The 67,067-nt window shown below is 58.7% G+C and overlaps 5 protein-coding genes across 7 annotated transcripts in view; 3 read left to right on the top strand and 2 right to left on the bottom strand.

The window, feature by feature from the left end:
- The window catches only part of SUMO2 (small ubiquitin like modifier 2), a 12,033-nt gene extending 6,839 nt beyond the window's left edge, over window positions 1-5,194 (top strand). The window contains exons 3-4 of the mRNA XM_055133787.1: window positions 1,699-1,770; window positions 4,538-5,194. Coding sequence (XP_054989762.1) covers window positions 1,699-1,770; window positions 4,538-4,600 — 135 coding nt within the window. The 3' untranslated portion in view covers window positions 4,601-5,194. The remainder of the gene's footprint in view (window positions 1-1,698; window positions 1,771-4,537) is intronic.
- Window positions 5,195-13,301: 8,107 nt separating this feature from the next.
- Window positions 13,302-28,376, top strand: JPT1 (Jupiter microtubule associated homolog 1). The gene is made up of 5 exons (XM_055133765.1): window positions 13,302-13,496; window positions 20,574-20,716; window positions 21,350-21,447; window positions 22,842-22,860; window positions 27,799-28,376. Exons 1-5 carry the CDS (start codon window positions 13,441-13,443, stop codon window positions 27,936-27,938), a joined length of 456 nt encoding a protein of 151 aa, XP_054989740.1. The 5' UTR covers window positions 13,302-13,440; the 3' UTR covers window positions 27,939-28,376.
- Window positions 28,377-32,334: 3,958 nt separating this feature from the next.
- On the bottom strand, window positions 32,335-41,555 carry ARMC7 (armadillo repeat containing 7). Of its 3 annotated transcripts, XM_055133574.1 has the most exons (4): window positions 41,118-41,555; window positions 40,895-41,038; window positions 33,945-34,087; window positions 32,335-32,465 (listed from the first exon to the last, which is right to left on the bottom strand). In XM_055133574.1, the coding sequence occupies exons 1-4, from the start codon at window positions 41,206-41,208 to the stop codon at window positions 32,406-32,408; spliced, it is 438 nt and encodes a 145-aa protein (XP_054989549.1). In that variant the 5' UTR covers window positions 41,209-41,555; the 3' UTR covers window positions 32,335-32,405. The 3 variants fall into 3 exon arrangements, with proteins under 3 accessions (XP_054989549.1, XP_054989550.1, XP_004615782.1); XM_055133575.1 differs by lacking the exon at window positions 32,335-32,465 and having other exon boundaries at window positions 33,894-34,087; XM_004615725.2 differs by lacking the exons at window positions 32,335-32,465; window positions 33,945-34,087 and adding an exon at window positions 37,666-38,441 and having other exon boundaries at window positions 41,118-41,513.
- On the top strand, window positions 35,259-37,166 carry NT5C (5', 3'-nucleotidase, cytosolic). Its single transcript, XM_004615724.2, has 5 exons — window positions 35,259-35,642; window positions 35,785-35,885; window positions 35,956-36,016; window positions 36,714-36,828; window positions 36,906-37,166. The coding sequence occupies exons 1-5, from the start codon at window positions 35,451-35,453 to the stop codon at window positions 37,076-37,078; spliced, it is 642 nt and encodes a 213-aa protein (XP_004615781.2). The 5' UTR covers window positions 35,259-35,450; the 3' UTR covers window positions 37,079-37,166.
- Window positions 41,556-42,297: 742 nt separating the features above from the next.
- On the bottom strand, window positions 42,298-53,189 carry SLC16A5 (solute carrier family 16 member 5). The gene is made up of 6 exons (XM_055132763.1): window positions 53,149-53,189; window positions 51,041-51,115; window positions 50,487-50,740; window positions 48,559-48,702; window positions 46,144-46,959; window positions 42,298-44,219 (listed from the first exon to the last, which is right to left on the bottom strand). The coding sequence occupies exons 3-6, from the start codon at window positions 50,683-50,685 to the stop codon at window positions 43,969-43,971; spliced, it is 1,410 nt and encodes a 469-aa protein (XP_054988738.1). The 5' UTR covers window positions 50,686-50,740; window positions 51,041-51,115; window positions 53,149-53,189; the 3' UTR covers window positions 42,298-43,968.
- Window positions 53,190-67,067: the final 13,878 nt, after the last annotated feature.

The raw sequence follows: 67,067 nt of genomic DNA, 5'->3' as shown, positions 1-67,067 counted from the left end.
TACCTACCCAGCCCATTTATATTTACTCAGGAGTTTCACTTTTTCATTAGTTTCCTTTGGGGTAGGGTGCCTCATCCAACAGTACTCATAGTTTCTCCTAGCTTTGTACTCAGCTCAGTCCTTAATCCAGTAGTGAGCAACCCTCAACCTCTATTCTATTTGTTTTTGGCCACACCCAACTGTGTTCAGGGCTTACTCTTGCTCAGGAATCCCTCCTGCTGGTTTCCGGATCATAACCATAACCAGTGCTGGGGATCGAACCCAGGGTTGTCCCCTGCAAGGCAAGCACCTTATCTTTGTAGTATCTTTCCAGCTTCTGGAGGTTTAAAGGTAGATTCTGTACATCCATTAAATGAGGGAAATAATACAAGTGTTTAGGGGCCTTAGCCATAGTACAGTGGCCTTGGAAGGGCAGACACGGGTTTGATCCCAGCACCCTATGTTGTCCTCCAAGCCTGCAAGGAGTGATCCCCAAGTGCAGAGCCAGGGGTAAGCCCTGAGCATTCTGGGCATGGTTGTTTGTTTTTTTTTTTTTTTTTTTGCATTTTTGGGTCACACCCAGCGATGCACAGGGGTTACTTCTGGCTCTGCACTCAGGAATTATCCCTGGCAGTGCTCAGGGGATCATATGGGATGCTGGGAATCAAACCCAGATTGGCCATGTGCAAGGCAAATGCCCTACCTGCTGTGCTATTGCACCAGCCCCTGGGTATGTTTTTTTTTGTTTTAAGTGTACCTTGAACACTATTTTTAGTCTCAGAACGCAGTTAAAATTTCTTATTTGCATCAGAGAATGTGTAAAAGCAATTATAGTTTGTAATTTTGATCATTGTACAGAGTATCAGGCATTTATAAGAGCTAGTGAAGAAAATCACATGGCAGATCCTGGCAAGCTCCTCATGGTGTATTTGATATGCCAAAACCAGTAACAATGATGGGTCTCATTCCCCTGACCCTGAAAGAGCCTGCAGTGTGGCACCTTTGGGAAGGACGAGTAGAGAGGCTGCTAAAATCTCAGGGCCAGGACAAATGGAGACGTTACTGGCACCCGCGGTGAACAGTGGGATGACAGTGATAACAGTGTCAGGACTATAAAATGGCTCTTAGAAAGTAGTCTGCAGGTTAATACTACTCAGTCCTGTGTCAAGTTAGTAATGTTTGAGAAATAATATGTTAGAATCACCTTGCAGAAAGTACCTGTTTGGGCTAATTTGTCTCCTAAAATACATATAAAAAATTATTGAAACTAAATTAACATTTCCCAGTTGGTGGTAACACTTCCCAGGTTGGGCTTCTAGAATTGGGAGGCGGGCTGGGCTGGGTTGTCTCTGGTGGTGCCCGGGAGCTGCTCTCAGCTCTGAATAATGTGGCTCTTGGCTGTATCCAGAGCTTGACCCAGGTTTGATCCCTGGCACCCCATAAAATCCCCTGAGTATCTCCAGTTGTAGCCCAGAAATGGAGCTGAATTGTTTCTACAGGGGCCAGATGAGTAGTACGGGGTTAAGGGGTTGGCCGGCATGTGAACGACCCTGGCTGGGTTCCTGGCACCACATGGAGTCCCCCAACACCTCAGTGTGATCGCCCCAATCCCCCCAAATGAAAATAACTCAATGTATTTTAAACTGAATATACAAAGTTTTATCTAAACATTTTTCTTTGTCTTTTTTTTCTTTGCATGCATATTTGAAACTTATACAGGGTTTGTCAATGAGGCAGATCAGATTCCGATTTGATGGGCAGCCAATCAACGAAACAGACACACCTGCACAGGTAAAGATATTTATTAGCGAAATCAAACTGCTTTGTTGATGAATTTGTGGATTCTCATATTTGGAATTTGTAGCTCTTGTCGAGGGCACCGTTGTGGGGCCTGATGGAGGGTTGAGTCCAGGGCCTTAGACTTGTCACTCACTGGGGCCTCCGGGGTGTTTTTCCTTCATAGTTTAAGGCAATAAAAAATATAACCAGGGGCTGGAGAGATAGCACAGTGGGTAGGGCATTTGCCTTGCACTCGGCCGACCTAGGTTCAAATCCCAGCATCCCATATTGTCCCCTGAGCACCAGGGGTAATTCCTGAGTGCAGAGCCAGGAGTAACCTCTGTGCATCGCCAGGTGTGACCCAAAAAGCAAAAAAATATATATATATAACCAGGTAGGAAGGTAAGGTTGAAAATAGGGTTAAGTTCTCAAAATGCCGATATCTTTCATGTTTTTTTAACTTTTTGTTTTTGGGCCACACCTGGCGATGCTCAGGGATAACTCCTGGTGCTCCAGGGATCAAATAGGATGCTGAGATTGACCCCGGGCTGCGTGTAAAGCAAACACCCTACCCCGCTATCTCTCAAGCCCCAAAATGCAATCAGTGCTTTTGGTGCTTGGGTCACACCCAGCAGTGCCCAAATGGTTACTCCTGGCTCTGCCCTCAGGAATCATTCCTGGCTGTGCTTGGGGGACTATATGGGATGCTGGGGATCGAACCCAGGTCAGCTGCGTGCAAGGCAAACATCTTACCCAACATACTATCTCCAGCTCCAAAATGCCAACGGCTTTTAAATGATTTGGTTACCACTCAGTAAAGCTGATCATGAGTTGCCCTGATTCATTCCTCCCAATCTAATTATTACTATTATTAGAGAATAATGGATTAAGAACTCTGGTTCTGGCTTGCTTATTTCCTTTTCTTTTGCTTTTTTTTCTGGGTCACACCTGGCAATGCTCAGTACTCCTGGCTCTGCACGTAGAGATCATTCGCAGTCTGGGACCAGAGAGACTGTAGAGCCGGTCGGGCATTTGCCTTGCGCTGGGTTCAGTCACTGGCATCCTATATGTTCTCCTGAGCATTGCTGGGTGTGACCCAAAAAAAAGCAGAAGAAGGAATCACTCTCAGAGGGCTTGGTGGACCATACCTATATGGGCTGCCAGGGATTGAACCCAGGCGGCAGTGTGCAAGGCAGGCACCCTACCCTCTCCTGTATCTCTGACCCATCTTTCGAGCTTTTCAAGCCTGTGTTCTTTATTGGATGCATATTTCTCTTCTCTGATTCTTTCCACTCTAGAGAAGCCGTGATCTCTTGGGGTTTATTTTTGGGTGAATGTGGGGGAGGAGCCACACCCCTCAGTGCTCAGGGGTAGCTCCTGGCTCTGCACTCAGGAATTACTTTTGGTGGCTTTAGGGGACCATTATAGGATGCCAGAGTTTGAACCCAGGCCGGCCACGTGTAAGGCAAGCACCCTAACAGCTATACTATTGCTCCGCTGTACTATCTCTGGCCCTGTAACAAGAGTCTTGATAGCTGAACTGAACAGGCAGCTTTCTAGAATCAACTGTGCAAAATTGAAACCTGTCTTATGCTTTAATCTCTTCATATCACACGAGTTGTTCTGTTCCTTTGTAAACTTGACTGAGTTCTCATGGTCATTGCTTTGTTTTGGTCTTAGATGTACTTAATCTTGGGGGGAGGGCTGCTTTATAACAAAGTTTTAATGTCTGAGTTATACTTGAAAGATTATTTTAAAGGAGTCACCTTTGAATTTCTCTTAAGGAGTTAGAGACTTTGAGGAGCCAGAGAAATATGGGTGGGTGTTTGCCTTTCCCAAGGTCAACCTCAGTTTAATCCTCAGCATCCCACATGGTCCCAAGCACAATTCCTGAGTGTAGAGCCAGGAGTAACCCGAGCCTTGTCCAGTATGGCCCTGCAGTCCTTGGAAGGATATGCAAACGCCTGGAACTTACACCTTGAGTGAGGCCCTCTACACTTCCCAGAGATGTAACTGGCCTGTGGGTTTAGTGGGGAGGCTGGAGAATAGCAGCAGTTCCCCCACGTAGCCACGAGGAGGAGCTGGATTCTCTTTACAAATGAGAATAAAAGCCGTGTTTATTCTTTGAAGGCATACTTAGCTTTTTAACATCTGACTTACCATTCTGAACCTCAGAAAATAAATAGAATGAAGGCCACGGGCGTGACTTCAAGGACCTGTGCTCATGCTTTGCTGTGGGAGCTCTGGGTACCTCCCGAGCCCAAAAGACGTGGGAGTGGTGGAAGGACCGTGATTACCTTGGTTTTATTCGCAGCTGTATCTGGTGGTGGTTGGGGACACCTACTGCTCTGTTCAGGGGATGTTCCCTGTGGTGATTGAGGGACTGTATAATGCAGGCCACCTGCATGCAAAGCGTGAGCTTCTCCTGTTGAGTTCGTTTTCTGGCCCTTGAAACATGCCTTTGTTTTTTGGGGGAGATGTGTGTGGGGGGTGGCATGTTAGATGCCAGAGTTAGGAGGCGAGCACCGTGCCTGCCATACTATCAACTCTGGCTCCTTAGATGGGGTCATTTCTTGGTGAGCGGGCCAGGGATGCAAGTTATAGAGCCTGCATATACCGTGCATGGAAGGCCCTGGGTCCAGTCCCTAGCACCTTGTGTGTGGCCCCCAAGCTAAGAGTGACCCTCTTCCCAAATGAGGAAAACCAGAGAAAACTAACATAGTGATCTCATGTTAGCCCAGGAGTCCGGGCTCTTCACCTTTGCTCTCTTTCTCGCCAGTTGGAAATGGAGGACGAAGATACAATTGATGTGTTCCAGCAGCAGACAGGGGGTGTCTACTAGCGGAGCCCGCTCTCTCCTCCAGAACTCAGCTCCTCCAGACCAAGAAGACATTCGCAATTCGAAAACCGCAATTTGGTTCCACCACATCCTGACTACTACAGTATAGTTTTCTCTATTCTTTCATTCTCCCCTTCCCCATTCCTTTATTGTACATAAAGTAACTGGTGTATGTGCACAAGCATTGCATTTTTTTTTTTTAACTAAATGGCCAATGGTATGTTTTGATTGACATCAAATGGAGATGGGATGGGGAAAAAATATTGGTTCTGTGAAAATCCCCCTTTCTCCATTAGTGGCATGCTCATTCAGCTCTTATCTTTATATTCCAGTAAGTTATTTTGCTCTCAATGTTTAACAAAAAAAAAGAACAACATAAAAATTCTTGCATACCTTGTTTGATTGGAGAATTTTAATGTTTTTCATTTATCATTGTAAAACCAAGGACAATTTTATAACTTTTTTGTACGTAGCTGTTACATGTAGGGCGATCTGTCTTTAAGTAGGGATAAATTACTCTAAAAGAAATGAATCCTAGATAGTTTTCCCTTCAAGTCAAGCGTCTTGTTGTTTAAATAAACTTCTTGTTTAAAATGAGCTGTTTTCTTTATTCTGAGAAATACCGAGAAAGTTGAAGTTTAGGGGGAGAGAGATGACTAGGATAGGTCTTCAGAAAGTAACATTTCAAGGAAGAAGCAGAAGTAACATTCCAAGGAAGAAGCAAGGCCTTTGTTCAGGAAGCTTAGGCAGTTCCAAATGTGCAACTTGACTTGCAAAAGGAAACTGGGTCATAATGTTTTGAATATATTTTCTTGTGGACTTAACTCCTTACACTTTTCTATAACCACTACTCGAGGGTACAGTGGGGTAGAATGTGGAATTTGGGGAAAGGCAATTTTGCAATTTTACCAACCCTATTGAAAATCTGATCGTTTGACCAGTTCATACTCCCTAACTTCCTATGAGAATTTTGATTTTAGGTTAGAATATATTATTGGGGCTGGAGTGATAGTACATCAGGTAGGGTGTTTGCCTTGCACAAGGCCAACTCAGGTTTGATGCCCAGCATCCCCTAGAGTCCCCTGAGCATCACTGGGTGGCTAAAAACTGAAATAATATAAATACTACATGCGTTTCCACACGTTAATTATTCAGACCACTAGCATTTTAAAATTCCGTGTATATATTGGGATTATGGAGAGAGTTCAAGCAGTGAACATGCCAAGCGTGATCAGGCCCCATGTGTGATCCCTGGCGGTCCATCACTCTCTTCCCTCGTCGACCTGTGAGATGGGCACCAGCAGAGCTGGAGTTCTGCAGGAGTGGCCCCAGTTTAAAAAAATAAAGAGGTATGGGGAAAGGTCGCATAATAGAACCAGGAAGTGGGATATTCCCACAGGAAAGATGAAAATGATGGGATTTTAATCCGCTTTATAGATGAGGGGCTGGAGCAGTAGCACAGCGGGGAGGGCGTTTGCCTTGCCGTGGCCTGACCCAGGTTCGACTCCCAGCATCCCATATGGTCCCCTGAGCACCGCCAAGGGTAATTCCTGAGTGCAGAGTCAGGAGTGCCCCTGTGCATTGCCGGGTGTGACCCAAAAAGCAAAAAAAAAAAAATTTCTAGATACTCTCCAATGTTTAAGAAACCAAATTTCACTTAGATTTTTTTTAAGGTTTTTATTTTTTTAATTTTTATTATTTATTTATTTATTTATTTATTTTTTGCTTTTTGGGTCACACCCAGTGATGCTCAGGGGTTACTCCTGGCTTTGCACTCAGGAATTACTCCTGGCGGTGCTTGGGGAACCATATGGGATGCCGGGGATCGAACCCGGGTTGGCCGAGTGCAAGGCAAACGCCCTACCTGCTGTGCTATCACTCCGGCCCGATTTTTTTTAAGGTTTTTTTTTTTTTTTGCTTTTTGGGTCACACCTGGCGATGCACAGGGGTTACTCCTGGCTCTGCACTCAGGAATTACTCCTGGCGGTGCTCAGGGGACCATATGGGATGCTGGGAATCGAACCTGGGTCGGCCACGTGCAAGGCAAACGCCCTACCTGCTGTGCTATTGCTCCAGCCCCTTTTTTAAGGTTTTTTAAAAAAATTCTTGTATCACACCTGGCAATGACTCAGGATGTTGACTCCTGGCAGTGCTTGGGGGACCATATGGGATGCCTGGGATTGAACCCAGGTCAGCCGTGTGCCAGGCAAACGCCCCACCTGCTGTATTTTTGCTCAGGGCCCACTTAGATCTTTTTTTCTTTTTGGGCCACACCCGGTGATGCACAGGGGTTACTCCTGGCTCTGCATTCAGGAATTAATACTGGCGGTGCTCAGGGGACATATGGGATGCTAGGATTCGAACCTGGGTTGATTGCGTGCAAGGCAAACGCCCTACCCACTGTACTATCACTCCAGCCCCCCCACTTAGATCTTTTTGACTGACGTACTACCGTTATGCCTTTTTTTTTTTTTTTTGCTTTTTTTTGCTTTTTTTTGGGTCACACCCAGCGATGCTCAGGGGTTACTCCTGGCTCTGCACTCCGGAATTACTCCTGGCGGTGCTCGGGGGACCATATGGGATGCCGGGGATTGAACCCGGGTCGGTCGCGTGCAAGGCAAACGCCCTACCCGCTGTGCTATTGCTCCGGCCCCCGTTATGCCTTATTAATTCACCTTTTTTGTGAATTGGTCTTTGCAATTCACAATATGGTTGTGAAATTGCAATTGCAATATGGTCTTTTTGGGGGGTGGAGAGACATACTCAGCAATGCTCAGGAGTTACTTCTGGGGACCATATTGGGTTCCAGGAATCAAATTGGGGTTGGCTGCAAGCAAGGCAAGTACTCTTCCCACTTTTTTAGTTTTGTTTTTAACATACTTCTGGTGAATGAGCTTCATCAAGGAAAGCAGGAGTCCTTAGAATTTTGGCTTAAGATACCTGTTGTTTTTTTTTTTTTGCCACACCTGATAGTTCTCAGGGCTTACTCCTGGCTCTGCGTTCAGGAATCACTTATGTCAGGGCTCAGGGGACCCTGTGGGGTGCTGAGATTGAACCAGAGTCGGGTATGTTCAAGGAAAGCTCCCAACCCTCTGTACTCTCTCAGGCCCCTCTGAATTTTTTTAATCAGCTGAACTTTTATTTTCCTGTGGATATAGCATTGCCAGTTTACTTCTATAATTTATATAGCAAAAGTGGGAATCCTCTTTAGAATTCCTTGACGAGATCAGGTAAGTACATTCCTCTGTTTCGGGGCTGTATCTGGTGATGCTCAGGGATGTGTCAGGGATCTAACCTGTTGCATGGACACGTGTGCAATAGTTGACTCTGTTACCCTTCCACCTTTTTTTTTTTTTTTTGGCTTTTTCGGTCACACCTGGCGATGCACAGGGTTACTCCTGGCTCTGCACTCAGGAATTACCCCTGGCCGTGCTCGGGGGACCATATGGGATGCTGGGATTTGAACCCGGGTCGGCGCGTGCAAGGCAAACGCCCTACCCGCTGTGCTATCTCTCCAGCCCCATATCCTTCCACTTCTTAATTACTTTAGATACTATTAATAATGGAATTTTGCGATGTCCAAAACTTAGTATTGAAAACCACACCTGAGAACTTGATTCTGAACTTAAATTTGGTCTCCTCTGTTTGGTCAGAACAATTAACTAAAGTCATCTGAGCACTTGCAGTGTTGGGGAAAATTAAAATATTTCATAGGAAAACTTTGAATTGTTAAAGACAGACAAGTATGTGGAAAGGGCACTGCCGTAGTACACTGTAGCATATGGGTACTTGGCTCAGAGTGTAACTGCGTAAGATTAGCCTGTTTCTATTCATCTGGGGGGCAGGAAGGGCGGTTTTGGACGACACCCAGCAGTGCTCAGGGGCCCTGTGCTTTGGGGTCCACTCTTGGCGGTGCGCACGTGACTGGAGCAGTTACTGGCTGTGTGCGGGGCACATGCCTTAACCCTTCTACTCTCTGTAGTACTGTCTGATACCCTCCCCCACTTTCCTTTCAGTGACCCAGCACCTCATATTGTCCACATGCACAGCCAAGAATAATTCCTGAGCATTGTTAGATGTGGCCCCAAAATAAAAAGAAAATAAAACTACAGGAATCTTTGAGCAGTTCCTTAGTGACAGTGATCTGCCTTTTTGCAATGATAGCACAGACCACAAGGAAAATAATGAACAGATGAATACTTAATTTGACTTTGAGGTGATCCAGGCCATGTGTGTAAATGTTCGTTTAATTGTGATACTGGCCTATAGGTATGACAATAGTCACCATGCTTAGCAGTGAAAATGTATGTAATGAAATAAGTTTCAAAACAGGCGGAGACAGCAGGGAGGGTGTTTGCCTTGCATACGGCCAACCCGTGTTCGATTCCCAGCATTTCATATGGTCCCCCGAGCACTGCCAGGAGTAATTTCTGAGTGTACAGACAGGAGTAACTCCTGTGCATCGCCAGGTGTGACCCAAAAAACAAAACAAAAAAACCAGGCGGAGAGATAGGGCTATGGGTAAGGCATCTTACAAGTTGCTCACCCCAGTTTTTATTTATTTATTTATTTTTGCTTTTTGGGTCACACCCGGCGATGCACAGGGGTTACTCCTGGCTCATGCACTCAGGAATTACTCCTGGCGGTGCTCAGGGGACCATATGGGATGCTGGGATTCGAACCCAGGTCGGCCGCGTGCAAGGCAAACGCCCTACCCGCTGTGCTATCGCTGCAGCCCCTCACCCCAGTTTTAGTTTTATCCTCGGTACCCCTTACAGACCCCCAGTCTGTCAGGAATGATCCCTGAGCACAGCCGGGAGTAAGAGCACAGCCGGGTGCAAAGGCCCGGGGATGTGCTGCATCTTGGACCTGGAGGTGGCGAGGATTCGGGAGCCTTCAGGGGTGCGCCTTGTAATTGGGTGGGCAGGTACTGGGGTGCAAAGCATGATCCGGATCACTCCTGGGGCACAAGAGGACCATTTGGGGGCTGGGGATTGGATCCAGGTGGGCTGTGTGCAAGGCCAGTTCCCTAATGGACACACCCGTCTTAACTTTTTTTTGTTGTTGTTGTTTTGCTTTTTTTTTTGTTTTGGTCACACCTGGTGATGAACAGGGGTCACTCCTGGCTCTGCACTCAGGAATTACCCCTGGCAGTGCTCAGAGGACCATATGGTATGTTGGGAATTGAACCCGGATCAGCCGCGTGCAAGGCAAATGCCCTACCCACTGGGCTATTGCTCCAGCCCCCACACCCGTCTGTTTTTTGTTTTTTGGGTATCACCCTGCAATACTCAGGGGTTACTCCTGGCTCTGCACTCAGGAGTTATTCCTGGCAGTGCTCTAGGGACCCTATGGGATGCTGGGAATTGAACCCGGGTCAGGTGTGTGCAAGGCAAACGCCCTACCCGCTGTGCTATTGCTCCAGCCCCATTGTCTTAACTTTCTTAAAGCAGTTCATGACTGGATCATACCTCCAAAAATTCCAGTCCAGAACATTCCAGACAGGGTCTGGTATTCTTTCGTACTTCAAAACTGATAGGGTATTCTGATGCTCAGGCCTGAGACCCATCTAGTTTGTTTACCAAATACAACATTCTTATCATTATTTTGTTCTTGGCCTCACAGCTCAAGCTGGCGGGAGGAAGCTGACCGGTTCCGCCTTTGGGGCAGCGCGCAGCCGAGCCCTCGGTCCACTGACCTCTCCAACACTGCTAAGCCACAGGCTTGGGCCAAGTAAGGCAGTCAGGCAAACCTCTTAACATACAAAATAGGATTTCAGATCTTTTGTGGGTGTGGGTTTTTGTTTGTTTTTTTTTTTTTTGCTTTTTGGGTCACACCCAGCAATGCTCAGGAATTACTCCTGGCGGTGCTTGGGGGACCATATGGGATGCCGGGGATCGAACCGGGTTGGCCGCGTGCAAGGCAAACGCCCTACCCGCTGTGCTATCGCTCCGGGCCCCTTGTTTTTTTTTTTTGTTTTTTTTTTTGGGGGGGTTTTAGTTTTGAAGCCACACCCGGTGATTCTCGCAACTCAACTCCTGACTGCATTTACTCTGCACTCGGGTACTCGGAGTGGACTTGGGACCATATGGGAGGCTGGGGACTGAAATGGGGTTGGCCACATGCAAGGCAAGCTCCCCACCCACTGTACTATCCCTCTGGCCTCTGATTTCATATTCTTAAAAGTATATCATTACTGGGGTTGGAGTGATAGTACAGCAGGTAGGGCGTTTGCCTTGCAAGTGGTTTACCTGAGTTCAATCCCTGTTTTCCATATGAATCTCCAACCACTGTTGGGATTAACTCCTGAGTGCATCACCGGGTGTGGTCCCCACACAAAACAATTCACCTGGCTAAAACTTGGGATGACTTCAGTGTCACACCAAGACACCAAGCACTTAAGATCCATTATTGAGTTTGAATTTGGAGTCTAGATTCGCAATAGGGTGGGTACTCCCAAACAATGCTCTCGGGGCAGGGCGGTGTGTCTGGACTACCAGGACTGAGGGTTAATGTGAGGGCTGTGAGGGATGGGACTGAAGGGCCCATTTGGGATTTAATGGGGTGGCTGCATTGGAGACACGACCCAGAAGCCCTCTGTTTATCTCTGTAGATTCCCGTGTTGGGCTTTTGGGTCACATTAGTGTTCCTGGTGGGGGGCGCTGTTTCCTAGCAGCTGCTCTGTGGTGACTTCCTAGCAGGACTAGGGAACCTTAAGGGACGGGGGATTGACCCTGAGCTGCTGGCGTGTCTGCATAGCCCTGGCCCAGGATTCTTCCCATTCCGGACACTCAAAAAAGTAAGAAGCATTTCTTCCCTTAAAGCCTCACGTGGTCACCCTATGCCAGCATTTTCTGGCTGATAATTACGTGATTCCTCCTGAGGAGGTCACATGTGCTTACTGATTAGATTAGTGCAAAGGAATTTTGAGGGTTTTTTTTTTTAACCACACCCAGCAGTGCTCATTGGTGAGCTCTAGCCTATATGGAGTGCTGGGGATTGAATCCAGGTCGGGCACATGCAATGCACATGCCTTACCTGATGTACTATATGCCTCTGGCACTTTTTCTTTTTTTGTGGGGGGGAATGAGTTGTGTTTTTGGGCCACACCCTGTGGTGCTCAGGGTTTACTCCTGACTCTGGGCTCAGGGGTCACTCCTGGAGGGTTTGGGGACCATATGGGGAGCCAGGTGAGCTGCATGCAAGGCAAACACCTTACCCGCCGTACTGTCAGTCCAGCTCCCGAAGGAATTTTTTGTTTGAGGTTTTGGAAATCTAGCTTAGCCTTTAAGAACGAAAGAAAAGATCTGGGATCCTAGCAGGGTCTAGCAGGTAGGCACTAGCTTTGTCCCCACGGACCCAGGTCTGATCTGGGTACCACAGATGGTTCGGAACCTTGCCTGGAAGGATTCCTGCCTGCACAGCCAGAAGTAAGCCCAGAGCACAGGTGGGTGTAGCCTCTTTCCTCTCCCCCCTGGCCCCTTTCCTCTCCCCCCCATACCCTTCAAAAACACGAAAAACGTCATGGTTTTTTGTGGTAAGGAGAAGGACAAGTTATGCCTTCCAGTGGGGAGAGTGTTTGCCTTTATTTTATCCCCAGCGTCCTGTATGGTTCCCCTAGCACCACCAGGAGTAATTTCTGAGTGCAGAGCCAGGAGTAATCCCTGAGCATTGTTGGGTGTGACCCAAAAGAGAGAAAAAAAAAAAAAAACCTTCAGAGGAAGAGAACTTTTTTCTGCCTTTTCATGGAAGTCCAGAGGATTGAAAACCAATAATCCCAGCTTCAGACTGCTGCAAGGAGGAAGCTCTGCAAGGAGAAATGTAGTTGTGTTTATGGAAATTCTGAAAACAAAACTGGCCTTGGAGAAGTGTGTGATTTGAGGAGACTTTCTACTCTTGTTCACTCCAGACTTTGCTATTATGATCTTCTAAATGGTCATTCCTGAGCTGGCAATTGTGTCTACATTTGTTGCCGGGATAGATTTACCAAGACAGGTGTAAGAGGGTGACCTAAGGGTTATAAACAGCTGCTCACATAGTCTGGTAGTGAGGGATGGGGCCGTTCTCCGCAGGGAATTAATCAGCCTTAGAACAAGCCCTCAAACCCTAAGGACTGTCACTTTGAGCTTGTGCATGCACCGCCCATTACGGTCAAATAAGAACATTAACGTCAAGAATCCCCAGCCCTTTAAAGGGATCGTCTTGGCCGGCTCGTTGCTTTTGCTTTGACCCCATCCGGTTTCCAAACTGCCCCCCGGTGATTAGAGAGCATGGGCCATGCATGTGCAAGGCCCCTGGGTTCGATACAGGACCCCCAACCCCCGGGAGTGGAGATAAAGCTGCCAAGTGTCAACATGCCATGATCGGTACCGGCGACTGCAACTGCGCCCTGGATTGGTGCACTCCAGCGCTCCCAGAGTGAGCTTTTCCCATTGTCAAGAAACTTCCGAGAAGTGACAGCGAGCACTCGTCGGGGCAGCTGTGTGCTCTGCCCAATCATTTTCGAGATCTGGGCGGGGGATGGGGAACTTACCTACTAGGTCCTCCCGGGCCAGGAAAGGGGCGGGCCGAGACCGAGACGGTCCTCGCCGCCGGAGCCCACACCGGCCTCTGCTTGACACCCCAGCCGACCAATAGGAACGAGGAGAGCCGTTTAAACCGGCCAATGCCGACGCGGTGGGGGCGGGGCCCGCGGGCCCTATAAAAGGCGGCGGCCGCCCGCGCCGGCAGTGGCACGGGCTCCTGCAGCGGTCGCCGGCTGCGGCTCGCCAGCTGCTCCGCGCCCCTCGGACCGACCCTCTGCGCGCTCCTCGCCCCCGCCAGCCTACCTCGCTCCCGGCGCCATGACGACGACTACTACCTTTAAGGGCGTGGACCCCAACAGCAGGAACAGCTCCCGGTGAGGCGGCGGGCCGCGCCCGCGCCACGCGCCGCTGGGGTCGCGGCGGCCGCTGCCCCGGGCTCGGCCGCTGGGCCGTTGGCTGGGCAGCGCGCTCGGGGCGCGGCGCTCGCGCCGTCGGGGGCGGCGGGCCGGGCCGGCGGGGCCGCCTTTGTGCGGCGCGGGCCCCGCCCGATCCCCGCAGACCCTCCCATTCGGCGCGGGTCCTGCGGGGCCGGGGAGGGTCGGCGCCGCTCGCCCGGGGGCGGGGGCGGGGGCGGGACGGGGCGGTGGTCGGGGCGCCCGGGTCGGGCCTCAGTGTCCCGGCCCGGGGCCCCGCTGCACGCTCGGACCCCGCGGGCGGAGGCGCCGGGGTCGCCGCTGCCGCCCCCCCCCCACCACCACCACCACGCGGCTCGCCCGGCAGGTGGCCGGGGGCCGGGGCGGGGCCGCCCCTCGCGTGGGCCCCGCGCCCACCCGCGTCCCGCCCGCCCCGAAAGTGCCTGCCCGCCGCTAACAAAGGAAAGCCCCCGGCGCTGCCCCCCGCGCCCGGCCCGCGGGCTCGGCGTCCACGGCCGCGACCCTGCGCGTGGCCCACCGCCCGCGCGCCGTCCCCCTTGACGTCCGTCCCGCGCGGGCCTGGGCGGGGCCCGCACGTCCATTGTCTGCGCGGCGCGGGGGCTCCCGGCCCCGCGGGGGACCCCCACGCGCCCCTCCGACTTGGCGCGGGGCCGGCGTCCGTGGGAGGGGCCCACATTGTCTCGACCCACGGACCCCCGCGGGAGGCGAGTGGGGCGCGGGCGGGGGCCTGCCCCGGGGAGCCCGGCGCCCACCGCCCCTGGCATCTCCGCCGCGTGGTCACCCCTGGCGGCCCGGGGGCGGCGTGGGGGTCCTGGGCAAGTGGCACAAAGGGAGCCATTTTGTGGGGCTAGGCAGGCAGGCGCAGAAATAGCGGTGTGGCAGCGGGGGGAAGTTGGGGACACAAAGCAGGCCTCCCCGGGCCGGGCCGGGCGGGGACTTGGTGTCACTCATTGTCTTGCTGTCGCCCCGGAAGGGCTGAAGCAGCACATGAGGGGCTGCTGGCCGCAGGGGGGAACTGGAGTCCGGGGACCGGGTGCTGGTCACTCCCTCTGACCTCTCTTGTCATCCTGGCAGGCGCACACACAGACACAAGACACACACACACACACACACACACACACACACAGACACACACAGAGACACACCCAGGGATACTGCAACAGATTGAACCTTGGTGTTTGGTTTTGGGGCTCTGAGGTCAACTTTTTGCCCCAGGGCAGTGGTTGAAATGCTGATGAATAAAATATAGGAGGTTTTATGCGCCCGGCGAGAGCTGTGAGCACTTAGTGAAGAATTTGACCAGCTTCTGTATTGCTAATGTTCCTGCCAAAGGCTTGATTCTCTGAAATCGTCAAAATCATTGTCTGACTTTTTGCCAGGCGGTTTCTCTGGCATCGTCTTTTTTTTTTTAATTTTTTATTTTTTAGAACTTCCCACTATTCCTTCTCTGATCTCACCTGATTCTCCTAAATGCTCCTGGCCCAGGCACATGTCCAGTGGAGTCCATCACGATGGGCGGAGATCCCAGGGCCACTCTGGGGTTTGAACGGAGCCAGGAAAAGTCTTTTTTTTTTTTTTTTTTAATTTCAGAAATTGCTTGTCCTCTACCAATAGACACATTTTGGTGAAATCTCAAATAGAGAACCCTGATTTAGTTACCAGGTGGCTAGATGAGGAAGAATGGCTGGGGGCGTCAGAAGAAATCAAACCGCTTTCTCGCTTTGGATCCAGATCCTTTGTTTGGGGATGTCTCCACGGCAGTGACGTCATCCCACTAGATCTCACCTGCCAGGGTTGGGGAACTCAGACCCTCAGAAGTTGAAGCTAGTTCAAGCTGATGTTTGGGTATAAGCGTCTTTATTTATTTTACTTTTTAATTAATTTATTATATTTTTTTAACAACAAAATCTCCTTCCTGGCCAGTTGGGCTCGGGAGATTTTTCATCTAACTAGATTGTGAGGATTTTAATTATGATTGGTAGGAAAAGTCGTTCTATGCTCCAGGGGACGGGTCAGATAGTGACGCGCCATCATTTATCAGGGTTTCTGTAGATGTGGGGTACAACTGTTTTTTAAAACGTCTCTTCCAACTTGAACATGAGAGAAAGCCCATTAAGAATTTATAGCGCACCTTTAATTATGATTTAACTCGTTTCGCCAAACCTGCAATTATCAGCTCTATAAAATGTCCTCTTGAACACATTTGTCTTATTTCGGACTGCGTTTAATCTAAGTGGATATGGATGTTTAATACCCAGAACTGGAGGTTTTAAGGGTTTTTCTTTTCTTTACTCTTTGTTTCTGAGCCACACCTGGTGGTGTTCAGGGATCACTCCTGGCCGCTTGGGGGATGTGTGGGAGCCACGATGGAACCTCGTTAACCGTGCACTGTGCCAGAGAGCACCTTACCTGCTGTACTGTATAGCTTCCACCAAGTTCTTTATTGTTTGGGGGCCACACTCTGTAATGCTCAGGGGTACTCCTGGCTCTGCAGTTAGAAATTACTGCTGGTGGTGCTCAAGGGATGCCAGGAATTGAACCCAGGTCGGCCTCTGGCAAGGCAAACACCCTAACACCCTCCCAGCTGTGCTAGCCTCCAGCCCAAAGCATATTATTTATTTATTTATTTATTTATTTAATGGGCTGGAGTGATAGCACAGCGGGTAGGGCATTTGCCTTGCATGCAGTCGACCCTGGTTCGATTCCCCCGTCCCTCTCGGAGAGCTCGGCAAGCTACCGAGAGTATCTCGCCCGCACAGCAGAGCCTGGCAAGCTACCCATGGCTTGTTCTATATGCAAAAAAAACAGTACAAGTCTCACAGTGGAGACGTTACTGGTGCAAATCGATGAGCAACAGGATGACAGTGCTGTAGTGCAGTGCATTTTTTTAATTGAATCACATTGTGAGATACACAGTTACAAAGTTATTCGTGATTGGGTTTCAGTCATACAATGTTCCAACACCCGGCCCTTCACCAGGGCACTTTCCCACACCAGTGTCCCCCGTGTCCCCCCTGCCCCCACCCCAGGCCTCTATGGCAGGCAGGCGCTTTCCTTCTCTCTCTCTCTGCCCTCCCTCCCTTCCCCTCTCCCCCTCCCCTCCCCCATTTTGGGCAGTACTGTTGCACTCCTGGTACTGCGGGGTCTCCCTCCTCTCAGTGCTCAGCTCCTGCCCAGAGTGATGTTTCCAGTGTCTTTGTCTCTGATCCTTCTGTGTCTCACCGCCCTCCAGCCCCCCACACACTTGTGGCAAACCCCAACGGCGGCTGATTATTTTTTATTTTTATTTTTATTTATTTATTTATTTATTTTGCTTTTTGGGTCACACCCAGCGATGCACAGGGGTTACTCCTGGCTCTGCACTCAGGAATTACTCCTGGTGGTGCTCAGGGGACCATACGGGATGCTGGGAATCGAACCCAGGTCGGCCGAGTGCAAGGCAAACACCCTCCCCGCTGTGCTATTGCTGCAGCCCCCTGATTATTTTTTAAATATTGAAGCGGTGAGGGGAGGCAGGGAGCCGCTCAGTGGCGGGGGGTGGAGGGGGGGTGCTTGCTTTGCCCGACACCCCCAGTGACAGGGCGGCGGCCATCACCCTGCCCCACAGCAGAAAGGATGAGATTTCTACTTACTGTTGACAGGCCCTGCTCGGAGGCCCAGGGCGTCTGTAGGTTGCACCGTGAGGAGAATAAAATGGTCTAAATTTCAAACGAAATGAAGCTCCATGGAAGGGCCCCAGTGCGCCTCGGCCGGGAGGGGTCTGGCTCCGGCCCCAGCTGTCACTTAACCTCAAGTTGTGGACATGTGTTTCTGGCTTTGCGCTTTATTTATTTATTTATTTATTTATTTAAATTTTATTAAAGACCCAAGATTTGCTAAGTTGTTCCTAGTTGGGCTTTAGACCTACTGTGTTTGAGCACCAATCCCACCACCAGTGTCTCCCCACCCCCAGCCTGCCGCCTTTACAGGCACATTTTTTAAAAGTTTGCCTGGTAAAAACTGAAAACACTGAAATTTTGTAATGCGTTGGTCCAGTTGACCAGCCGGGGGTTGGTTGTTGACAGCTGGATCACTTGTTTTGTCAGTGTCTGGATTTGCTCTTTTGAAAAATTAGACTTGGGGCTGGAGCGATAGCACAATGGGTAGGGCATTTGCCTTGCACGCGGCTGACCCGAGTTCTGATTCCCAGCATCCCGTAGGGTCCCCTGAGCACCGCCAGGAGTAATTTCTGAGTGCAGAGCCAGGAGGAACACTTGAGCATCGCCGGGTGTGACCCAAAAAGCAAAAAAAAAAAATATATGGGGGCGGGGAGGCTGAAGCGATAGTACAACAGTAATAGTACAGCGGTACAGCGGGAAGGGCGTTCGCCTTGCATGCGACAGGCCTGGGTTCGATTCCTGGCATCCCATATGGTCCCCCAGCACTGCCAGGAGTGATTCCAGAGTCCTGAGTGCAAAGGCGGGAGTAACCCCTGAGCATCGCTGGGTGTGACCCAAAAAGCAGAAAAAAAGGAAAAAAAGACTCTGCACGTGGCTGACCCCATGCTTTTCTCTGAACCCAGCTAACCAGGTTTGGGTTTGGGTTTGGGGGCCACACAGCTGCTATGGGGTTTTCCCGGCCTGGCGGTGCCGGGATACCTTGTGGAATGCCAGAATGGAATGGGGCTGTCAGCGTCTTGCGTACTCCACACCAGCCCTGAGATGGTCCCGCCTACCCCACCTCAAATTAAAGGGCTGTGGAACCGGAAGGAGCAGGCGGAGTGAAGCAAACCACTACCTGAGGGGCCGCCCCGCCCTGCCCAGCTATGTGGGGAGGAACGAGTTTGACTCAGTAAAAGCTCAACCCTGAGATCCAGCGCCAGAGATAAGGCGACTGTCTGCCTTGTACCCGCCAACCCCATTCTGTCCTTGAGCACTGAGCCGTGCTGAACCAAGAATTCCCGACTTGAGGGGCTGGAGAGAGGCAGCGGGTAAGGTGCTTGCCTTGAGCACAGCCGGGTTCGATCCCCAGCATCCCCAGAGCCGCGCCAGGAGTCAGCCCCGAGTAACCCTCCAAAGCAGAAATGAGGGGCTGGAGCGACAGCACAGCGGGGAGGGCGTTTGCCTTGCACGCGGCCAACCTGGGTTCGATTCCCAGCCTCCCATAGGGTCCCCCGAGCACCGCCAGGAGTGATTCCTGAGTGCAGAGCCAGGAGTAACCCCTGAGCATCTCTGGGTGTGACCCGAAAAGAAAAAAAAAAACAGGAATGAAGTAGATTGCATTCCCCCAGTTTTCTGCTGTGGGTGTACATCTGACAGCCCACAGCTTTCTCACCAAGCACGCCTTCTACCTCCAGTTTGTTTTGTTGTTTGTTTTCAGGATCATCCGGGGTGGTGCTCAGGGTTTACTCCTGGCTCTGCACTCAGGAGTCACTCCTGGCTGGTGGGGGCCGGGGGGGCGGGGGCGCGTGTCCGCCACATGCAAGGCAAGCGCCCTCCCCGCTGTCCTGTGCTCGTGCCGGGAGTAACTGTGTGCTTGCCTGCTGCTTTACAGCTCTCAATAAGGAAGCGAACGAGGTTGAACTTCCCCCTTTCGCTCTGTGATGGACTGGGCTGATCTCAGGCCTGGTGCTCGCCCCAGGGCCGTGGCACTCCCCATGGTGCTTTCCTGAGGGCTGGGGGTCGCATCCTGGTGCTCTTGGGCTCCTGCTCGTTTTGGGGGGGCGGGTACACACCCAGCTGTGCTCAGGGCTGACTCCGCTCGATCCTGGATGGACCATGTGCATGGTCGGCCCCAAACTTCCCCTCACGCCAAGTTCCTTTTCAGAAATCCAACCTGGGTAAGGGCAGGGGGGCCTGGGGGTGGGGCAGGAGGGCACCTGGCTGGCTCGAGGCCGACCCAGGTTCAATCCCCACCATTCATAGGGGACCCTGAGCACCGCCAAGAGTAGTTCTTGAGTCAGAGACAGGAGTAACCCCTGAGCATCACCGGGTATGTGGCCCAGAACAACAGAACAAAAGCAGCTGTACGCATTCGGGTCACACCTGCATACATACGGGTCACACCTGCATAGTACATCCGGTCTCACACCCGGCCTGGAGAGGAGCACAGCTTTGGGGCGCAGCCCTCGCTCTGCTTACGCGCCTTAGCACTCCTGCGCCTCTCAGACAACATGTTTCCAGTGTGCAGTACAGCCAGAGGCGAGCTACGAGGGCCAGAGTGACACAGTGCAGCGGGCAGGGCGCTTGCCCGGCAGGCAGCCGGCTGGGTTCGAGCCCCACCAGGAGTGACTCCAGCAGGGGCTGCTGTGCACGGTGGACCCGGGGCTGATGCCTGCCGCAGCGGCAGGCAGCCGAGAGGCGCTTACTTGCCTTGCACGCGGCAGACACCTGTCTGATCCCCACACTGTGGACGGTCCCCGGGCCCCATCAGGAGTGACCCTGAGCACAGTTCGGGGAGGCCCCAAAGCAATCAGGGGGCCTGGAGAGATGATTTGTCTCACTTCGGCCCCGTCTTTGGGAGAAGCTGAGCGGGCAGAGGGCAGGCTGGGAAAGGTGGTTGGCGCTGTGGGCCTCTCCGTCTCCCGCGGGGTGGAGGGGGACCCCGTCCTGTCATGATCAAAGGGACGGGATTCGTCCTTGGAAAACCTTTCCTTGAAAGCCACGTGTCCCCTGCCACGGGTGGTGACAGGCGAGTGGGCTTGGCGTCGTCCTGGGCGGGGGCCTGGCTGAGACCACACCCGCCACCTCCCTCTGACTTGGTCCTGTGCCTTGTCACCTCCTGTGCCTTGTCACCGGGGAGGCTCGCAGCAGCTTCCCCAGGGTCTATCAGAGGTCAGGCCTGGCGGGGCTCGGGGGTCCTGGTAGGGTCTCTGCCCCCCGGTGCTTCCCAGGACTTGGCCTTGTGTATGTGTTTGTGTGTGTGCATTTGAGCGTGTTGTGACTGTGTGTTTGTGTACTCTGGTCTGCCCACACCCAGGCAGGGGAGGGACGGGGTAGCCTCAGGACCACCTGAAACTGACCATTTTGCCATTTCTAGGGTCTTGCGGCCTCCTGGTGGCGGCTCCAACTTTTCTCTCGGCTTCGATGAACCCACGGAGCAGCCGGCGAGGAGGAACAAGATGGCCTCCAGCATCTTCGGGACCCCCGAGGAGAACCCCCCTTCCTGGGCCAAGTCCTCGGGTACCGCGTGACACGGGGCTTGTGGGGGGGTGGCGGGGCGCGGGCCGTCGGAGCTGGGCAGAGCTGGGCACGCCGGGAGGACGGACAGACAGCAGGGAGGGCGCGGGGGGCCCCCGGGAGGCCTGGGTGCTCCCCGAGTAAGCCCGAGGCCGGGTGGGCTCAGGAGCAAACAACAGGAGGAAGTGGCCAGGGATGTGGCGCGTGCGCGTGGGGCCTGGGTGCTGTGCCAGGTGCGGGGGTCCCGGGAGGCCTGGGAGGAGTCCCGCCCCTCCCGCCTCCTTTTCTGAGCCCGTTTCCTCCCCTTGGTCCCACCAGGACACGCACCTAAGGGGTCAGTCACTGAGGGCAGAGGTTTTGTTCTTATGACTGTGTTTGTGTTTTGTGCCACACCCAGCGGTATTCAGGGCTGACTCCTGGCTCTGTGCTCAGGGCGGACTCCTGGCTCTGTGCTCAGGGCTGACTCCCGGCTCTGTGCTCAGGGCGGACTCCCGGCTCTGTGCTCTGGGAGACCGTGTGGGGTGCCGGGGTCGCACCTGGGCCTGCCGTGTGCAGAGCAAGCGCCTGACGCACTCGGCTCCGCCCGAGCCCTCCGGGGTGTCTCTGTCTCGGTCCTCACGCTCTGTTCTGCTTCAGGCGCCAAGTCGAGCGGCGGCAGGGAAGAGGCGGAGTCGGCGGGACCCCAGCCCCGCAGCGCGTCTGAGGCCAGCACCGGAGACTGCCTGGAGCTGAAGGTCAGTGCCCACGCGGGAGCCACAGGCTCGGGGTCCATGGCTCAGCGCAGAACCCCCCCCACTCCCCTTCCCGTGGGCCCGAGTGCGGCGGGGCTGACCCCGGGGTTCCATGGGGCGTCGGCCTGGGGGCGCACTGGGGCCTTGCAGGCGAGGCTCATCACTAGAGTTGATCAGAAAAGGGAATTTCCAGGCTCCGGGTCTCACTCACTTCCTGTGTCTCTTCTGGGGGTTGTTTTTTGTTTTTGTTTTTTTTTTCCTTTGGTCTTTTGGGTCACACCTGGCGATCCTCAGGGGCACTCCTGGCTCTGCACTCAGGAATTACTCCTGGCAGTGCTCAGGGGACCATATGGGATGCTGGGAATCGAACCCAGGTTGGCCACGTGCAAGGCAAACACCCTCCCCGCCAGACTTCTGCTCCAGTCTTCTTTTTCTTTTTTTTGCTGGGGGGACCCCACTTCGGTGCTCAGAGCCATCCATGCCTCTGACTGGGGGTCTCTGGCTTCTGGGGATGCGTCTGGGCCCCAGGTGCGGGCACTAGCTGCCTCGCTCACGTCGGGGAGGGAGCTCAGGGCTGGCCCCCAAGCGGTGCTCAGGAGCCTGGGGACCCAGTGGCAGGCCCTGCATGCATGCTGTCATGCGTGCATCCCGATTACGGTGCCAGTTCCCAGCCCTCGTTTTCCTTTTTCCTTGTTTTCCGGGCCACTCCCAGCGGTTCTCAGGGCTTATTCCTGGCTCTGCTCAGGAGCCCCCCTGCGGCCTGGGGGCGGGTGGGGGCATATGGGAGGCCGAGGATCGATCCCAGCGTGGCTGTGTGCCAAGGCCAGCGCCCTGCCCACTGTGCTTCCGCTCTGTCTCCTGACCCCCCTTTTCTCTTTCATGTGCGCGTTTGTGCACCCGGCGAGCGTGGTGCTGGGGCCGAAAGCTGGGCCTTTGCACCTGCGGGGCGAGTCCCTGCCACTGAGCCATGTCCTTGGCTCCCACTCCCCCATTCGTCTCTTGGGGGGAGACACGCCCAGCGTTGCTTAGGGCTTACGCCTGGCTCTGCACTTCCGGGTCACGACTGATGGGGCTCAGGCACCACACGGGGTGCAGGGGTTGAACCCAGGTTGGCCAGGTGCAAGGCAGCGCCTTAACCCCCGAGACTCTAGTTCCCGCTTTCCTTTTCCGTAGAAGCTTCCCCGAGGGCGGAGAGGGGGCCCAGGGAGGCCTGGGCTTAGCTCCCGCTCCCTGCCCGCCCCTTCCCCAAAGAAAAAGAAGGACGCTCTGAAATGCCAGTTGTTACGGGGGCACCAGTCTGGGTGTTGGGGTTTCAGAGAGGGTCCCCGCCCGCGCCCGCCGTCTCCGGTCCCCTCTGGAATCCCATTCTGAAGTAACCGTCTCTCTCTCTCCCCCAGGGGGAAGGCGAAGTTCATGGTGAGTATCCGACGCCTCATTTCTGCTCCTTTGCGGGCTTCCCTGAATCCAGTGGGGCGGCGGGCGACTCCTTGTGGGGGGAGGAGAGAAAAGGAGCCAGCGGGTTGGCGACAGTGCCCGTGTGCTCGGGGTTCCCCAGGCCACCCCCTGCGGGGCGGCATCGGCAGCTGGCAGCGTTGCAGGAACAGCCTCTGGCGTTTTACACTCAAAGTTGGTTTGGGGTTTTGGGGGTTTTTTTGGTGACGGGGAGCAGTAGAGCCACACCTGGCAGTGCTTGTGGGGACTTGTGACGCTGTGCTCAGGGGGACTCCTGACTCTGTGCTCGGGGGAGGGGGCTGGTAGTACCTGGGCTTCCTCCTGGCACTCGGGACCCTGTGGGGTACCCAGGACCCGGGACTAGGTGGCAGTGCTCGGTGACCATAAGCGATGCTGGGGACTCAGCCTGGGGTGCGAGACCAGTGCCCTGAGCTCTGTGCGGTCTCCCCCGGCCCCTGGACGGTCATGAGCTGCTTCCTCAGCAAGATCTTGGAGCGTGTGATCGTGTAAATTACGAGGCCGGGCAGATGCAGACTGCAGTTAGCAGCTCATCGCCAATTACCTGCGGGCTGAGCTATAATCATTCCCTTAACTGTGTTACCCTTTGAAGTATTATTGGCCCCTGTCTAACTCGCGGGAGGCAGTGCTGATGCGGGTGATGGAGGGCGGGGGGGGGGCACTCCCAGTGGTGCCCGGGCCTCCCCTGGCGCTCGGGGACCCTGTGGGGTGCCCAGGACCGGGCCAGTCAGCAGCGTGTCCAGGAAACTTTTCTTGGTCACTGTCCCCGGTGCTCTGTGGCCATCTCTCTCCTCTTCAGATGGTTCTGAAGGTTTCCAAAGCCACCGAGGGGCTCTGAGTCCCCCGCGTCAGTGTGGAAGGTCCCCTTGGTGCAGGCGGGGTCTGGCAGGAGTGATGGGCATGTCCTCGTTCCTTGGGGACGGTCCGAGTCCGGGAGACGTGGGCGCCTGGGAGTTCCTGGGCATCCAGTATGGGGAGTTCTCGGTTTTGATTTTGGCTTTTAGGGGGACCACCCCCCGTGGTACCCAGGGCTCACTCCGGGCTCTGCGCTCAAGGATCACCCCTGGTGGTGCTCGGGGGACCCTGTGTGGGCCGACCGGTGAGCCCGGACCAGCTGCAGGGCCAGCGCCGTGCCCCCTGGACAGTCGCTCTGGCCTGTGTGTGTTGGGTTTTCCTCTCTCGGGAAGCCCCGCCCCGGCCCTGCTTCTCATTTGGTCCTTGAATGAGGCAAGTTCTTTAACGTTCATTTCCGTAGTGCCATCCTAAAGAGTCACTGTCACTGTCATCCCTGTTGTTCATTGATTTGCTCGAGCGGGCCCCAGTAACGTCTCCATGGTGAGACTTGTTGACTGTTTTTGGCATATCGAATACGCCACGGGGAGCTTGCCAGGCTCTGCCGAGCGGGCACGATACTCTCGGTAGCTTGCTGGGCTCTCCGAGAGGGATGGAGGAATCGAACCCGGGTTGGCCGCGCGCAAGGCAAACGCCGTACCTGCTGTGCTGTCGCTCCGACCAAAGATAGAGTTGGAGGGTATTTTATTTGTTTGGGTGTTTTGTGTGGGGATCACCTCACAGTGCCAAGAGTAAGCTGCTCTGTGCCCAGGCACCACTCCTGACGCTGTTGGGTGTCGGGATTGAACCTGGATCAGCCTCGTGCAAAGCAAGCCCCATACCCAGCCATTGTACTTGGTACTTTTGTACTTTTGTACATTGTACTTCTGTGTTTTATTGGTTGGGGCGGGGTGTCCCCAGGCACGGTCTGGTGGCCTTGGTGTGCCAAGGATCCAACTCGGGGCATTCCACATGGCTAGGGATGTGCCCTGCCCGCTGGGCTACCTCTCTGGCCAGGATGTCCATGGATGGGCTGGTGGGGAAAGCCGGCCCGTTTGCAGGCAGTTTGTGGGGGCGGGGGGGCGTGCGTGGTCACTGGGTGACGGTGCTCGTACTGCCCTTCCAGGCTGCCGGTCACCTCCCCGGTGGGTGTGTGGAAAAGACGATTAAGACTTGATTCCTGTTCCCTGATCGTCTGTCCCGTGTGTTTCTGTCCTGCCCCCAGCCTGTGCTCAGGGCTCACTCCTGGTCTGCTCAGGGACCACTGCGGGCAGGGCTCGGCGACCACGGGGGTGGCGGGGGTGGGCCCAGGCCCGCTGCTTGCAGCCAGGGCCCTCCCGCGGGACGGTCTCGCCTGTCTGGACTGGGTTTTGGTTTTGCCTCTTTCTTTTCCCTTTTGGCTTTTTGTGTCACACCCGGCGATGCTCGGGGGACCATCTGGGGTGCCGGGGGATGACCCCGATCTCTGTGTGCGAGGCAGACGCCCTGCCCGCTGTCCTGTTGCTCTCGGCTTCCTGTTTGTGCCTTTCGCCAGTGGCTTTTGCTTCCATCAGCAGGAAGTGGATGGATTCTGGGGTCCTTGCAGGGCAGCTAAGATAGACGGTCGCTAATATTGATGCTTCTGCTTCCCCCTTTCCTGGTAAAGCAGGGAAGGGAGACCCTCGGGCTGCCCCGGGGTCGAGTTGTTTCTGGAGAGGAGAGCTGTCACATTGCAGAGCTGCCTGCCAGGTGTCTCCTCATAGTTGAATCGTACAGATCACACTGACAGTGGAATATAAGTGGTTGGACACGTTCCATGCAGCGTTACTTGCTTTGATAGAATGTTCCAGACTCAATACAGTAACGAGTGACAGGAGGAGCTGAGGAGATAGTACAGCAGGGAGGGCGTTTGCCTCATAGACTGCTGGCCTGGTCCAGGCCATCTGGCCCCTGAGCACTGAGCTCAGAGCCAGGAGGAAGCCCCGAGTACCGCTGGGTGTGACCAAGGCACGAAAAATTCTGTTCTTTCTCACTTATGGCCTCTTTTCCCTTAAATAAATCAAACCTTACTACGCTGGTTTTAGGAATGCGAACTTTTACTACCGAGTCTTTGAGACATTGAGAAACTTTAATTTTTTTTCAAAATTTCAGTTTCCGTGTGTGTTCAATCTGGGCCGGTACAACTTTTTTCTTTTTGGTGTTGAGGGTTCCTGCCTGGAGGTGCCCAGGGGGCGACCGCCCCTGGCAGTGCTGGGAGACCCTCTGACATGCCAGGGCCCGAGCCCAGGTCAGCCGCTTGCGTAGCAGATGCCTCCCGCGGTGCTGCCCCTCCGGCCCCTCGGACAGAATCCACGCCCGGGTCCCGACTCTGTTCCTGCTTCCCTGGCCTCGCGTCTCTCCGGCCACACCCTCGCCACTCGGGGCTCACTCCTGCCTCCTGACGGGGCCTGGGGAACCCAGCGTGATGCCGGGATAGCGCCGGGCCGGCACGTGCAGGCAGCACCCTCCCTGCCGACCTCTCGCTCCAGATTAGTCTCATTGGCATGATGGGGACTGACTAGAGCTGTGGCGCGCTGTGACTCCCAGTTCAGTGCTCAGGGGGTTCTCGGGCTGTGGGAGGAGGGCGATCGTGCAGGAGTCGGCTAGGGCCTCCTGCCTTCAGGGCCAGTGCTCAGCACTTGGACCTCCACAGCCCGGCAGGCTAGATGGGAATGATTTTTGGTGCCACGTCTGGAGGTGCTCAGGGCTGCTACTCCGAGCTCGGTGCTCAGGGCCTCACGCCTGGCTGGTCATGCCTTAGCTCTTGAGCTTCTCCCCTTAGTCCCTGGCCCCTGAGCTTCCCTGGGGGCGAGTGGGGAGGGGGATCTACCATCAGTCCTAAAATTCATTCAACTTGGCACACGCCTTTGACGTTGAATTCAGGGTTTCTAGTTTCGGAAACTGTGTGCTTAAACCTGATTTTTGATAGGCGCCAGGAGGGCAGGACAGTGGGTGGGCACTGCTCTGCACACGCGTGGCTTCATCCCTGGCACCCGACAGGATCCCCCCAAGCCCTGCCAGGAGTGATCCCTGAGCACAGAGCCAGGAGTAAGCCCTGAGAACCACCAGGTGGGGTCCCCAAATCAACAAAAACGTGCTGGTGAGAAATTGTACAAACCAATCAGCGAATCAGCCCCGCAGCGTTTGGGGTTTGGGGTTTTGGGTATCGCTGCTCCAACCCTTACGGTTTTCCCCAGCTAATCCCGAGAGAATTTCTGGCTGATGGGGTTTCTAAAAATCGCCAAGGGCCTGAGATCCTGCAGCGGCTGCAGCACATACTTGGCATACCGGAACCCTCCCTGGCACGTCAGAAGCAGATCAGGGCCAGGGAGATCTGCAGCTGCGCCCAGGGGCTGCCCGCCACTGCCCGCCCGGCTTCAGGCTCCTGTGTCCCCTGAGCACTGCCGACTATGGCCCCACACACCCTGCTTGTTTGAGCCTATGCACACACACACACACACACACACACACACACCACTAGCAGCATTGCCATCACTGTACCAAGTATCTCAGGGAGTGGCCCCTGCGGCCCCAAGAACATTGCTAGGGACCCACTACTGGAAAAAGGGAAAGTCATCAGGGATGAAAGAAAGTTTTGCATTTATTGGGGGGTGGGAGGGACACCGGGCAAGGCTCACCCGGCTCTGCACTCGGTAGGGCAGTACAGTGGGTAGGGCATCTGCCTTGCATGCAGCTACCACGGGTTTGGTTCCCAGCGGCATCCCCGAGGGTCCCCCGTACACGTGATTCCTGCGTGCAGGGCCTGGTGCAACCAGAAAAGCCAGCTCTGGCTGCCGAGGGTGTTTCATTCTGCTTGGGAGGGAGGAGGGAGGGGGGAGCACGCCCTGGGGACCGTGTGGCCCCCAAGAGTTGGGGCAGCGGGTAAGGTGAGGCGCGTAGCTTGCATGTGGCCGGCCCAGGGCATTACCCACGCCCGCGGCGGGGTGGGGGCCGGGGGTGGGGTGGGCGCGGGTCCCCGGACCGGCTCTGCCTTCCCCTGCGGGGAGTTGGTGACCTGGTGCTCCGTCTTCCTAGAAAACACAGACGTGGATTTGCCGGCCCAGAGCGAAGAGAAGCCGGTGCCCGCCGCCCCCGTGCCCAGCCCCGTGGCGCCAGCCCCGGTGCCGTCCCGGAGAAACCCCCCCGGCGGCAAGTCCAGCCTGGTCCTGGGTTAGCCCCGACCCCCGCGCCCATTGGTGTGTGTCCGTGTGTGCGTGCGTTTTCTCCGTGCTCGTGAACTACACAACTTGAGCCTGAACATCTTTCGGATTTGTTTCATTAAAAAAGAAGCACTTTATGTACTGCTGTCTTTCTGTTTCGTTTCGTTTTTTTTGTTTTTCCCCCCTCTGATAAACAGGTTTCTCTCTCTCTCTCTCTCTCTCTCTCTCTCTCTCTCTCTCTCTCTCTCTCTCTCTCTCTCTCTCTCTCTCTCGCTCTCGCTCTCGCTCTCTCGCTCTCTCCCCCTCTCTCTCGCTCTCTCCCTCTCTCCCTCTCTCTCTGTCCCGACTCCCCGGGTCTTTGGGTCATGGCGTGAGTGTTTCCCGGTAGTAGAGGGCACGTTTAGTGACAGTGCTGTGTTTGGAAGAACCAATAAAATGGTCCCAACTGTTCAAGGATCTTTTTTGTACTGAGGTTTTCTGAAGACGTTTTTCTCATCCGCTTGACGGGGGTCCCCCAAGCCAACAGCGGGTGGCCCCCAGCACGAGGCTGGCCCTCAGCCCCCTCCTTCTCCGTGGCACCGCCCTCTGTGTGGTGCCCTTGGCTGAAAGGATCTACTTGTGCCACGTGGCTCCGGAGGCCTGCGTCCCGCCTTGCTGCCTGCGAAGCAAAGAAACTGCCTTTTTCGGAACCTTCGAAACAAGCCAGATCCTCCCCCGGCTGGCGGGTCAGCGAAGCTGCTGCCGCCACATGGGGAAAAAATTTTTTTTTTTTTTTAATGACACGGTGTTGCCACAAACTGATCGATCCCAAGTGGGGGGTGCAAGCCAGGGCCCCCCACACCTGGGGGCGGGCTCTGCAGGCCTGGGGGAGGGCGGCTCCCTTCCCCGACGGCCGACGACGCTGTGTGCTTGGTGCTGGCGCTTGAGTCCCCACCCGCTCTTGTGTTGTTCTTCAGCATCCCCGACTGTTGCTTAAGTAAACAAGTTCAGATTTTGAAACCTTGTGTCCCGTGTGGTCTCTTTGCCCGGTTGTGGCTGTTCCCGCCCGAGCTGCCCTGTCAGTGTCTCTGGCGGCCAGGGACGCTGCGGCACTCTAGTCGGACACCCAGGGAGCAGCCAGCTCGGCGCCTGGGTGACGGCACCGCAGCAAGTGCGCCCGCACTCGGCCAACTTGGGCTCGAGCCCCACGTCCCCTGTGCCCCCCCCAGCACCCCCGGGAGTGATTCCTGAGTGCAGAGATAGGACGTGACCCAAAAAGGGGAGAAGGGGCTGGAGCGATAGCACAGCGGGGAGGGCGTTGGCCTTGCACACCGCCAACCCGGGTTCAATTCCCAGCATCCCATGTGGTCCCCCGAGCAACACCAGAGGTGATTCCTGAGAGCAGAGCCAGGAGGTACCCTGAGCATCCCTGGGCGTGACCCAAAAAGAAAAAAAAAAAGGTTTAGAGCTAGACAGGCCAAAGCGATAGTACAGCGGGGAGGGTGCTTGCCTTGTACACGGCTGGCCCGGGTTCGATCTCTGGTATCCCTGAGCATCGCCAGGTGTGGCCCCAAACCCAAAGAAGTCAGCCTGAGCTGGGGCCAGCAGGCTGCAGGAGGCCCAGGCCCCCCACAGGGCCTCGTGGTTCCGGCAAAGCCCCCGCAAAAGAAAAGAAAACGGGGGGAGACACTTGGAGATGCCGAGATTACCTGTGAGTTTCCAAAGAGGAGCTGGGACATGGGACTCGGGTTCGGTGGCCAAGAGCCGCCTCCCCCAACCAATGACAGCAACGGGTGAGCAAGGGACCCGGGGACAGACCCCCAGCAGTCTTGGCCCTGGTCCCAGTCACCGGAGTTCCCTCTTCCCCTCAGAATACAGAAACAGTGAAGGGCGGGGTACACGCAGGGGGGGTGGAACATCATAACAAACAGGTGGAGCCACTCCAGGGGAAGTTCTAGGGGACAAAATCTCGCCTGAGGGTCCGACACTAGGAGACTCGCTCAGGGGCGGGACTCCATGCAGGGGTATCGCTTTCCCTCTTCCTGCAGTTTAAACTAGCACAGTAAACATGCTGCTTCTATTCCTAGTCATTTTGTTTGAACACTGTAAGAGATACATTAGGCTTGAAGGCTGGCTCTTCCCGGGGACATCTCGCTGTGTATCCCAGACCACAGTCCGCAGGCCCGGTTAGTCTTTCCCAACCCCAGCAGCGTCCTTGTTCAGTTACTTCTTTTGGGGTCGAGACAGAGTTTGTCCCATGAGCGTGCTCTTGACTTACGTTGCTTAGCTTGTCCCCTTTTGATGCCAGGGTAGCTCACAGCTTGCCCGGGGTCCAGCCATCCCTCTTGGGGACCCTGCTTTTGGAGTGCCAGGAACTAAGGGCAACTGAGGCTTAAGTAAATATGGATGCCCAGGAGTAAATATTACTTTGGAGTCAATTAAGTCCCACGTGACAAAGCATAGCATGAACTATTTCCCTGTGTCTGTACAAAAAGGACATTGTTAAACTATGCAAACGACATGAAGGAAAGAGGAAAGCAAATACAGGATTATTAGTGTTTGACGGAACTGGGTGTGCCTCAGGAGCACTGTTATGGGAGTAACAATAAACCTAAGCTCCCTGGGGAGAAGCAAGGACAACAATGTTTTTTTGTTTGTTTTTTGCTTTTCGGGTCACACCCAGGGAACTCAGGGGTCACTCCTAGCTCTGCGCTCAGGAGTTAGTCCTGGTGGTGCTGGAGGAATACGGGTGCCAGGGATCGATCCTGGGTGGGCCCCGTGCAAGGCAGATGCCTACCCGCTGTACTGCCGCTCTGACCGGACAACCTTACGTTACCCAACAATTACCGATGTTGATGGGAAGAGAAACAGTGGTAACTGAGCCCCACTAGACGGCCACTCCAGAGGGGGTCACGCGTATTGCTGGCCCTGCGGTCACAGGTCACTGACGTAGGCAGGTAGACAGGGACAGGCCCTCGGCAATAAAACAGAACTAGGAGGAAAATCCTAAGACTGATCCACCCCGTGGGTACAGAAAACAGGTGATAAGGCCTTAGCAGACCCTGGGGAGGACCCTGGGGAGGTTGGACCCTCCCCGTGAAGTTCCTCTCCAAGATCCTCGGACCCTCCTTTGATCCGGTTGACTTGAGTGACCCAGCCCCGAGAAGACTCCAGAACTTCCGAGAAGAGCCTATGAAAGACACCTTGGACAAAGGAAGGGCTGCGATGCTGCCCGGGCCTGCTGCCCGAGCCCGTGTGCTGCTTGTGCCCACGTGGCCGAGTACATGCGGTGCCTGAGCACATGTGTGGCCCGCATCTCCCCTCTTGAGATGTGGACTTTCATGCTCTCCTGTCTAACGCTGGGGTGTGTGTAGGGCTCTCTCCGCCCTTGGAGAAGCCGCGTTCTCTCTTGAGCACGTTACTCTCTCTCTCTGTCTCTCTCTGTCTCTCTCTGTCTCTCTCTCTCTCGCTCACTTGCTTTTTTTTTTGCTTTTTGGGGTCACACCCAGCAACAATGCTCAGGGGTTACTCCTGGCTCTGCACTCAGGAATCACCCCTGGCAGTGCTCAGATGACCACATGGGATGCTGGGAATCAAACCCAGGTCTCGGACACGTGCAAGGCAAACGCCCTCCCCGCTGCTGTGCTATCGCTCCAGCGCCCCCCCCTTACTCTCCACTCTCTCCCACTTTCTTTCCCTCCTTCCCTTCAAAAACCCTCCAAATAAAATCTGTTTTACTTCACTGCTTGTCTACTCCTGAAATTCTTTTCTGGAGTGAGACAAGAACCCAGTAACCCTGGGTCCCAGGTGGCAGAGGCGGATTGGGAGAAAGTGACCGTCTCTCTCCTCCCGACTCGTGAGCCACCCGTGGGCCCCCCCACATCAACTCTCGGAGGGGTCAGGGGCCCTGCGGGGTGCCGGGCACCTCACCTGGGCCGGCCATGTGGGAAGCAAGCGCCTTCCCCGTGGGCCTGCTGCTCCAGCCCCCTCTGATCTGTTGGAGACTCAGCACGTACCCTGTGTCCAGGCGGTAACTTCAGATGCGCGGGGCGCTGGGGGATGCCTGCAGGGGGCTTGCGGATGCCTGGAAAAGGGACCAGGAAGAAGGGAAGACACAGCCAGTGGGGTGCTGTATCAGAGAAGGGCAGGGCGTGAGATACAGGCTAGGACACTTCCTGGGTGGGCCAGAGCAGGGAGGGGGCTTGCTTTGTGTGCCATCAACCTGGGTTCCATCCCTGGCACCCCCTACGGTCCCCTGAGCACGGCCAGGAGTGATCCTTGAGCTCCGAGCCAGGAAGAACCAACCCCTGAGCACTGCCCGGTACGACCAAAGCCAAAGCCAAAAAAAAAAAAAAATGTATTAAATAAACACTTCCTGGGCGCTAAGTTCCAGGACACAGAGCCGCCTTTCAGGCTGTGTCACGGGTCAGCTGTGCTGCTCCAGCTTGGTATTTGGGGTTCGGTTTCCTAAGAGATGTCTCATCTAGATCACCACTCACTGGCTCAGCCTCCCCTGATTCGAGATGACTCAGGCACCGTGCAGAGCCTCCGGCTCTCCGGCATCTGCGAACAGAAAGCCGGTTAGGGTGGTCCCAATCTTCTGGATCTTACCAGACATGGCCCAGAGGTGCCCCTCCAAATACCAGCAGAGTGAGTACTTCCGGGCCAGGGAGGGGTTAAGGCGCTTGCAGGGGCAGACGCCCTGAGCACGGCCAAGCTCCAAGAATTTGTGTCCCATGGGGTGGGTGCAATAGTACAGCCGGCAAGGCACTTTCTCACACGTGGCTGACCCATCGGGCCATAAGGTCCTAAGCCCCGTGAGGAGTGACTTCAGGGGACAGTGCCAGGAGTAAGCCCGTGGGTGGCCCCAAAACAAAAATACTATGTCACAACTTGGGGCTTTCGTTTTCTATTGTTTTTTTTTTTTTCTCCTATGACTAATCAAAGGTCTCGTGGGAGGGACAGTTCTTTCTGCCAGTCATGTTTGGTTTTATTCCTACAAGGTTGGGCTTTTTGTTCTTTTTTTTTTTTTTTACTCTTGGGCCACACCCAGCAGTGCCCAGGGCTCTCCCCTGGCTCTGCAACCAGGAATCACTCCTTGCAGTGCTCAAGGGACCATATGGGAAGCCGCGATTGCACTCAGGTGGGCCGTGTGCAAGGCAAAGGCCCTCCCCGCTGAGCTATGGCTCCGGCCAGCGCAGGCCAGCTCTAGGAAACGCCTGTTGGCTGAGCACACTCAGGGTTCATACTAGAAAGCTCAGGAAAAAGGGAGGAATAGCACGGAGAGCAGATTCACGGTGTTATCTGACTGGAACGGTGTTGGGGCGGAAACCAGGCGAGGCCAGGGTCATTGGATTGCGTGGGAAAGGGTGGAAGTGGCTGACAATGTGCATTTGAAACAAATCAGAGAGACACATTCCCAATTTAGGGCTGGAGGTCACCCACATCTCAAGGTGCAAAATTCCTTTTTATGGGGTAACTTTGACTCTTCTGGAGAGAGAAAAAATAATGCAACTGTTCTTTTCTCTAAAACTTATTTTGAGGGGGCTGGAGCTCCGGTACAGCCCATATGGTTCCCCGAGCCACTCCAGGCGTGCACTGCAGTTCCGACCCAGGTTCGAGCCCCAGCCAGCATCTCATATGGCCCATCGCCAGGAGTAATTCCTGAGTGCAGAGCCAGGAGTGTGACCCCCCAAAAAAGTAAAGAAAAGGGCTGGAGCGATAGCACAGTGGGTAGGGCGTTTGCCTTGCACGCGGCCGACCCGGGTTTGAATCCCAGCATCCCATATGGTCCCCCAGCACTGCCAGGGGAGGTTCCTGAGTGCACAGCCAGGAGTAATCCCTGTGTATTGCTGGTATGACCAAAAAAAAAAAAAAGCAAAACAAACAAACAAAAAAAACAACCAAAGAAGTAAAGAAAAAAACAAAAGAACCCACAAAACAACAACACCTTATTTTGGGAAAAGATTAACCAGTGTTACAGCAATAAATTTATTAAGAGACAAAAACTGGACGAGAGAGTACAGCGGGCACGACACCTGCCTTGCACGAGCTGGATGCGCGTTCAGTCCCTGGCACGCCATCCGGTCCCGGGATCCCCACCAGCAGTGACTCCCGGACGCTGAGCCAGGAGTAATTCTTGTCCTTGGCACCGGAAACGGTCTGGGGAGCACGGCCAGGCGTCCCTAGAGCGACACAAGGCGTGGTCTGGGAACAAAACCGAAACAGGGGGGCCGGAGCGATAGCACAGCCGGTAGGGCGTTTGCCTTGCACGCAGCCGACCCGGGTTCGATCCCCGGCATCCCATATGGTCCCCCAAGCACCGCCAGGAGTAATTCCTGAGTGCAAAGCCAGGAGTAACCCCTGAGCATCGCTGGATATGACCCCCCCAAAAAAAAAAAGCAAAAACCGAAACAGCCGAGAGATAGTAGCGTGACAAGGGGTCTGCCTTGCCCTGCGCTGGCCCGGTTCTATCCCCGGCCGCCCCCCGCCTCCCCCCCGCCCCGTGCGTTCCCGAGTCCCCGCCAGGAGCGGTCCCCGGAGTTGAGAGCCAGCAGTAAGACCTGAGCAACCAGACCACCAGGTGTGATCAGCAAAAAAACAGGAGGAAAGAACCCGCGGAGGATTGATTGCTAAGCCGCTTCCTCTTTGGAAAACCAGCAGCTGGAGCGACTGTGCAGCGGACCGGGCGCTCGCCTTGCACGCGGCCACCCTGGACTGGATCCCCTGGACACCACACGGTCCCCAGAGCACGGCCCGGGAGGTGGGGTGCACGCAGCCCCGTCCGGGGCCGGCTGTCCTCAGGGACAAACAGCCTGGGGACCCCGGTGCCTCCAGCAGGACGCGGGCGCCCCACGATCCCGGCCCACCTGGCGCCAACTGCCCGGGGCGGGGGGGGGGGGGTGGTCTCTGGGGGGCGCCGAGGACGGGGCCCGGGACGGGCGCGTGCCAGGCAAGCTCCCCGCGGCGCCCGCTGCCGGGTGACTTGGGTGGTCGCTCTGCCCGGTGCTGCAAGGGCTGCCGCGAGGCTCCTTGGGGGGCGGGGGGGCATCAGCGCCCCATCAGCGCCAGGACGCAGGTGAGGGGTCAGGCCCATCCGGGTGCGAGGACCAGAAGACCGCCCCGAACCACGCCGGGGGCGGCGCCGCATGCAAATGAGCCCCGACGGCCCCGCCCGCGGGCGCCCCGGAAGCGCGAGCTCGGCCGCCCCGCGCGCTTCCCGCCGCCGCCGCGCGCCCCGGCGCTGCGCCCCCCGGCCGCCGCGCGCCCCGGTCGCCCCGCGGTCCCCGGCGCCGCTTCCCCCGACCGCCCCGTGCGACCCCCGATCGCCCCGCGCGCCCCGGCCCTGCGCGCCCCGACCACCCCGCGCGTCCCGGCGCTGAGCCCCCCCCGCCGATCGCCTCGCACCCCGATCGCCCCGCGCGCTTCCCGCCGCCTTCCCGCGCCCCCCCGATCGTCCCGCGCCCCCCCGATCGTTCCGCGCGCCCCCGATCGCCCCGCTCCCCCCTGATCGCCCCGCGCGCCCCGACCCCCGCGCCCCGCAGCGGCATGGCCTCCCCGGCGGCGCGCGCGCGGCCCGTGCGGGTGCTGCTGGACATGGACGGCGTGCTGGCCGACTTCGAGGCCGGCCTGCTGCGCGGCTTCCGCCGCCGCTTCCCGGGGGAGCCCCACGTGCCGCTGGAGCAGCGCCGCGGCTTCCTGGCCCGCGAGCAGTACCGGGCGCTGCGCCCCGACCTGGCGGTAGGTCCTTCCCGGGACACCTCCCCCCCCCCCCGTCTAAGAAACGCGCGCCCCGGCCAGGGAAGCGAGGGCCAGGACGGCCCTCCCGGGTCAGCGCCCCCAGGCCCCCACGGAGCCAGGCCCGCGCCCTCGTGCCTTGCAGGACAAAGTGGCCAGCGTGTACGAGGCGCCCGGCTTCTTCCTGGACCTGGAGCCCCTGCCCGGAGCCCTGGACGCCGTGCGGGAGATGGACGCCATGCCCGAGTGAGGCGGGAGGCCGCGGGGGAGGCCGGGGGCCGCCCAGAGCCCGTTCTGACCCCCTGCCCCCCCGCAGCACCGAGGTCTTCATCTGCACCAGCCCCCTGCTCAACTACCAGCACTGTGTGGGGGAGAAGGTGCGCCCGACCCCCGTCCCCCACCTTCCCCAACTAGCCAGCTCGGTGTTTTTGGTTTGTTTTCTCGGGGTGGGGGCATGTGAGGTGCCAGGGGCCAACCTGGGAGCCGCACCCCCAGAGGACTTTTGTTTTTTGGGTCACACCCAGCGATGCACAGGGGTTACTCCTGGCTCTGCACTCAGGAAAAGCGGGGGAATATATGGGGTGCTGGGGATTGAACGGGGTCGGCCACGTGCAAGGCAAACGCCCTCCCCGCTGTGCTATTGCTCCAGCCTCATGGCTTGGGTTTTTTTTTTTTTTTTTTTTTCTTTTTGGGTCACACCCGGCGATGCTCAGGGGTTACTCCTGGCTCTGCACTCAGGAATTACCCCTGGTCGTGCTCAGGGGACCATATGGGATGCTGGGATTTGAACCCGGGTCGGCCGCGTGCAAGGCAAACGCCCTACCCGCTGTGCTATCTCTCCAGCCCCGGCTTGGGTTTTTTTAAGTGCGTACTGCACCTGGCCTATCCACGTCAATCCCCAACACCCAAGGGTACCGCCAGATCCACCAGGAGTGGTCCCTGGACCCCCTGCCCCTCCCTGTGACCCCAGACCCCCCAAAATTCAAAAGGTGCAGAAACAGCGCATGGTGGGGGGCAGAATCACCCCCTCCGCGGGATCTGTGCGCCCCCCCACCTGCGCCCCTCCCCCGACAGTACCAATGGGTGGAGAAGCACCTGGGGCCCCGCTTCGTGGAGCGCATCATCCTGACCCGGGATAAGACGGTGGTCCTGGGCGACCTGCTCATCGACGACAAGGACACCATTCGAGGTTGGCGGGTCTCCGGGGGAGGTGGAGAGGGGAGGGGAGCGAGGGGAACCCTGGACACGCGCCTCTCGCCCACACAGGCCAGGAGGAGACCCCGAGCTGGGAGCACATCCTCTTCACCTGCTGCCACAACCGCCACCTGGCCCTGCCCCCCAGCAGGCGCCGCCTGAGCTCCTGGAGCGACAACTGGAGAAGCATCGTGGACAGCAAGCGGGGGGCCGGGCGGCGGGCGCCAGGGGACCCGCAGCCGTGAGCGCAGCCGGCCGCCGCCTCATGCAGGGCTGGCCCCCGCAGCCCCGCGGGAAACTGGGTGGAACCTGGAATAAAGGCCTTGGCTCGTTCTCTGGGAAGGCCCTTGACTGGGGGAGTGAAGCTGAGGTGCAGGCTCCTGGGGCCCCCAAATCCGCCCACTCCAGCCCCCCTAGACGCCAGCCTTTGGCGGGCAGAGACCAGATCCCTCACTGCATGGCATGACACCTTTTATTCTGTCCCTTTTACTCATCGGGCCGCACCAGGGCGGCATCTGGTGCCTGGACGGTGCAGTGACCCCCCCCCCCAACACTGACCTTGCATGTTCTGTGCCCTAACTTCCTCGGGGCCTCCTGTGCTGACCAACAGACACCAGAATCTGGGCCCTGTGTTTGCGGTCACTTTCTGGACCTGCCTCTTTTGGGCACTGTTTTCGTGCAGCCCCCCACACCCCACTTCGGGGGGACAGTGACCTCTCCCGCCCATGACATCCCAGCCCAGCAGTGGAGAAAGGCTGGAACTTTCGGGGGGGGGGTGCTGGGGGAGTCCGGATTCTAATGCGCCTTCATGCCCATCACGGCGGCTGGCAGGTGGGCAGGGCTGTGTGGACTGAGTGACCAGCTGGCACAGCCCTGCAGTACTGGGGTTCTGTTTTCTTTTGGGGTCACACCCAGCGGTGCTCAGAGGTGACTCCTGGCGGATCTGGGGGACCATATGGGGTGGCGGGGATCGAACACGGGTCGGCCACGTGCAAGGCCAGCGCCCTCCGCCGTAGACCTCTTGGGTCTGTTCTGCACGACATCCCTGCGTCTTCCTTCCTCCGAGTGCCTCCAGACGCTGCTCAGAGAGGCGGGGACGGAAGCTGGACCCCCACCTCTGGCAGAGCACCTCTGACGCCCTTCCCCACGTCACACGTTGACCGGGCGCCAGATGGGGACTGCCCGGTAGGTGCTCGGTGGCCCCTTCAGCCGTCGGGCAGAAGCGTACCCTGGGCCCGAGCTTGTCCCTTCAGGAGCGCCGGGGGCCCGAGGCCCGGGGCAGGGGGATGCCCAGGGCGGACTGCGCGTCCCGGCTGCGGGCTTCGGCCACCAGGCTGGGGGGGCAGAAGTCCTCCAGGAAGAGCCGGGCCAGGTTGCGGAGGCGGGCGCTGGCCGAGAGGGAGAAGCGCAGCATGCACTGGACCACGGGCAGGGCGCTGATCTCGGCCGGCCGGCCCGGGCCCGAGCTGAGGAACATGAGGGTGGTGATGGCCGACAGCACGGTCTCCTCGTTGGGGCTGGACAGGCAGTTGATGACCAGGGGGACGCCTCCCGTCTGCACAATATGCTCCCGGTTGGCCCTGTCCGGGCACAGATTGCAGAGGCCTCCTGGGAAGAGCCAAAGCAGGGGCGTGGGGGCCTCAGCGCCGGGCCTGCCCACCCACCTGGCCTGCGGGTTCCTCTTTTTTTTTTTTTTTTTGCTTTTTGGGTCACACCCAGTGATGCTCAGGGGTTCCTCCTGCGTCTGCACTCAGGAATCACTCCTGGCAATGCTGGGGGACCAGATGGGATGCCCGGGATCGAGCCCAGGTTGGCGCGTGCAAGGCAAAGGCCCTCCCCGCCGTGCTGTCGCTCCAGCCCCTGGCCTGCAGTTTCCTCTGCCTTCCCGCCCCAGGTGTATGGATACGGACCAAGGGTCCAGAAGGTTCCAGAGAGGCCTGCCTAGGGGAGCAGCGGGGAGGGCGCCTGCCTTGCACACGGCTCACTCAGGTTCAATCCCCGGCATCCCTTATGGTCCCCAGAGCCTGCAGGGTGTAGGTCGTGAGCACAGCTCAGTGTGGCCCCAAAACAGAGCACAGGGTGCGGCCTGCTCTGTCGGGACCTGTCCCCCTCCTGTTTCCTCAGTCCAGCCAGCCCAGAGGCGGGTCAGCAAAATTTAAATCAATGAAACAAAAATCCCCTGCAGCCACAGCCTGGTCCTTAGCGTGCTACAGAGTGTGACTGCGCCCAAAGTGGCTTCTGGGCAGTGCTGCCCGGTCCCAGTCTGGCAGCGACAGGGTCCAGGGCTGACCGGCCTGTTCTAGGGACACAATTGCTGGGGTGGGAGGTATGCTGACCTTCAATTTTTCTTTTCTTTTTTGCAGGGTGGGCAGGGTTGCATGTGGGGGTCACACCCGGGGTGGCGCTCAGGTCTTACTCCTGGCTCAGTGCTCAGGGACCATATATGATACTGGGTGTTGAACCCGGGTCGGCCACAGGCTAGGGCAGAGCCCTCCCACGGTGCTATGGCCCCAGCACACCCTGCCTTCGGTTTTTCTAAATACTGTTTTCCAAAGAGTCTACTGAGCAGCAATTAAGAAACAAAGAGGAAGCGGGGAGACAGTTCAGGAGGTAAGCCCCCCGCCAGCCCTGGCTGGATCCCAACACCGTATATGGTCCCCTGAGCACCCCTTAGGGTGACTCTGAGCACAGAGCCAGAAATAGCAGCTGAGCAGGGGCCAGGTATGGCCCCAACCCCCAGCCCTCAAAACAAAAGCAGGAAAAAATCCACCAGGCCACTGTTCCTGGCTGGTTTTGCGTTTTTGTTTTTTGGGTTTCACTGCCATCTGGTGGCAGCCAGGAGCACGGCAGGGGCGCGCGCACAAGAAACGGATCTCACCTTCCCTTGGGGAGGGGCCCAGGAGGGCCAGGACCCGACAAAGCCGCCACATGCTCTGGGACAGCCAGAGGCTGAACTGGCTTTCACGGCGGCCGAGAACTTTCTCCTGGTACCTTCATTTATTATTAGGTTTTGGGCCACACCCCGCGGTGCTCAGGTGCCGGGACTCGAACCCTGGGCTGCCGCTTGCAAGGCAAACACCTGTCCCGCTGTACTCTCTCCGCGGCCCCTCTCGCGGTTCCTTTCTATTTTCTCACTGTGCCTGAGAGAATCAACGGTGCTCTGGGCAAAAAGCCCCAAGTTAATACCAAAGGCTGCCAGAGGTGGATTTTTTTTTTTCTTTTTGTGTCACACTTGGCGATGCTCAGGGGTTACTCCTGGCTCTGCACTCAGGAATTACCCCTGGCGGTGCTCGGGGGACCCTATGGGATGCCGGGGATTGAACTCAGGTCAGCCGCAGGCTGACAAGCACCCTCCCCGTGTGCTATCTCCCTGGCCCCTGCCAGGTTTTTCTTTGAGGCACAAGCTCCTGATTGTCTGGGGCACTGACTGTTCGGCAGGGGCCATTAGTGGTGCTGGGGATGCCGCCCCGGCAAGGGCCACCCTTACCTCCTGAGCTCTCCGGCCCCATTCCAAATCCTTTCGCTCATTTGGGTTTACTAAGATCTGGCTTTATATCTAGGCCCTATGGATACAAGGGGGGTGTGGTGCACATCCAAGGAGTTTCGGGGTGCCAGGAATCAAAAGCGGGGTCTCAGGGCTGGAGCGATAGCACAGCGGGGAGGGCGTTTGCCCTGCACGCAGCCGACCCGGGTTCGATTCCCAGCATCCCATAGGGTCCCCTGAGCAGCGCCAGGAGGAATTCCTGCGTGCAGAGCCGGGAGTAACCCCTGTGCATCGCCGGGTGTGACCCAAAAAAAGAAAAAGAAAAAAGCGGGGCCTCACACGTGCCAAGCACGCGGTCCACCAGGTACTGACCGTGCCCCGCTGCCCATCAGGAACGACCATCACACGCCCAGAATAAAGAGGGCGGGGAAGGCTCACCCCCCCCCCGCCCCCAAATCCCGCCTGGCCCCAATCCGGCTCTGGCCAAGCTCAGCTGACTGTGTGCCAACGTTCCGCCTCAACTTCGAGCTCAGGGGTCGGCGGCCAGTGTGGGTGGGCGCGCCCGCCCGGGACTCACCCAGCGCAAACTCCACCAGGGTCTCGTTCTCCTCCGAGAGCGAGTCGAGGAATAAATCCAGCACCTGCAGCTGCCGCAGATACGGGTAGTTGTGGGGGTCGTAGGCGAAGTTGGCGAGGTTGGCGAGGACCTGCTCCCTGGCGTCTGCAGCGGGAGCCCGCGGGGAGTCAGGTCCCGGGGGGCAGTCGCGGCCGGCCGCCGCCCCCCGGGCCCCCGCGCTCACCTTGGCTCTGGGTCTCCTGGAACTCCGTGACCAGCGCCTGCAGGTACCCCAGCCGCCCGACGTGCGGGTCAACCTTGGGCTTCTGGGCCATGGTGGGGGGCAGCGGGGGGTCCCGGAGCGGGTGGACAGGACAGTGGGGGGCGAGCCGAACTCGGTGGAAAGCCGGTTCCTTTCGGGGGTCCAGGTTCTGCAGTACTTTCCACTGGCAGGCGGGGACAGGGGCGGGGTCCCCGGGCCGCGTAACAGCGTGCCTGACACCCTAAGTCGGGGCGGGGGGGGCTAGAACCCGGGACCCGGGGACCGCGCTGCAGGGAGCACCAAGGCACAACCCGCGGGGTGGGCTTGGCGCGGGGTTCCGGGATTCCCCCGGAAGCCGCGCTTAGCCCCGCCCCTGGCGGAAGGGGCGTGCCCGGCGCTGAGCTCGGCGCGCGTGCGCACTTCGCCCCCGGCCGCTGGGCTGGGTGGCTGCAACCGCTCCCGGGGCGCTTAGAGTCTTGAGCGTGCAGGGCCGGAGTTATGGGACGGCGGGTAGGCGTTTGCTTGCACGAGGGCGACCCGGGTTCGATCCATGGTCCCCAGAGCACCGGAGTGCAGAGCCAAGAGTAACCGTGTGACCCAAAGAGGCAAAAAATTCGCGTTAGTAGAGCCAGGAGATTGCTCGCCTTGCACGCGGGCGACCCGGGTTCGAGCCCTGGCCCCACCTATGGCCCCAGGAGTCCCGCCAGGAGGGATCCCTAGGGGCAGAGTACACCCTGAGTGCACCCTACCCCTGCCCCTTTGACACCACCTTCTAGGAAGACGGAGGTACCCCAAGCCTTGGGAATCTGGACAATAAAGAATTCGCTGTGGAAACGCTTTTTTTTTTTTTCATTTTTTCCCCTCCTGGCGGTGCTCGGGAGACCGTGTGGGATGGTCCCACCGCTCCCGTGAACCGCTTCAGCAGCCGGGAGCAGAGGCGCTACCACACCCAGATTGTGCTGCAGAATGTCCGTTAAGGGAGCGCCGGGACCTTGGCCAGCGGGCATGTGCCACGGGGCCAGCCCTGGGCCTGGCATGCGGACAGCCAGGGACGGCCCAGCCTCAGGGCGTAGCAGCCTCGGGAAGAATTCAGCAGATCCAAAGACAGCAACCAGGTCTTACCCTGGCACCCGGGAGATATTCCGAAATAGTTCCTGAAAATTTTATTGAAGGAATCTGCCCAGAAATAATTGCTTAATCGTCACAGGTTGGCTTAGCCCTGAATGTTCACTTATTTCTTTCCTTATCAGGAGAAGTCAAGGGCATGGGAGGGCCAGAAAGACATCCAGGGCTGCACGGTGGCTACCAGCACCCCAAGCCTCCAGCTGGGCAAGGCGCGTGCAAGTGGCCACGCCTGGCAATTTATGCGGCACTTTAAATTTGCCCTGAGTGTGACACTAAATTTTTCCCCTAGGAGGGGCCCCAGCATCAGTCCTTAGCCTGGAAAGGAGTCCAGCAGTGCTCAGGTGTTACTCCTGAGTCTGGACCATATGGAATCCGGGGACCGAACTCGGGTCATCCGCGTGCAGGGCACGCGCCCTCCCCGCTGTGCTGTGGCCCTGTAGCTTCCTAAGGACCAGGGTCACAAAATGCTCCCCGGGGCAATTTGCCGCCGGCGCCCCCCCAGATGAATTTCTCTGCCCTACCGTCTCTGGCCAGCAGGGGGCACTCGGCGCAGGGCCCTGGGAAGAAACCCCGGGAGCACGGGGGAACACGCCCGGGGCTGCACTCGGGTCGGGTCGGAAAATTCAAATCGAATCTCCCGATAAGGTTTTCTTGCTGGAGCCTGACTGAGCCTGAATCAACAAACAAGGTCCAGGACCGGGAGCAGCGCCTGCTGAGTCAGAGCTGCGGGGCCCAGGATTGCTGGCCCGGCTCCGCTGCGCTGCAGCCGATTAGCGGGGGTGCCCCTGGCTCTGTGTCCAATCCAAACAGACTCTGTTTTCCCTGCTCGGTCCCCTGCCGGGGCTGGCCAGGGCCGAAGACAGCCAGTCCCCAGGTGATGGCCTCAGGAAAGGGCACCAGCAAAAAAAGAAAAAAAAAAAAAGAAGGTGTGGGGGGATGTTGTGACTTCCTGACCACAGGGGACGGGCGGGGTGCTGGGGAACCCCGGCTGATGCTTGCGGTCCTAGAGGCGGGTGCTGATTGCTTGGTGAGGGTGCATTTCTGAGGCCCCCCGCCAACTCACCCCTCTTATCAGCCCTCTCCCTGCCTGAGACTCTGGAGATGTTCCAACAGGCCCAGCTGGGCGGGGAGGGGGGGCCCACCGACTCCCCTAACCCGGGGATCCCTGCCAGGGGCTCCCCTCCAGCTCTCTGGACGGGAGCCAGGGGAGGGGCCCCACCCAGTACCGGCTCTGTCCAAATCTCACCCCCTGCCGCAGTCTCAGAAGGCAAGGGCGGGGCTGTTTGGGAAGTGGGGGCGTCCAGGAGGGCAGAGGAGGTTGAGGCGGACAGAGAGGAACAGGGAGGGTCAGTGCGGTCTGTTTTTTGTCGTGGCGGGGGGTTGGATCACACCCGGCGATACTCAGGGGTCACTCCTGGCTCTGTGCTCAAGAATCATTCCTGGCGGTGCTCAGTAGACCCCGGAGGATGTCAGGGATCGAACCTGGGTCAGCTGCGTGCAGGGCAAGCGCCCTCCCCGCTGGGCCAGGGCTCCGGGACCCCCCACCCTGTGCCAGCTGAGCCTCACAGGGCCCAGGCCCACCTGCCGGGGACTCTGCCCCCAGCGAGACCTGCTCCTGGACCGTGGCCCTGGCACGGAGGCCCGAGTCCGTCTGGGAGGCTGGCCTCCACCGTGCGCAGCTGGACGTCCAGTTCTCAGGCCTCTGGGCTCAGACGCTGGTCACGCAGGTGACCTCCGTGCTCGGCGGCTTCTTGGCGCCCTCGCTGTCCGCGGGGCTGAGGCTCGGCTCCCGGGCAGCTGCTGGCCCCGCGCCCTCAGCCCCCGCCCGCCGGCCGTGCCGCTCCTTCCTCTGCAGAACATAGAAGCCGCCCCCCATGAAGAGCGCCCCGGAGATGAGGAAGAAGCTGGACATCCAGAAAACGTAACTGAAGTTGTTGTCGGTGGTGTCCAGGAGAAACCCTGAGGGACAGAGGGCGGGAGTCAGGCCCGCTCAGGCGGCCCCGCTGACCGCGCCGGAAGCGCCCTGCCGCGCTGCAGACTGCAGGGAAGGAACTGCAGAATCACATCTGCCCCCACAGCTCTGGGGCCAGGAAGTCGGGGGCACCCGCCCGCCCGCCCCTCCAGCTCACCCCGCTTCTTGGCCTGGAGGACTTCCTTGCAAACTCGGAATTTATCGCCCACCCAAGCACCCCCAAGTCTGCGGTCACTTCTGGAATCCACTGTTGTGTGGCTGCCCCCCAAGGGGGCCAGCGGCTCCCCTGCTCCGAGGCCCCGTCACTCCGCTGCCCAGTGAGCCGGCCCGGGAGGGCCCCGCCGCCCTGCTTGGCTTTGGGTCTTGGAGGCCGCATCCAGCAGTCCGCATGGATGGCCCCAAGCACCAAGCCCGGGGGGGTGGTCCCGGGTTGGGGGGCCCGAAGGGGGGCTCGAGGGTGGGGGTGTCTGAGGGCTTGGAGTCCCCAGGCTCGCCTACGGAGATCACAAACTGATTTCCGCTTTCCTTTCTTTCTGGGGGGCGGGGGCCACACCCAGCGGTGCTCAGGACTCTTTTGTTTGTGTTTGTTTTGTTTTTTGGGGGGTCACACCTGGCGATGCTCAGGGGTCACTCCTGGCTCTGCACTCAGGGATTACTCCCGGCGGTGCTCAGGGGACCCTATGGGATGCTGGGATTCGAACCCGGGTCGGCCGCGTGCAAGGCCAACGCCCTCCCCGCTGTGCTGTCGCTCCAGCCCCTCAGGACTTGCTCTTGGCCGTGCCCAGGGGTCACTCCTGGCGGGGGCTCGGGAGGCCCTAGGGGACGCTGTGCCAGGCAGGTGCCCCCCCGCTGGGCTTCTCGCTGGCCCCGGCTCTGCTTTCACCCCAGCGCTGACGGCCCCCCGGGGCAGGGGACGGAAGGGCTGAAGCCCGTAGCAGCGCAGGCCGCAGCCCTGCCTCCACCCACCGCCCCACCGTCATCCCCGCAGCAGGGATGAAGCGGCAGGTGTGGGGCAGAAGCCGCAGCCCGCGAGGGCCCGGCGCGCGCCCGCAGGCCGAGCTTTGGTCAGTGTTGCAGGGCGGAGCCCCGGTGCCAGGGCCCGAGCCAGGGGCCAAGGGCTGAGCCACAGTGCCAGGGCCCGAGCCAGGGGCTCCCCCGCCAGGCAGCCGCTCGGCCCCCCCACCACATCCCTGGCCCCGAGCCCACAGAGCCACACCCAGCAGCGCTCAGGGGCCGGGCCCGGTCCTCTGCTCCGAGACCTCTCCCAGGGGTGTCTGGGGGACCGCGGGAAGGGGGGCTCCAACCCAGACCCCCTGAACGCAAAGCCTCTGCCCAGCCCTGTGCGCGGCTCCTCCCACCCCCAAACTGACGACTTTAGCTGCTTCTGTTCCGAGCCAGCTGCAGCTCAGGAGTTTTCGGCTGGTGGCCCGGGCCCCACTCGCAGCTCTGTCAAGGGCCCTGGGGTCGCCTGAGAAAAGTCACGGATTCCAGTGACGCGGGGAAGGTGCTGGCCTGGCGCGCAGCTGAACCTGGTTTGATCCCTGGCGTGTCATCAGGTCCCCTGAGCCCCGCCAGGAGTGACCCCTGAGTGCAGAGCCAGGAGTCAGCCCTGTGCCTCGTCGGGGGTGGCCCAAAACCAAGTAAAAATCACCACGACCGAGGCAGGATCGATAAAAGCACAGCGGGGAGGGCGTTGGCCTTGCATGCGGCCGACCCGGGTTCGATTCCCAGCATCCCCTAGTGTCCCCTGAGCACTGCCAGGGGTAATTCCTGAGTGCAGAGCCAGGAGTGACCCCTGAGCATCACCGGGTGGGACCCAAATAGGAAAAAAAAGAAAAGAGAATGCCCACAAGGAACAACCAGAAGTCCCCGCTCCGGCCCCCCTCCCGGCAGCCCGTCCCAGGGCCTCACCAGCCAGCGGCGGGGAGACGAGGATGGAGACGCTCTCGAGGACGGTGAAGAGGCCCAGGGCGCTGGAGAAGCGGTCCATGGGGACGAGGTCCATGAGGACCTGGAAGAGGAGGGCGCCGATGCCGCCCATGGACACGCTGTACACCAGGCAGTAGCCCACCAGCACCGGGAAGTCGGCGGAGGCCACGCACACCAGGTTGGTGAGGCCGTTGAGCAGCACGGCCGCGCTGAAGAGGTACTTGCGGTGGCGCGCGCAGTCCCGGCGGCCGCCCAGCAGCCCGGCCAGCGGCCGCAGGAAGATGTTGCTGAAGCCGATGATGGAGATGAGCAGGGCGGCCTGGTGCTCGGGCACGCCGTGCCGCCGGGCGTAGGGCACCAGGAAGACGTGGGGCAGCGGGAAGCCCAGGATCATCCACACGACGCCCAGCGTGTACACGCGGTAGGCCGCGTTCTGCCGCAGCACGTCGAAGGCCAGGTGGCGCCCGGCGGCGCGGCCGCACGCGGCCAGGCAGCCCGGGCCGGGGGTCTTGGGCGGCCGCGGGGGCCCCGCCGGCGCCTCGGGGGGGGCGGCCGCGCCGGGGGCCACGGGCCTCAGGACGGCCCCGCACACGCAGCAGTGCAGCAGGACCCCCCCGAAGAGCAGGAAGGTGCCCCTCCAGCCCAGCGCCTCCAGGAGGGCGCGCGAGAGCAGCGGCCAGAGCGTGATGCCCAGCGACACGCCCACGGAGGCCAGCGCGTTGGCCAGCGCGCGGCGGCGGGAGAAGTAGAGCCCCAGCACCGTGATGCTCGACTGGAAGCTGAAGCACATGCCCAGGCCTGCGGGGGGGACAGGAGGCCCGGCTGGACGGGGCGGGGGAGGGCACGGCCTCGGCTCCGCCCGCCCCACCCCTGCACTCAGCGCAGGGAGACCCCGCACGCCGGACGCGCGGTCGCATCTCTTCCCCCCTGCCTAGACTTTTCCTTTCGGTTCGTTCCTTTGGGGGCCACGCCCCGCGGTGCTCAGGGCTGACTCCTGACTCTGCACTCGGGGACGGCTCCTGGCGGGGTGCGGGGGACCGACTGGGGTGCCGGGGCCTGCCAGGTGCAAGGCCAGCGCCGTCTGCGCTGTGCTACCACTCTGACCCTTCCAGAACGTTCCTTGCCAAGACATCCACAGCACGGGGGCCCGGGAGGCACTACAGAGGTTTCATTCCCAGCACGGCAGGGTCCCGAGTCTGTGGGTGCCGCCCTGGAGGGCCCTGAGCACCGCCGGGTGTGGCCCCAGAGAGTCCGGGGGTCACCCAGGATCACTTTCCTGATGCCAACTTTTCTTCCCCAGGACCTTTGCACTTCCTTCGCCTGAGACTGCTCCTCGCCCTGCTCAGCTCAGCTGTCATCTCCCCCAAAGGCCTCTCCAGCACCCCCCAACTCCCCCACGCAGCAGAACTTGCTAGAAGGGAGCTGGAGGGCAGGCTGTGACCGCTGGGGGCCCCCAGCCTGTTTCCCCTCTGACTTCCTCAGTGGCCATCGGGCCTATTTCCTTCCTCCCAGCTGACCACCGGCCTCTGCGGTGACCGCAGCTGTGACCCACCAAAACGGGCCTGGCGTGTGGCCAACTCCAGTTCGATCCCTGGAACCACCTATAGTCCCTCAAGCACCAACAGGACTGACCCCTGCGCACCGCTGGGTGTGGCCCAAAATATACCTCCACAATCAAAAGAAGTTCAAGGCGGGGAGGAGCTAGAGCACAGCCACCCCCGGCCCCAAGCCCAGCTAGAAGCGATCCAGGAGCACTGGGCCAAGAGTCAGGTTTGAGCACCTCCAGGTGTGGCCCAGCGGCAGGAAGGGACGTGGAAAGCCACGGACCGCGGGGCGCAGGGGCCAGCATGCGGGCAGCGCTCACACTCCCAAGCCGGGGGAGGGGCGTGGCGGGTGTGGTGGGGGTACAGCCCCCTGCGGACCCCCAGCCCTTTTTTCCTCTTTTGGGTCACACCGGAGATGCTCAGAGGTTACTCCTGACTCTGCACTCAGGACTCACTCCTGGCAGTGCTCGGCCGCGTGCCAGGGAAACGCCCTCCCCGCTGTCCTATCGCTCCGGCCCTGCCCCTCGAACCCTTCTGGCCTCTGCGTGGCTGTCTGCTCCGTCTGGAAGCTTCTTCCCGGGACTCACGCTGCCCCCAGGGACCCGGGCAGGGCTTCTCCGCCCACCTGCCCACCCCGCACCCCCCTTTCCGGCCCACATGGGGTCTCCCGCACCTCCGACCCCCACCATGCCCACGCCCCCCACCAGGGCCATCTCAGGCTCCATGGCCGCCCCGCCAGGACACAGAAAGCCCCTCCGTGCTGGTGGGTGGCTGATGGTCCCAGCCCCAGGGGACAGGAACCCCGTCTCCCCCACCCCCTGCACCCCAAAATGCTCCGGGGGGGACGTGGCACCTGAGATGAGGCCTGCCGTCACGTAGAGCGCCCAGAGGCTCTGGCAGAAGGAACTGGCCGCCATGCCCAGGCAGGCCAGCAGGCCGCCCAGCATCATGGTCACTCGGCAGCCGAAGCGCTCCACCAGGATGCTGCAGAGGGGACCTGCGGGGACGGGGGGAGGGGCGTGAGGAGGGCGCAGGGTGAGGGGGTCCGGGACCTGAGGAGGGCGCAGGGTGAGGCGGGTCCAGGACCTGGCCAGGAAGCTCACAGGGCAGCCTGGCACCCCTGGCGGGGCCTCCAGTCGCCACCCCACCATACACCAGCCAGGTGTGCCCTCTCCAGGCCTCAGTTTCCCCTCGGTGAGCTCACACCAGGACGTGCCTGACCACCGCTGTAAGGGGAGGCGGGACCACCCGGTCCTGGTCTCGGTGCCCCAGGCTCAATACGGTACAAGCACCAAGAACCAGAACATAAGGGGGGCTGGGGTGGCAGGACAGCGGGGGGCGTGGAGCATTTGCACACCCAACCCGAGTCTGAACCCCGGCATGCCGTGTGGTTCCCGGAGCACCGCCAGGAGTGAGTCCTGAGCACTGCAGGGCGTGAAACAAGCAAGCAAGCAGGACGGGGTGTGGGGCGACAGGGCAGCAGTTCCAGCTCCGGCTCTGCGCGGCCAACCTGGGCTCAGTCCCTGGGACCCCACGTGGCCCCCTGAGCCCACCAGGAGGGACCCCTGAGCACAGAGTCCGGAGTAGCCCGAGCATCTCCTGGCATGCGCTTCCCCCCAAATAACAAAACCAAACCCCCAAATCCCACTGGTCTCAGCACTGACCCACAGACAGTGCGGCGGGGTGGGGCCAGGGCGACGGGCAGCCGGGAGGGCACTTGCCAAGCACGCGGCTGGCCTGGGTTCGGCTAGAGGGAGTGGACGTGACCTCTGACCTGCAGGGCTCCCCACCCCCATGCCTGGGCCCCACTGGGGCAAGGTGACATTGGAGAAAGGCCTGAGTCACTGAGCTGAGCAGGAGGGGAGGGCGGCCCCGGCCCCTCCCAGCGGGAGCACCCTGGGGTGCGGCCCAGGGGTCCAGTGCCCGAGGCGGCGAGTGGCCCCTGCAGCCGCGCACGCCAGCTGCATCTCAGCACCGAGCCCCGGGAACCCTGGCAAGTTCTGCAGCCAGAGCCCCAATGCCCTCAAGGTGACCGTTTTCACCCCCCCTGGAAGAGCAGGGGCTGCGGTGGGCCGAGAGTCAGAGAGGGGGGAAGGGGGAGAGGGAAGAGGTGAGAGGTGAGAGGAGGGAGGGGGGAGGCAGGGGGAGAGGAGGAGGAACGCCTGATTGGAGTAATGAGACTAACTAATGGGCACAAGGCTTGGGGGCTTCCGGCAGCCCTCCCTCGGACCCCCGAGCCCTCCCACGGACCCCCACTCCTGGCTGCCCCCTCCCCGCAGACTCAGAGGCCTCCCTGGCTCGGGACCTAAGCCCCGGCCCTTCCCGGCGCGACCTGTCATCCACAAGGCCTGAATGACAGAGGAGCGGGCCAGGTGGAGGGAGTGTCCGGAAACCAGGGTGCTGGTGACGGGCCCACACCCCTGGGGGCGCCCCGGGGCTGTCACGCGGCTGACGGGTGTCCCACAGCCCGCGGGGCAGCCCTGCCCGCCCTGCTAGAGGGGGCGATGCCAGGAGCCCCCCCCCCCGGCTGGGGATGCCCTCGGACCTGCTGTGCCCCCCCCCCGTCTCCTGCAGCCCCCGACGGGGTCTCCACGCCCCACAGCTGCGGCCATTCCCCGCGGGTCTCCTGATCGTGCCCAGGACCCCCTGCAGGAGGGGTCGGCGCCCACCTCCCGCCCTGGCCCTGCAGGGAAGTCAGGGCTCGGGAGGGTCCCGGGCGGAGTGTGCCATCCGTCCATGGCGTCCCCCTGCCCGGGCCCCTCGCCCCCCCCCGCCGCTCACCGCCCGCGTGCAGCATGGCCGTCAGGATGGACGGGAACCACGAGGTCTGGCTGTTGCTGGCCTGGAACTGGCGCTGCAGGTCGTCGAAGAAGACGCCGATGCAGGGCGGGAAGCCCAGCGTGAGCGCCTGGGTCACCACGGCGGCCAGCAGCACCACCCAGGCCCAGCCGCCCTCCGCGCGCGCCGGGGCCCGGGACATGGTCTGCGGGGGGCCCGCGGCCAGGAGCTCAGCCCGGGGCCGCCGCCCGGGCCACCTGCGGAGGGAAGAGCGCGAGGCTGCCACCTCCCTTCCCCGCGTGCGACAGGTGTCACCGAGGGGCACCGCCCCCTGGGAGGTGGCCCACGCGCTGCCCCTGGCACCCACCCCCTTTCACCCACTTCCTACAGCCGGGGGGCGGGAGGGGCGGGCAGGTGAGTGGTGGCCGGGGGCCAGGGGGCCGTCACCTGGTGCTCTGCCAGGACGGCCCGGGGCCCGGCCCGCCGTGAGCACCTCTCCCGAGCACCTCAGGAGCCCCTACGCGCCCCCCGCCCGCACACACAGAGCATTTTCAAACCTTCAGGTCTTTCGCAACGCCCCACGAACAGCAAAGTTCACGGTCAGCGCGTCCGGCGGGCCGGCTGGGTGGAGCCTGGGGAGACGGAGCAAGGGCGGCCAGCCGGCAGCCGCGAGGAGGAGGAGGAGGAGGAGGAGGAGGAGGAGGAGGAGGAGGAGGAGGAGGAGCAGGAGGCGCACCTCAAGTTCCTGGGCGCTGCCCCCCCAACGGCTGCTCCTGCCAGGACCGCGTCCAGAGGCTGTGCGGTGAGCGACCCCCCCATACCCCCTCCCCGCCCACTGCTTTGGCTCTGCGCTCTCCCTCGCCCCCAGACGAGCCCATCCGGACTCACGGGCTGGCACGGGGTACACGGACTCCACAGAACCTCCCGCTCTGTCCTGTGTCACCCCAGGCCACCAGCGGGCCACTCCCCACCGCAAAGGTTGTCTGGGGGGACCCAGAGCCCCGCACCTGCTCCCCAGCACCCCACAGCCCTCCCGCGCCAGGCTCCCCGCAGGGGCAGGCCCAGGGGGGTCCCCAGCCCCAGAGCTGTGGGGGCCCCACCTCCTCCGCCCCACCGGCCCCTGGAAAGGCAGGGGAGGCTGGAAACCCGAAACCTCCGCTTCCTGCCAGAGACAGACAGACAGACAGACAGACTGCCGCCTCCGTGCACCCCAGGTGAGTGAGCTCCCGGGACCCATCTCAGATCCCAGTGAGCCTGTGTGTGTGTGTGTGTGTGTGTGCATGTGTGTTTGTGTGTGTGAGAGACAGGGAGATGTGTGTGTGAGACCTCAGCTCAGAGTCTGTACGTATTCATGTGAATGTGTGTGTATACGTGTGTGAGACTGTGTGCATGAGCGTATGTGTGTGTATATGTGTGAGTGCGTGAGATTGCGTGTGTGTATGTGAATGTGTGTGTTTATGTGTGAATGTGACCCTGTGTGTGTGACCTCAGCTCAGAGTTTGTGTGTATTTTTGTGAATGTATGTATATGTGTGTGAGACTGTGTATGAGCGTGTGTGACTGTATGTATATGTGCATGAGACTGTGTGTATATGAATGTGTTTATGTGTAAATGTGACCCTATGTGTGTGTGACCTCAGCTCTGAGTTTTGTGTATATTTATGTGAATGTGTGTATTTATGTGTGTGTGACCCTGTGTTTCTGTGTGTCTGTGTGTGTGTATCTGTGGGTGAGTATGTCTGTGTTTGTGTGTCTGTATCTGTGTGTATATCTGTGTGTCTGTGTCTCTGTGTGTGTGTCTCTGTGTGTATCTGTGTGTCTATGTGTGTATACCTGTGTCTGTGTGTGTGTCTCTGTGTGTGTGTGTGTGTGTGTGTGAGTGGGACCTGCAGCTCCTCCCTCCCTCCCAGGACCTATGTCACATCTGTCCCTAGACGCTCCTTCTCCCCCGCCAGCCCCCAGTGCTCCATCTCTGGCAGCTGCGACTCCAGACAAGCCTCACCAGCCAGTGGCCTGGCCCCTTCCAGGGTGACGGTCCCCCAGGGGAACAGCCACCAGCAGCGGCTGATCCCAGGGGAACCCTCCAGTCAGCCCCTCTCAGCCCCCCATGTGCCCTCTTACCCCGCCTGCCCCCGCCCGCCTTCCTCTACCACTCTGACCCCGAGGGGAGGCGGGGAGACCCCAGAGCGGATAGGTGGGGACCCTCCCAGGGTCCTCGCCCTGCCCCGCCCCTGGAGAGGTCTCAGCCCTGCTCCAGCGTCTCTTCCCGAGGGGGCCTGGGGGTCTGGCCTCCCCTGGCTCTGGCTGGTACCTCAACGTCCCTCCTGCCTCCAGGCCTCCCGATGACCAGGCAGAAGCCAGGAACCCTCTGCCCTCGGTCCCGGGGGCCCCCAGAGTCCCGGCACAGCTGGTTCCCCCAAGCCCCTCAGCAGCCTGGCCGCAGAGGCTCCAAAATCCACCACCAGACAGAGGCGGACGGGCCCCCTCGGCAGTGACCGCACAGGGGCTAGGCGGCCCGGGCTACCCGTCCCCTCCCTCGTCATCCCCCATCGAAACCATGATTTGCTTCTTCTTCCCGCCCCCTCCCCACTTCCGACACTCCACGAGGGGACCAACACGCCCCCCAGACAGCCAGCCTCAGGCGAGCTCAGAGTGACCAGACCCACCTGTGCTTCCCAGGGGGCAAGGGGCAAGCAAGCCCTGGACCCCCGCTGGCCCAGCTTCCTGGCGCGTGAGTCCATTCCAGAGGGCCAGAGCCGGCGCGGCGGAGAGCAGGGGCGCAGGAGCCGGGGTCTGGGCAGGGAGCACCCCTGGCGGCGGGAGCACGGCACCCTCACTTCCTGAGAAGGGCCGTTTCTGGCAGGGGAGGCTGCCGGCCTTAGCCATCAGGGATGCCCCCAGCCCCGAGTGGAGCCATCGCTGGGTGCCAGGGCTTAGGGCTGGGTGTGTGGGCAGGGTCACAGCTCCCGGTCAAGGCTTGTCCTCCAGGCCCTTCCCCGGCCCTTCCCACTGGCCAGCCCAGCTGCGCCCCCTCTTCCGCGGTGAGAGGGACCCAGAGCCTCCAGCCCCAGAGGCGAAGGAGGGACCCGGCTTAGCCCCTGGACACCCCGCCCTGGACCCTAGAGCCAGGCAGGAGGGGAGCCCGGCGGCCCCGCCCCGGAGACCTCCGACACGTGGCCAGCTGCGGGCCCCCGTCTGGTTTCAGTCTGGGGCTTCAGGCCCCCACTCCCACCTCCTGGGGTACTGGGGCTCCGGGGCAGCCCTGGGGTGCGGCCGTGCAGGGCCGAGGGGGCTCGGGAGAAGCTCGCCCCGGCCCGGGGAGCCCGAGCCCGCAGGTCGGGGCAGAGTTAAGACTCTTTTTGGAGCTCGCCCCTGAGCCCATCATAGGCGGGAAGGGAGCCGGGCGGCCCACAGCGGGGCGCTGACCGGGAGCACGGCGCGAGGACGCCGAGGAGGGGGCCCCCTCCCCGGCTCACCGGCGCGCACCCCCGGGCTGCCGGGCGGCTCCACTCCCGCCGCGCGCGGCTTCCCGGAGGAGGCGGCAGGACGCGGGGGCTCGAGGCGCGGGCTGGGGCGGGGCCAAAGCGACCGGGAGGGGTGAGGGGCGGGGCCAACGCGGCTGGGCGGGGTTGAGGGCGGGGCGAAGGCGACTAGGCGGGGAGGGCGGGGCTAATGGAGGGCGGGGCTAATGCGGGGCGAGGCCTCCCGGGGATTCGCAGCCTGAAGAGTGAGGCGGGGCGGGGCCTGCCGCGTCCCTGGTGCTGATGTATTTGCATCCTATTAGCATGTTCTTTGCATGTCAGTAACGTGTTGGTTGCCTAAGCCACGCGCTTCCTCTCAGGCTTCTTGACTTTTCTGCCAGAGGTTCTAGGTTCCCAGGAGAAGAAAGGAGCACGATTAGTCTCTCCCCTCCCAAAGGGCAAAGGGCGTGAGCTGGGAGGACGGGTGGGGGCGTCCGTTCCTCCCGGGTTAGCTGCCCAGAGGATGGACGTGCAGCTCGATGGACTCGGATTGAGAACAAACCTTCACAGTGTTGGCTTGCACGAAGCTGCGGCCACAGTCCGCTGTCCCGGGGCTGGACTTTCCAGCCGCGGGTGAAAGGATGCTGTGACATATGGGTATTGACGCGGGAAAGAGTGAGGTCAGATATCTGCAGCGAGAGAGAGAGAGAGAGAGAGAGAGAGAGAGAGTACAGTGGGGAGGGCGTTTGCCTTGCACATGCTGACGCGGGTTCAATTCCCAGCATCCCATATGGTCCCCCAAGGACCGCCAGGAGTAACTCCTGAGTGCAAAGCCAGGAGTAAATCTCCGGGTATGACCCGAAAAGCAAAATAAATAATTAAATAGAAAGAAAGAAACGTTCGTGTTCATCGTCTTGACATTGGGAGAGACAGTAGATTCTCAGATACTACACCAAAGCACTTGTGACAGGACCAGAGAGATAGTACAGAGGATAAGGCACCGCCTTGCACGCAGCTGAACAGAGTTCCCCTGACCTCGCCAGGGGGGTGATCTCTGAGCACAGAGCCGAGAGTAGGCTTTGCATCTGGGAGCCCCTAATTTGATCCCCAACACCTCCAGGGCACTCGAGCACCACGTGTAATTCCAAGCCAATAATAATAATAATAATAATAATAGTAATAACTGAGGCAGAGAGTAGCACAGGGGGTGAGGTGCCTGTCTTGCATGATGCCCTGGTTTGATCCTCAACACCTCAGGTGATCCCCTGAGCCCCACCAGGAGCGATCCCTGGGCACAGAGTTAGGGCTAGCCCCTTAGTACCTAGAGTTAAAGCCCCCCAAGACCCCTAAGTAATACAAATAAAAGAAATAAAGAAATGAAACACCAGAAGGAAAATAAAAGAACCCTCCTAATGGCAGAAAGTAACGGAAAATCAGGTACGTGGAAAGAAGCTTGTATCAATGTGATATAAATAGCTCATAACTCAACAATAAAAAGACGAGTAACAACAAAAAAGAGCAAATAACCCTCACAGGTGGGCGGGGCCTTTTCGCCTCTGGAGAAGCTCATGTTCTCTCTTGAACGCATCTTTCTCTCTCTCATATGCCTCTAAGAAAATCATCCCTCTTTCCTTTTCTTTGAGGGGAGGGAACATCCAGCGAAGCTCAGGGCTTCCTCCTGGCTCTGCACCCAGGAATCCCTCCTGGTGGTGTGCTGGGGGACCATATGAGAGGCCGGAGATCCAGCCCAGGTTGGCCACGGCCACATGCTAGGCAAGCGCTCTACCTGCTGTTATATCTCTTTGGCCCCTAAAAAAATCTCTCTGAGGGGGCTGGAGAGATAGCACAGCGGGTAGGGCGTTTGCCTTGCATGCGGCCGACCTGGGTTCAAATCCCAGCATCCCATATGGTCCCTTGAGTACGGCCAGGGGTAATTCCTGAGTGCAGAGCCAGGAGTAACCCCTGTGCATCACCAGGTGTGACCCAAAAAGCAAAAAAAAAATAAAAAAATCTCTCTGAATAATGCTACTTTACTTCACAAAAAAGAAAAAAAAAAGAAAAGGGTGATTTGGAGAGCTAGTCCGGGAGTAAACCACTTGCCTTGCACCTGGCTGATCCCAGGTTTTCTTGTTTGTTTGGGATTGGGGGCGCACACCCAGCGGTGCTCGGGGGTTATTTCTGGCTCTGTACTCAAGAATGACTCGTAGTGATGGCTCAGGGGGTCATGTAGGATGCAGTTCTCGAACCTGGGACAGCCACGTACGAAGCGAGCTCCATCCCTGCTGGACTACTTCTCCGGCCCGGACTGATTCCACCTCCTGCTCCTATATGATCCCTGGCACCGCCTCTGGTCCCCTTAGCCCTGCCAGCAATGACCCCGAGCACAGAGCCAGGAGAAGGCCCTGCGGACTGCTGGGTGTGACTCCAAATCCCCCAAGAAATGAAAAGTTAACGGCCAAGGGTTCATGCCCTCGACTTCATGCGGCTGATCCCATTCAATCCTCAGCACGAACGCTTCCCTGGGCATCACCAGAAGTGAAGCCTGAGCTGGAAATAGCCCCAGACGCTGCTGGGCATAGCTCAAGACCTCCCCCCGAATAGATAAATAAATATAGGGGAAGGAGGGCGGCTGGGCGGGAGCATACTGCAGTGCCCCAGGGCCCTGGGCACAGCCCCAGCCCCACCTGCTCACTGCCAGGGGTGGCCTGGACTGAAAAAGAGCAAATGGGTGGGCCGGAGAGGTGGAACAGCGGGGAGGATGCTTGCCCTATGCATGGCCAACTGGGGTTCAATCCCTGGCGCTCCATCTGTCCCCCCACCTCACCAGGAGTGACCCCTGAGTGCAGAAACAGGAGTAAGCCCTGAGCGCAGCCAGCTGTGGCCCAGAAGATTAAAAAAAAAAAAAAGCTTAAAATGAAAGAAAAGAGTGTTAGCACATCGGGGAGGGTGTTTGCCTTGCACATGGCCGACCAGGGTTCAATTCCAAGCATCCCATATGGTCCCCTGAGCACTGCCAGGAGTAATTCCTGAGTGCAGAGCCAGGAGTAACCCCTGTGCATTGCCAGGTGTGAGAAAGAGAGAAAGAAAGAAAGAAAGAAAGAAAGAAAGAAAGAAAGAAAGAAAGAAAGAAAGAAAGAAAGAAAGAAAGAAAGAAAGAAAGAAGAGAGAGAGAGAGAGAGAGAGAGAGAGAAAGAAAGAAAGAAAGAAAGAAAGAAAGAAAGAAAGGAAGGAAGGAAGGAAGGAAGGAAGGAAGGAAGGAAGAAAGAAAGAAAGGAAAGAAAGAAAGAAAGAAAGAAAGAAAGAAAGAAAGAAAGAAAGAAAGAAAGAAAGAAAGAAAGAAAGAAAGAAAGAAAGAAAGAAAGAAAGAAAGGAAGGAAGGAAGGAAGGAAGGAAGGAAGAAAGGCAAAGGACTAGAGTAAAATTTGATCAAAGTTGGGGCCGGAGAGATAGTCCAGCGGGGAGGCCGCTTGCCTTACACGTGACCGACTCTGGCTGATCCCCGCAGCCACAGCATCCCCTGAGCGCCACCAGGAGCAATCCCTGAGCACAGAGCCAGCAGTCAGCCCTGAGCATCGCCAGGTGTGGCCCAAACATGAAAAAGAAAGAAACTATGCCAAAGTAAATATGTAAGAGGCCCCCAAAGTAATGATGTGGCAAAAAATATGCGGAACATCATTAATCACCAAGGAAAAGCAAATCAAAACCGCAGGGAAATCTTTTGGCTTCTGGGTTCATCGCCATGAGTCACGTGCCGCAGCGCGTTCACTGACTTGCAGCTAGTGGGTGGGTGGGTGGGGCACCTCCCGGCTCACCCTGGGGCTCCAGGGTACAGAGGCGGGCATGGGTGGGGCATTGTAAGGTCTGAACTGCAGTATGGCGGGCAGGGCGCTGGCCGTGCATGTGGCCAACCCAGATTCCATCCCTGGCGTCCCATAGGGTCCCCTGAGCCCCACCAGGAGTGACCCCTGAGAGCAGAGCCAGGAGTAAGCCCCGAGTACCACCAGGTGTGGCCCCAACCCCAAACGCACCACCAGCAGTGGCTCTGCCCCCCCCGCCCCCGCAGTGCCCACCTCAACCCCCCCTGCACTTTAGCTCTGATACTCAGATGGGTTTGGGTCCCAGGACTCACCCACGTATTCCGCCTGGCCCCCTCTTTCTTTGTTCCCTAAAAAGCAATTCAAGGCTGAAGCCAAACCCCAACATTTCTTAGTTCGGGTTTTTGCTTACTGTGCCCCCACCCCTACCCCACCCCAGTTTTGGGTCACACTCTGCAGTACCTAGTTTGGTGCTTGGACACCACTAGGGACCACGGAGTGCCTGGAATCCAACAGAGGGGGGTGCTGGAGCGATAGCACAGCGGGTAGGGCGTTTGCCTTGCACGCGGCCGACCCGGGTTCAAATCCCAGCATCCCATATGGTCCCCTGAGCACCGCCAGGAGTAATTCCTGAGTGCAGAGCCAGGAGTAACCCCTGTGCATCGCCGGGTGTGACCCAAAAAGCAAAAAAAAAAAAACCCAGAGGGGCCAGTGTGGGAAGCGGCTACTCCAGCCCTTCGGACTGTCTCCGCACTCGGTGTCTTGACTTGCCCTCTTCTTCTCACGTCCTTCTTTTCTGGTGTCCTGTCCCTGCTGGCCATTGTCCCGCCTGCAGGCTCTGTCTCTGCACTGGCCCCTGTTGGAGTGCCACCCCGACTCGCTTCCCCTGGGAAACACCCGTCACCTGCGACCACAGCTCAGGCCTCACCTCTGCCAGAGAGCCTTCCAAGATTGCAGGGGCAAGGCCGGTTTCCTTGGACATTCCTCCTCTGTCCCCATCTCTGTACCCCTTGGCCCTCCCCACATCTGCGTGTTTGCCTGGGCTTCAGTAGGAGTTGGCAAATATGTTTTATAGAGGGCCAAGTGGTTGAGATTGGCCAATCAGCTGGCCTCTGTCGCAAGTGCTCCAGCTGACTGCCGTGGGCCAGACAGGCCGGAGGCGAGAGGAACCGCGCGGAGAGATGCTCACGCCCTCCCCGCTCTCATTCCCCGCTCTCGAGAAAGCGTGGGAACTGTCACAGCCTCACAGCCACAGGAGTGGGGGCGGGGGGGCGGTCACTTCTCTGCCTCCAAATGCGCTGTGCCTTCTCCCGGCACGGGCTCAGAAATAAGCTCTGGGGGCTTCCCTGGAGGTGCTCAGGGCACCCTCAGAGGCGCTGGGGATCGAATTGTGGCCTGGGCATGCAGGGGAGCGCCTTGACCCCAGCACCGTCTCTCTGGTCCCTAACAGGACTGTCTTGCTTGTTTGGGTCCTGCCTCACAGTGCTCGGGGCTGTGTTCCTCCCGGGAGCAATTCTCAGGGGGAGCCTGAGATGGCTCACAGGGCTGAGCATCTGCTGTGCATGTGAGAGCCCTGGGTTTGACCCCCCACTCCACAGTGCTCCCCAAACACCACCGAGTGATCCCCAAGCATTGAGCTGGGTGTAGCCCTTGAGCACCGCCAGGTGTGACCCCCAAACCAATCAACAAAGCAAGGCCGGAGCGACAGCACAGTTTGGGGAGGGGACACTTATCTTGCACGCAGCTGCCCCAGGTTCAATACTCTGCTCAGAGACCAGCGGTGTGCAGGGGACCCACTGAGGGGCCAGGGACTGAACCTAGGTCAGCTGCATGCAAGGCAAGCGCCCTCCCCGCTGTACTGCCGCTCCGGCCCCCTCAGCTCTCTTCTTTTTTTTTTTCTTTTTGGGTCACACCCAGTGATGCACAGGGATTACTCCTGGCTCTGCACGCAGGAATTATTCCTGGTGATGCTCCCGGGACCATGTGGGATGCTGGGAATCAAACCAGGGTCAACCACATGGAAGGCAAACTCCCTCCCTGCTATGCTCTCTTCTCCTTCCTTCCTTCCTCCTTCCTTCCTCCCTCCCTTCTTCTCTTTCTCCCTTCCTCCCTCTCTTCCTCCCTCTTCCTCCCCTCCTCCCTCTCTTCCTCCCTCCCTCCCTCCCTCCTTCCCTCCCTGCCTTCCTTCTTTCCTTCCTTCTTCTCTTTCTCCCTTCCTCCCTCTCTTTCTCCTTCTCTTCCTCCCCTCCTCCCTCTCTTCCTCCCCTCCTCCCTCTTTCCTCCCTCTCTTTCTCCCTCCCTTCTTTCCTTTCTTCCCTCCTTGCCTTTTTGCACCTCAGCCAGCCCTGCTCAGGGCTCATTCCAGGCAGTGCCAGGGGCCTATATATGGATCTGGGGATCGAACCCGGGCATGTGCCCTATCTCCTATACCACTGTGCCACCCCCTCAACTGTCTTCTCATTTTAGAGTGGGGCTCCCAAGAAGGCTGGGACCCACCCCAGGGGGGTGCTCGGGGCCACCAGGGCTGCGCCCAGCCACGTGATGCCGGGGACAGAATGGGCATCTGGCGGACTCCGGGGCCTGTGCTCTGTCTCCTTGAGGGTCTCCTGGGCTGGGGCGGCACCCCGGTCACCTCCCTCCCAGGCCCTTTCTCTACACACCCCACTGCCCCTGAGGTTTCCGCGGGATGCTCCGGGGGCCACTCGGCGGCTCTCGGGCCCCCGGGAGCAGACCGCGCCGGAATGTGAGGCCGCGGGTCAGGTCCAGGCTCTTGAGAAACGAGAGCCGGGAGGGCCGTGGCCGGCAGGCGGGGGACGCGGCGTCACCGGGCCGAGCCCTCGCCCAGGAACCCTTGGCAGGCCGCCCGCAGCTCTGTGCTGGCCCCGGGGCTCCTGGCTCCTTCTCTGAGGTTTGTTTTGGCACCGGGAGCGGCTCGGAGGAATGTCACTGCACTTGAGCTTGGAGTAGGGTGCAGGTCGGCTTTCCTGGGAGTGGGGCGCTCAGGCACCCAGGGGGGGCTTCTGAGCCGTGTGGAGCTGGGGGCTCCCGGCGCTTTGTCCCAGGAGCACCCACTAACTCAGCCGTGCCCCCAGAAAAGCGACACCCCAATTAGAGGGGGCACTTTTCGGGGCTCAAAAAATCACGGGGGGTAGTAGCCATTGGCCATACCTTGACCATGCTGAGGCTTAGTCCTGGCTCTGTGCTCAGGGCCCACTCCAGGGGCCACTCCTGACAGTGCTTGGGGGACCAGAGAGCTGGCGGGGGTCCCACTGCATGTCAGGCAAGAGAATTTGGGGTTTTTCCAAACATTTAATTGAATCGCTGTGAAATACTCGGTTACAAAGTTGCTCCTGATTGGATTTCAGTTGGGCAAAGTCCCAACACCTTCACCGTGTACATTTCCAGTTCCCACCAAGTGTTCCCAGTTTCACACACCCCCCACCCAGCCTCTCTCTCAACCCTACACTCTCTCCAGCCTGAGGTATATAATCTCGACCAAACACGGGTGGAATTCCTATCTCGTTTTGGGGGTTGGGAGTGGGGCATTAGCCCACACCCCAGTGCTTAGGGGCTATTCCTGCCCGACTCTCAGGGGTCACTCCTGGCATTGCGGGGGACTCTGTGCAGGGCCAGGACCAAACTAGGGCCGTCTGTGTGCCAGGCGAGCACCCTAATCCCTGCACTATCTTTTGGACCTGCAATATATATATATGTATATATATATACATATACATATGTATATATATGTATATATATATTGCTTTTTGGGTCACACCTGGCAGTGCTCAGGGGTTATTCCTGGCTCTGCACTCAGGAATTACTCCTGGCGGTGCTCAGGGGGACCCTCTGGGTTGCTGGGAATCGAACCTGGGTCGGCTGTGTGCAAGGCAAATACCCTACTTGCTGTGCTATTGCTCCAGCCCTCCTCCAATATTCTTTTTGTTTTGTTTTGTTTTTTTGGGGGGGTTTGGGTCATGCCCAGCGATGCTCAGGGGTTACTCCTGGCTCATGCACTCAGGAATTACCCCTGGTGGTGCTCAGGAGACCCTATGGGATGCTCGGAATTGAACCTGGGTCGACTGCATGCAAGGCAAACGCCCTCCCCGCTGTGCTATTGCTCCAGCCCCTCCCCCCCGCAATATTCTTTTTGCTTTGTTTTTAGGCCGTTCCCAGAGATGCTCTTAGGAGCTGCTCCCAGCCGGGAAGCACTTGGCCCCCCAGGCTGAACTCGGGGCCCCCAAGAGCAAAACGTGTGCCTTGCCCCTAGAACCACATCTTTTAGGCTCAGGCCAAGCGTTTTAATATTCCTAGCACGAGCCGGAGCTCTCCCGCCGGTCACCTGGGACTGACCTAGACTTGGCTGTGACCAAGGAAAGGACCTGGCAGGAGGCTGCAAAAAGCCCATGAACCCCCCAACCCCCAGGTTCACACACACCCCCCAAACTGGCCTGAGGGCTGCCTATTAACACTGCCTGCCCTGGCGCCCTCGCCACCGGCGAGCTACCCCCCTCACAGGATTTGCTTGCGGGGGTTCAGAATAAATCCCGACTTTGTAGGGACAAAAAACTGTGTGTGGGGGGGTCAATTGCAGTCCTGAAATGCGCCAAGATCCTGTCCGGCATCATCTAAGCCGAAGCCCCGCCCCTGGTGCCGCCCATCTGCGGGCGCGAGCCCCGCCCAGCGCCGTGATTGGCTGAGCACCGCAGCCAATCAGTGTTTTGTCGGAGGGGCTTGGGGATGCTGCTCAGAGGTAGAGCCCCTGCCTTGCATATGAGGGGTCCAGGGTCTGATCCGAGGCACTTAAAATAAAAACTGGGCGCTGGAGCTCAGGACAGTGGATGGGTAGCGCACCCAGCAGGAGTGACCCCTGAGCACCACCGGGTGTGGCTGCCCCCCCCAAAAAAATTGAGGTTGCCAGATAAATAGCATAGCAGGTAGGCTGATTGTCGTGTATGTGGCCAACCCGGGCACCACCTCGGGTTCCCCCTACCCAGCCCCGCCAGGAATGATCTCTGGGGGCAGACCACCACTGGGTGTGTTCCCCTGCCTCCCCCCAGTTAAATGTTGGGGCTGAGCCGAAAAGGCACGTGTCAGGGGAGCCTTTTGGCCAGTCAGGGGAAAGGTGGACGTCATCCAAGAACTCGGGCTGGTTTTGCACCCACAAACCACAAACCTCCTTCTAATGCACTTTTTTGCCCGAGCTCACAACACTGACATTTGACTTGCTGGCCAGTACCCTTAGCACTTTTTTGAGGGGTGGGGTGGTTTGCACCACACCCCGCGGTGATCCTGGGGGCTGTGCTCAGAGTTCACTTGTCACTTGGGGGGTCGCATGTGGGGCTGGGGATTAACCTGGGGCAGCCTAACCCTCTGCACCCACCACCTTTGGCATTTGGGAAACTCCTATTTCAGGGCTGTGGAAACAGCTCACGGGGCCGGAGCACGTGCCCTGCAAGCAGGGAGCTGCTGGGTCCAGCTGCAGAGCCAGTTCCAGCCGCAGTGAGAGTGGGACCGGCGACACTGAAGGTTACTTGGAAGGTGGGGAAGTCCCTGACTCTGACTCAGGAGTTACACGTGGAGATGCTCAGGGTCCTACGGGACGTCAGGGATCGAACCCAGCTCAGCGGCGTGCAAGGCAGACGCCCTCCCTGCTGGACTCTCTCTCCATTCCCTCAAGCAGCGCTTTGGAGGGAAGAACCTGGAGGATGACATTGCTTTGTCCTTCCTCCCTTCCCACAAGGAGCTTAGGTTTATCGGGTCACACCCATCACAGTGCTCCTGAGTCACTCCCATTCCTTTATCTGGAACCACTTCCCTATGCTCTCTTCCCCAACCAGTTAATCAGCTTTTCCCCCTAATCAGACTCTGTTCGTTTGTAAGGTCAGACCTTTCTAGGACACTGAACTTGCATTGCAAGTTAATATTGCCTTTCTCCTCTCCTTGTGTCTTTTGAATAGTTTAAAGCAATGTCCTTTTTGTATGGACAAAGGAAGACAGTTGTTAATATGCTTTTGTAACATGGGATTTAATTGGCTTCGAATATCATTCACTCCTGGGCATCTGCTTTCTTGACTTAAGTCTCAGCTGCCCTTACTTCCTAGCACCCCAAAAGCAGGGTCCCAACGAGGAACTGAAAGGACCCAGGGCAAGCTGTGAGCTACCCTGGCATCGATATGGGCCAGGCCAAAGCACCACGATTCTTAACTATAAGTTAAGAGCTTGGGGGCTGGAGCGATAGCACAGCGGGTAGGGCGTTTGCCTTGCACGCGGCCGACCCGGGTTCTAATCCCAGCATCCCATATGGTCCCCTGAGCACCGCCAGGGGTAATTCCTGAGTGAAGAGCCAGGAGTAACCCCTGTGCGTCGCCGGGTGTGACCCAAAAACCAAAAAAAATAAAAAAAAAATAAGAGCTTGGTCATGGACAAATGCTGTCATGATCCAAAAGTAAGGATGAGATAAGGACCCTGCTAGGGATAGGAAAGACTAAACTGGCCTGAGCACTGAGATCGAGATGACCCCAGGAAGCAATGCAATAAGCTTAATGTATCTCTTACTGTGTCCACACAAAATGACTAATATTAAGAATGTATGCTTTTGTGGCTGGAGCGATAGCACAGCGGGTAGGGTGTTTGCCTTGCACGCGGCCGACCCGGGTTCGATTCCCAGCATCCCATAGGGTTCCCTGAACACCGCCAGGAGTAATTCCTGAGTGCAGAGCCAGGAGTAACCCCTGTGCATAGCCGGGAGTGACCCAAAAAGAAAAAAAAAATGTATGCTTGTTGGACTAAGGAGAAACGCTCCCCTAGATGGTATTTCTCCCTCAGGCGGGTCGGGTCGTCTGTCCGAGAAGCAGCATCCCCTGAGGGAAGGAACTTTACCCCTGTTGATTGTGACCACACCTGTGTGTAAGCCCCAACCCTCACGCTGGGGGATTTAGCGAGGCTGTAAGAGTGGGCTGGGGGGTTTCCAGACCCGGAGAAGCCGGATCCAGATCCAGAGGAGGAGAATGAAGTAGCATGGGGGAGGGAGGAGCAGGAGGAGAGTCAGAGAACGGAGATGGGAATGGAATAACCTGCAACTGAGACCAACCAGCCTGGCCCTCGGTCCTTCCTTCGCTGCCCATCATCATGGACCTCCCGGGGCGGGGGAAGTGGCGGGGGAGAGAGCGCCGCTGCCCTTTTTTGTGTGATTACACAAGAACCCTCTTGTGTTTGAAGGCAACAGAACAAAGCAGCTTGTCTTGGGTGCGGAGGACCTGGATTTGATCCCCGGCACCACACAGGGTCCCCTGAGCACCACCAGGGGTGACTCCTGAGCACCGAGTCAGGAGCAAGCCTGAGCATACTCGGGTGTGGCCTCAGAAACACAACTCAGAAAGTTGGCATGTTTATCTGTGAGGGTAAATGAGATTTGCCTGTGCCTGAGGTCCCCGATGGTGGAACCCAGCGCCCTTCAAAGAGGCTGCTGGGTGGCTGCTCAGTCTCCTCCTGGGCTTTCTCGGACCCCCTTTCAGCGCCCCGCCCCCACCCGCCCCGCGGAATCTCTCAGCCCTGGATGAAAGTAGTGAGTGAAAGTGTCAGAGCAGCCCGAGTCTCCCGGGGAAGGACGGGGAGAATTTCCGTCTCACCCCGCCGCCTGCCGACCGTGGGCGGCCCAGGCCCAGAGAGGAGACACTGGCGCCTGCACAAGCCAGCCCGGGGTCCAATCTCCAACCCCACTGGGGAACCCACCACCCGGCTGACCTTGGTGCCCGCCAAGCCGCCCGCCCAGGCCTCCTTCCCCAGGAAGCCGCAAGCCCCAGACTCCCCCACCCCCGTCAGCCTCTCCAGGGGCTGGTAGGGCCGCCCGGGAGCTCTGTCCAATAACCCCATTTCAGCCCGATTCTCCTCCTGGACTCTTCCTTCCAGTGCCCGGTCAGACCTTCCACCAACCAGGCAGGAAGCCAGTGGGGAGAGATTCGAGTCGGGACTCCCTGGAGGAGGCCAAGTTAGTAAGTGGAGGCAAAAAGTGCTGAGCTCTGTATTATTTTTGTTGTTGTTAATTTTTGGGGGGCCACACCTGGCGATGCTCAGGGCTTACTCCTGGCAGTGCTCAAGGGACCACACGGGATGCCGGAGATCGAGCCTGTATCGACCCCATGCCAGGCACATGCCCGATCCACTGTACTATCACTCGTCCCTGGAGCACAAGGCTTTGGAGTAAGTCAGTGCTGGGGTTCGAGGCCCGGTACCACACTGGCCTCCTGAGCATGGAGGAGCCCCCAAACACCATCAGGCGTAGCCCCACAACCAGGCAGGAACCTACAAGCTGCCAGATAAGGCCCGGAGACGGCGCTGTGTGGGCCAGAGCAGACCCCGGAGTGGACGGCCCGGGCTCGCTCCGTGTCCCCCAGACCAGGCCACGAGAGAGGCTGAGGCCGGTGTCTGGAGAAGGCGGGGCCGTCTGGCTGGTGGGGACAGAGAAGGAATTTCGGGGGCTGCCCTCTCCTCCTAGTTCTGCAGCCCGGCCGCCCTTGGGCTCCTCCACCCCCCATCCCCCCCCACCCGCCGCTGCTATTTCCTCCTCAGAGACAATGATTAACCTGCCCGAGACACCCTCAAACAAGGCCCGGGAGCTGGCTGTGGCCGGAATGGGGGGGAGGGGGCTGCGACCAGCTGTCTGAAGTCACGTGCATGCAGGTGACAGGCCCGTGGTCTGATGGGTACCTGTTTAGCACCCTGGCACACACCTGCCTGGGCCGGCCGGGGGCGGAGCTGCGGGCTGAGGGCTCGGGTGGGTGCAGGGGGGTGATGATATTATTACTATTATTATTATTATTATTATTACCTGCGCAGGGCCTACTCCTGGCTCTGCACCCGGGGTCACTCCTGGTGGGACTCAGGACTCCATGGGATGCTGGGACTCAAACCTGGTCAGCAAGACACGCGCCCTCCCGCTGCGCTGTTGCTCCTGCCTCGCAGCTTCACTGCCCAGGTGCTTAAGGCTCCCCCCCCCCCCACCTGCACCCACACCAGGCCTCGGGGCTACAGCGTCAGTGGGTGGCTGAGACAGCAGCGCTAGTCCCTGCCGGGACCGGCTCTTCCACTTTCATTATGGGGGTACGCACCTTAACCCCCAGTGCAGCCCTGGACCCTCCGGCCTAGCCATGCTCATCCTCCTGGGCTCCCTGCTTCTGTGGCCCTGCAGTCGGGCGGGTTCAACCTCCCTTCTTCAGCTCCGTAGACCTTTGGTGATCTGATCCTGGGTAACCCCCCTGTGGCTCGGAGTGGCCAGGGCCGGTCTGGAGCACCAGCCAAGGTCACCAGTGG

This window comes from Sorex araneus, chromosome 3 (assembly GCF_027595985.1).
Source record: "Sorex araneus isolate mSorAra2 chromosome 3, mSorAra2.pri, whole genome shotgun sequence".
NCBI classification, from domain to species: Eukaryota; Metazoa; Chordata; class Mammalia; order Eulipotyphla; family Soricidae; genus Sorex; species Sorex araneus.
This window is presented reverse-complemented; position numbering and strand designations above follow the sequence as displayed.

What these genes read in the sequence shown, in the direction of transcription:
- JPT1 (XM_055133765.1), top strand. Translation starts at nt 13,441, where the DNA reads ATGACGACGACTACTACCTTTAAGGGCGTGGACCCCAACAGCAGGAAC. An exon ending in AACAGCAGGAACAGCTCCCG is followed by an intron (nt 13,497 to 20,573) that starts GTGAGGCGGCGG and finishes TGCCATTTCTAG; the next exon opens with GGTCTTGCGGCCTCCTGGTG. An exon ending in TTCCTGGGCCAAGTCCTCGG is followed by an intron (nt 20,717 to 21,349) that starts GTACCGCGTGAC and finishes GTTCTGCTTCAG; the next exon opens with GCGCCAAGTCGAGCGGCGGC.
- NT5C (XM_004615724.2), top strand. Translation starts at nt 35,451, where the DNA reads ATGGCCTCCCCGGCGGCGCGCGCGCGGCCCGTGCGGGTGCTGCTGGAC. An exon ending in CGCTGCGCCCCGACCTGGCG is followed by an intron (nt 35,643 to 35,784) that starts GTAGGTCCTTCC and finishes CGTGCCTTGCAG; the next exon opens with GACAAAGTGGCCAGCGTGTA. An exon ending in AGCACTGTGTGGGGGAGAAG is followed by an intron (nt 36,017 to 36,713) that starts GTGCGCCCGACC and finishes CTCCCCCGACAG; the next exon opens with TACCAATGGGTGGAGAAGCA.
- ARMC7 (XM_004615725.2), bottom strand. Translation starts at nt 41,208, where the DNA reads ATGGCCCAGAAGCCCAAGGTTGACCCGCACGTCGGGCGGCTGGGGTAC. An exon ending in CCAGGAGACCCAGAGCCAAG is followed by an intron (nt 41,039 to 41,117) that starts GTGAGCGCGGGG and finishes CTCCCGCTGCAG; the next exon opens with ACGCCAGGGAGCAGGTCCTC. An exon ending in CCTGGTGGAGTTTGCGCTGG is followed by an intron (nt 38,442 to 40,894) that starts GTGAGTCCCGGG and finishes GGCTCTTCCCAG; the next exon opens with GAGGCCTCTGCAATCTGTGC.
- SLC16A5 (XM_055132763.1), bottom strand. Translation starts at nt 50,685, where the DNA reads ATGTCCCGGGCCCCGGCGCGCGCGGAGGGCGGCTGGGCCTGGGTGGTG. An exon ending in GGCCATGCTGCACGCGGGCG is followed by an intron (nt 48,703 to 50,486) that starts GTGAGCGGCGGG and finishes CCGTCCCCGCAG; the next exon opens with GTCCCCTCTGCAGCATCCTG. An exon ending in GACGGCAGGCCTCATCTCAG is followed by an intron (nt 46,960 to 48,558) that starts GTGCCACGTCCC and finishes TCCCCCCCGCAG; the next exon opens with GCCTGGGCATGTGCTTCAGC.